The 72,089-nt window shown below is 38.4% G+C and overlaps 1 protein-coding gene across 1 annotated transcript; it reads left to right on the top strand.

Annotated features, from left to right (window-relative positions):
- Positions 1-42,204: 42,204 nt before the first annotated feature.
- Positions 42,205-69,654, top strand: serpinh2 (serine (or cysteine) peptidase inhibitor, clade H, member 2; the record flags this gene model as incomplete). The annotated part of the gene is given in 6 exon segments (XM_028475277.1): positions 42,205-42,277; positions 43,773-43,886; positions 52,183-52,275; positions 54,584-54,816; positions 69,327-69,563; positions 69,566-69,654. Coding segments are annotated over 6 exon segments (822 nt in total), but the record flags the coding sequence as incomplete, so codon positions are not given.
- Positions 69,655-72,089: the final 2,435 nt, after the last annotated feature.

Below are 72,089 nucleotides of genomic sequence, written 5' to 3'. Positions count from 1 at the left end.
AGAGGCATCCAGTGTTCTCTTTTTTAACAGCGGTTTCACAGCAGCTACTTTCAGGGATTTTGGTACGGTGCCTGATTGGAATGAGCAGTTAATTATCTGACACAAATCAGTGACAATTGACTTTACAACAGTTTTAAAGAAGTTTGAGGGTATTGTGTCAAGGCAACACGTTGATGGATTCAGCTGCTGAACAGTCTCCTCTATTGTTTTTGGGTTCACTGTAATAAACTCTAACATTGTAGTTGACTCATCCCTCAGTGGTTGAAGCTGTTCAAGCTTTTTGTGATTTTGCTGGTTTGTTCTGATGTTTGACCTTATTGATTGTATTTTTTCATTGAAATATACAGCAAATTCATTGCATTTTCCAGCTGACAGTAATTCAGGGGCTATCTGATCTGGGGGGGTTGTGAGCTTTTCAATTACAGAAAACAACGTGCGAGAGTTGTTGACATTTTTGGCAATAATTTCAGAAAAGTATTGCTGCCTTGCTTTGAACAAGCCATCATTGAATTTTCGCAGACTTATTTTGTACAGTTCTAGATGAATTTGGAGTTTTGTTGATCTCCATTTACGCTCAGCTCTTCTACAGTCAGATTTCAAATTCTGCATTATCTCAGTCCTCCTCCAAGGTGTTTTCTGTGTGTTTGGTTTTCTCTTAGTTTTGATTGGAGCCACCACATCTATGACATTACAGACGTTTCTATTATACTCATCCAGAAGATCATCAACTGTCTCAGCACTCAATGTTGGTGTCATTGCTATGGCTTCCATAAACTGTGCACTTGTGTTCTCATTTATGTACCTTTTCTTTAAACACACATAACTAGGGGGAACAGATGTTACAGTCTCTAGGTCAAAAAAGACACAGAAATGATCAGATAGAGCTAAGTCTCTTACATCAACAGCAGAGATATCAACACCTTTAGAGATAACCAGATCCAAAGTGTGACCTTGAGTGTGTGTCGGACCAGTCACATGTTGTATAAGACCAAAAGTATCCATTAAAGCATACAGTTCTTTGGCAGTATTGTCCATGATATTGTCTACATGAATATTTAAGTCACCTGTTATTATTAAAAAGTTGTATTCAGTGCATACAACTGACAGCAGTTCAGCAAACTCATCCATGAATTCTCCAGAATATTTTGGGGGTCTATAAACGACTAAAAACAGAACTCTTGAATCACCCTTCAGTAAGAATGACATATATTCAAAGGAGATAAAATCACCAAATGTTATTTCTTTGCACTGAAATATTGATTTAAAAATGGCAGCAACTCCACCACCTTTCCTGCAAGTACGACACTTATTTAAATAAATAAAGTCTTGTGGTGAACTTTCATTGAGAATAGTATTACTGATACCATCATTCAACCATGTTTCATTAAGAAATAAAAAGTCCAAGTGATGTGTCAAAATAAAATCATTAATTATTAGTGACTTGTTAACAAGAGATCTAACATTAAGAAGAGCTAATTTTAAAGACTTTACTGGAGACACTGGTGGACTTTTTGGATGACATGTTATAGGAGTCAAATTTTTATCTCTATAAAGCTTTTTGCTTTTCTTTAATTTCACAATTTTACCTGTGTTACCTGTCACCACAGGAATTAAAGAAGCTGCATTAACTCCATAGGGCCCTGACTTTTTCTGGTTGTTCCTAAAAATAGAGCTATTGCAGTCTGGACCCAGCACACATCAGGCCTGTGTCGCTCTAAGTTGAACACAGCTGGCCTGAGGAGAAGAGTGATCCTGAGCCTGGTATCGTCGAGGAGGGATGGGTGGTGCAGATTGACCATGGTGGGGTAAAGGGTGGGGTGTTAGTCTTGTGCCAGCCAGAACCAGCTCGTTCATCTGGGCAGTTAAATCCAAGAAGGCAGGGGTAGGAGAGAAGCTGGATGAGGTGGAAGTAGGTGAATTTTGGGGTGAAGCAGGTGGGTCCTGAGATGCAGGGGTTGGGTTGACCTCTTCATTTTGGTGATTTTTATTTCTTGCTGGAAGCTCATTGACTCCATGTTCTTTCCTTGTTGTTTTGTTCTCCGATGGTACATGTTGTCCTCTGTCTTTATCAGAACTGATAGCAGTGTGACTGGTGAAGTAAAACAAGTTGGATGTGAAGAGTTTTACTCCAGCCTTGTTTAGACACAGTCCATCTGCTCTAAAAAGATGACGACGTTCCCAAAAAATAGGAAAATTTTCTATAAAATTTAGTGAAAAGGCAGCACAAGCCGAAGACAGAAATTTATTCAAAGAGTAAATCCTTGAGAATTTCAGATCTCCTTTGCGGACTGGAGGTATCGGGCCACTGATGAACACTTTAGGCTGTATACAGCTCACAGTTTTTAGCAGATGGGTGAAATCCCGCTTTAACACCTCAGACTCCTCCTTGGCTAAATCATTTAACCCAAAATGAATCACAACATTTTTCAAATGTGGGTAATCTGCAACGATATGCAAGATTTTGTCAGCCAGGTCTGATACTGTGTCATTAGGTAAGCAGATCACTTTCACGTTGCTGCTAAACATCTTCTGAGCATCTTTAACAGAAACGTCTCCCACTATCAGTGTGTGAGGTTGTTGCTTTGGCCTACCCTGTCGCTTTTGTTTTCCTGAAGCACTTTCAGTCTTCGCAGTTCCAGAAGGTTGTGTGTTGACCTCATTAGAGCCAGATCCTAGGTCATTCAGCAGTGGGGCAAATCGATTACCCAGTTCTACATGAAACTGGGTTTGTGACTTGGTGATACTCCTGCCTTTAGCAGATGTCCACTTTTGTGCCTGGGCAGACAAGGGAGTTGATGTTGAGGCTGCAGTCTGCGAAGCCAGTGCAGGCCAGTCCGTCTCATTATTGATATCAGGGCGCTTTGCTCGGCCCGTTAGCCTTTGAAGTGGATATGACTTTTTCTTAGGCTTAGCTCCCAGAGTATTCCAGGGAGGACTCGCACCTGTTGGCTTATCAACGGGAACAGGATCCTCCCTAGGCCTGATAGCTTTGTTAGCACGGGCTGGTAGCGAGTTAGCTTTATCCACTCCGCTGTTTTGAAACAGCGGCACAGTCGTATCATTATCATATCCACAGTGTCCATTAACCTCAATGTTTACTTGTATTCCTCGCACTGTAGTCTCCAGTTCAGTAATCTTTTGGAGAAGACTGCTGTATTCTGTTGTGGAAAGAGCCATTCTTCTGCTAGTTAGCTTGCTACTTGTAGCTAGCTAGCTTGCTACTTAGCTTTCCAGTTGAGCCAGCAAATAAAAAAGCAGTAGATGATTACCTCAGAGCCAGAGTCAGATGGTAAATGATAGAGTTTGATGTTGAGGTATCGTATCATTTCTCAGAAGAAAAAGTTCATGTTTAGTAAATAAATTCCTCTGTGAGCTCCGCTCTGCTCTTTTGCTGCTGTCAGCTCAGCTGCCGGAAGCACTTAGAAATATCATTGTATCAATCTCGCAAAGCAAAGATGCTGTATTATATTGTGAAGTCATTTTATCTTAGCTTAGCGTGTTTTCCAAACTGCCTTGCCGTCTAACTCCCCCTGGCCAACTTTGAAACTCCCACACTAATGAGTTAACTCTTTGAGTGTTGGTATAGTGTGCCGCTCTTGTCACCAGCCACTTAAGACAAGATTGGAGATGTACTTCTGTATAATAACATTGTCAGTCTGTGTGTATGGAAGGGGGAGTTTTCAGTTCCTGGAGGAAGCGGACAAAGCAGTGTAGAAAAAAAAAACTAGAGATGTCTTCAAGTGGCACTGGATGATTAAAGTATCATACACACTATTGTTGTCTGAGTAATATCACTTGATTAAGGCTTTTCCAACAATCCAGTGTCGGATCATAATCGGTATCAACCAATATTGGTTTGGTATCAGAACTAAAAAAAGTAGTCAGGACACCCCTGGATACAATTTTCGTCAACACTGGAAACAACCCTACCTTTGACCATTGGTGGAATTTAAGCGAATGAATGACCGCAGAGAAAGGATTTAGCTGGTTTCAACTACATTAACTAGGCTAAAATTAACATCATATTATGAAAAAACACAATTTTTTGTGTGATTGCCAATGGATGGTGACGATCAAGACATGAGACCATTATTAAAGGTGTCTGCTGTCAGTTGTTGACTTGGTATCTTCTGTTTGGTTCTGTTTTCTTCCAATCAACCACTTCGGCCTGTAATCTCCCCTCTTATCAATAGTCTCACATTTGTCAATCAGCCTGACTCTCAGTGTCTCACCTTGTATTTGCTAGTGTTTATGTACTCCCGACACACACGCGTGTGAGCAAACACACACAAAGGTGAGTCGTACGCTTGAACAAATCACCAGCTGACAGCAGTAAATGAAGATATAACCACTTCTGGCATGCCATGTACCTTCAGTGGTGCCACTCAATCCACCATAGGATGAAATGTGGATGGACACTCAGTGATTGGGAAAGACGAGCACTAACAAGCATAGCCACTCAAGCTAACAGTGACTGACACAGAGATCCCTGACTTTGAACACCATGTCATCCACACTAACCGATCAGAAAATGACTTTTTCGTCTCTACTTGATCTGGTGATTTTACAAGAACATGATGTCTTATTCTTGTGATGCAAGTGATCAAGTCTTATAAAGTTGGAAATAAAAGTTTTTAGGTGCTGTTTGCAAATTGAAACAATAATTCCAATGCTTTAGAATAGGATTTTGGGATTAAATAACAGTGACTGGAAAAGATTGAATAACCTTCAGTGCTAATGTTGGATTTGTGCTTGACTGTGGTATGAATAAATTACTGCTGGACATTGTTTGAAATTTGACCAATGACCACCTTGATGAATAATTTGGATAGGACATTTTTTGTTTTGCAATTTGTTCTAAAAGTGCAGTAATACTCAATATTAAAGCTAAATAATACATTATTCAAGCCAGTTCATGTGTAGTTTGCTTAGGATCCTGTAAAATTATGACAATCATGGTTTCTCATGTTCACGACAATAAAACAATGCATTATTAGGTTAATAACTAGGGGTGTCAAACGATTAATTTTTTTAATCGCGATTAATTGCACGACTTCCATAATTAATTTATGATAATTGTTAATTAATCAATTAATTAATCGCAATCGTGATGGCTCGATGGAGGCTATGTGCGACGCAAGGCATGTGATCAAACGGCAGCTGCAATCATGTTGCGTGCATCATCAGTGGTCAGTGTGCCGACTTTACCTTCAACGTCCCACTCACTGGCTACTTTCATAAAGTGCTCTGCAGACACGTCGGCAAAGTGCCTCTCCTCAGTCTTCATAACAGTCAAAGCATGGGATCGAAGACCCCATTGTGTTTCAAAATAATGTGCAATGACTCCCAGGTAACTGTGATTACTAAGAGACGTCCAATAATCTCCAGTAAGGGCAACTGTGCTTGATAGTCCCAATGCGTCCTCCACTTTAGCTTTCTCCTCTTTATACAAGTTGTGTGTATTGGTTGCATTGGTGGTTCTCAAGGGTAACTCATACGTGTAGTCATTTGTCGTCAATTATTTCAAGCAGACCTTCGTCCTCCACAATGCTAATCGGCCTACAGGATGTAGCCACCCATGTTGAAACTTTGTTGCTTGTCGATTTGTCCAGTATCCTCTGAAAACAATTCAACGTGGTCTGCCTTTGGCGTGGAGGAAGTGGGGCCGCAGCATTGGCTGTATGCTTAGCAAGCAGGTGATATTTTAGACTTGACGTACTTCTATGATATGCCAACTCACACCGACAATACACGCATATGACTTTTGTTTTGTCGCGAGAACCATCTGACAGGACTTCGAAGCTGAACTTTCCATCCCTTTTTCCGTGTCCATAGCTCCGCGCTGCTCAATCTTTATCCACAAACACGTTGCTCCCTGAATTGCCAACCACGCATGGGGCCGCCCGGATGTTTTTCTTCTCTGTGGCCTCCACGATTTGGGGCATTACCGCTTTCTACTGACACGGAGTGGGAACAGCTCCAAGCTCAATCAATCTCCTGCAAGTTGGCCAACGTTAATCGCGCATTAAAAAAAATAGTGGCGTTAAAGGGATTTTGCGTTAACGCGTCAATTTTGACAACCCTATTAATATTTTTGCATTCAAAATAATTTTTAAAAAATTGGTGTTAAATGACAAAAAACACAATTTGAAAAAAAAAACAGTTTACAATGATCCACATGTGACTTGCAGCCCTGGGGCCCCCTTTTGTCTTAAATGTCCACATAAAGGAAAAAACAGCTCTGCCTTTAGTCAAGTCCATTAATAATTAATACAGTGACACAAATACTCACGTTTGGTCTGTGGCCACATCCTAACACAAATACCACACCTACCATGAAATGGACCTCACACCTTTTATTATCAATTCCCTGTAACGGATATAATAAAGGGAAACATGCTGGCCAGAGACCAGCTGAGCAGCCAATGGTCCAATTACTTTTGGTCCCCGAGGAGTGGAGGGCATATGAAAATGATGTTCTAATTTGTTGGCATTTACATCTGAATCAGAAAAAGCATTTGGAAATTATAAGTGAAAGCCTGCACTTACGCTACAGAACATGCTTTGCTTACTGCCTGAGGGGGAAAAAAACCCTTTTTGAGAGTCGTAATTTACTACTTGTCTACTAGTTACCTTATTTTGTAGGATATGGTTGGGTTTAAAGGTTTTATTTTTCTATTTTGTCATGTTATTATTTTAAAATCTATATTTTTCTAATTATCTTTCCTTATTTCACTACAAATGAATGCAATATTTATTTTCTGGGGGTATATACATACCTTATAGGGAAGCTTAAGAAATAAGAACCTTGATTTAATTAGGGAGAAGGGGTGGGATTAAATAACTCATACCCCTTTGTTTTCAAATATGTAAAACTAAGAAACACCATTGTTCCTCTGTAAAGGTGCAATTTTTTAAAATTTTACACAACATATTAGATAATGAACTGATAAACTGAACTGAAAGCCACATGATCAAATCATTAATATTGTGGCTACCAGATGTGTGTAATAATGTAACTGCGTGGGAATAGTTGTAAAACTGCCTTGCCAAGACAATAGAGAATTAATTTAATATGAAGTTAAAAAAATGTCCATTTTATCTTCAATGTTTTTATGCCATTTACTAATAATGTGACTCCCAAAAACCAGCTGATGTGAAAAGGATTCAAATCATCTTTATCCAAAATAATCAAGATTATAGGCGGTGATGTGTGTGTAGCAGCTTCATTTTATTCTGAAATTACTTCTTTCTCTTATTCTATCACTAAGAATTAAACTAGCCAGGGAAAAAAAACCCTACAGAACCCAGATGCTTGCACCTGCAAACTCATTTCCCACAGTTCATGAACACAAATGAGGTTTGGACGGACCAGTAAACAGAACTTGGTCTTGTGGTTTAGTTGCTCTTTAACAAACACAATGCAGCCTAACCGGCAGCGGTGGCCCCGCAGTCTCAACACTGCAGGAAAAGTGTCCAATCAGCCCTCTGAGGACAGCCAGTGGTTTATAGGAAACCATAGTCTGTGATGCATAAAGGAGAAACTACATCTTTGCACCTGCACTGGGAACAGACGTAGCTTTGATTTAGAATCAATTTTTGGTAGAAAAACACCAAAGTGTAATGTAGAATAAAAATGTAGGCTATTGAATGGTATTATAATAGATATGCACATCATTTTGAACAAGACTGATGGACAAACTGCCATATTCAAGCAGGGATCGACTGGGACATAAATTCAACCATGTCATTTGGTTCCACAAATCTTGCGGCGTCTTCTCTCACGCAAACTACAAAGCAGAGTAATATTCCTTGATGGCAGTGAACTAATGAAACGCGTAGTTCAACGACTACAATTTACAGCTTTATCAATACATTTTTATTCATTGTGGTGTGTCAAATCACAACAGAAGTTATGTCATGACTAGGGGTGAGACAAGACTAACAGGCAGGGCCGTTTCTAGCTTTGTAGGGACCCGATGGAGAAATTCTGTAACATGTGGCTCTTTATGTCCTATTTTTAAATATTAATCCCACAAAAAACCTTAAAAGGGGAACAATTTTTAACCCCTTTAACAATTTATTTTGGGCATTTTTCCAACTTCCTTTGTCCCATGTTTGCCCCTTTTCATCATTTTCTTTACACTTTGGCCAATAAGTGCCCCTTTTTTTCCCTTATTTTCTGTCCATTTTTGCATATAGTTTGACACTTTTATCAAATTTTTGCCCTTTTTTAAGCCATTTTTTGACACTTTTCATCCAAATATTAAATTAAATACAACTTGTTTCCTTTTCTGCCTGCATTTTGCCTCTTTTTGTTCCACATTTTTGTTCTATTTCACTATTGTTTGCCACCGTACCCGCCAACTTCGGGTCGACAGCCCACCTTGACGATGCGTGGTATTCCAGTGGGCCAGTCCACCTCTGTCAAGACATAAAACATCCAAATCGTTAATGCGGCCCCACTTTTCTCAGTGTCTCATTTGTTCCAGGCTTTCCTATTTCACTGATGTCTACATCTGCATAGAGCGCTGAACATCCCTGATGACTGCATATATGAAATATACAGAATTAACGCAACAACAAAAGATTATTTTAGTGCCGATCATATCCCCTGGTGATGAAGTACGGTTTATTCAGCGTGTTCTCGTGCATTCATTAAGACGTGCTGTCGTAATAAATTCTTTTCCGTTCCCCCTCAATCCCCTCCGCCTCCATTTTCCTTACCCCTTTGTGTTGCTCTCATTAGTGCTTATGGAATAACTATTTCAGTAATGGATGTGTGTGAAGAAAGCTGTTGGATCAACAATAGGAGGGGCTGAATGGGCCGCAGATGAATAGTGTAACCACATGCACTGAAATAGCTGCCCGCCCCTTACGTTTGTTTCCCATGTTTTTGATGCAATCTTGTTTAATATTTTACACGTAAAGACAATTTTTAAAAAACGGCTTAAGAGCTTCTGACAAAGAGCAAAGGAGCCTGCCAATAATAGCTCATCATGACACCAGTTGCATTTGCGCGTGGAAAACATATCCAGCCTGGAATCGCAATTACGTCGCTGGGAGGAGGACAAAGAGTAACATGCAGAGGGAATTAAGTCACATTAGCCCATCTGTCATTGATGGCGTGTCGGGGCCCTTGAGAACATCATCTCTCACTTGGCGATTTGAAATGGTGGAGACCCTTCGTGAGCAACTCCCCTTCCAGATCCTTCAGTCACGGGTGGAACATGAGTAACATGATGTATGGTTAACAAATGAACTGCTAGCACTGCTGGAGTATTAACTGGTACAGGGTAACTAATTAGTCTTAGTTAATTCTCTGTTGCAAACCTTTGAATGTCGACGTTTATAGTTCTCACCAGTGTTGGGGTCAATTACATTTTTCAATTACAATTACGTCTATAATTATTCATGTTCATGTGGCATTTTTTTCCCAATTAAAATTATTATTTTCCCCTAAAGTCAATTACAATTCCATTCTCAATTACTAAAGTTCAAATTTCATTAATCACAATTACTAAGCCTTTAATAAATAACCATGTAAAGCGTGACCTTCCTCTTGTGTTAGCTTTCTGTTAGCATCTCTCATGATCAGGGGTTAGTTTTGAGCGATGTCTTAAATAAGCTGTAAAATACACTAAAATATATTAGAATTGAATTAGAATTTTATTTTTTGCAGTTTTTAGAACAAACCAAAACAGAACAAACACTCAATTGTCTAATTCTTCAGCCAAAAGGGTGTCGGTTGAAGCAAAGCTTATACATACAGGTACCTACCCTACCCCATCACATCAAAACAAAACAAGGTTTTTCAGTTCATATCACACACACACAATTTATATTTATATTATATTACTATTTTTAGAATACACATTCAATATACTGTATATTCTGCACAAGTTTTAAATATACGGTTTATACATGCACATCAAACATATATACATACGTACACACCCATACACACATATATACACATATACATACATACACATGAATGTACATAATACTAATATTATATTGTATCTACAAAAAATGTCGTCAATTACATTTTGTGTGGCAATATATAAATTATTAATATTCTCTATCACAAAATAAACCTTTTAATAAGTTTATTCAGTATTAATATATTTCATACTATTAAATAAGTACATATATATTATTGCAGTCCTAGGTAAAATTATTGCTCTTTTTTTTCTTATACTTGCTAATGATATGTGTCTTAAAAAGCTTTTTAAACTGGTTTATGATGTTGTTATGTTTTATTTCCTACTTTAGGCAGTTCCATAATTCAACCCCTGCTATTTCAGTGTTGTTCTAGCATACTGTATCTTGAACTGTAGTTTTCCTCTTAAATTATAATCCCTCTCTCTACAGGTATATATCTATCATCTAATTTGGTTCTCATCACTTGGTTACCTTGTTAGACTTCCTAATCAATGAAAATATTGGTATTAATATTTTTGGTGTGGGGGCGTCTGAGCCTTTTTTCTCAGTATACCCCTAGATTTCATTTTTTTTTTTTTTTTTTTTTTTAAATGGTAAAATGATCCTCAAGAGAAGTGAGAGGTGGTGGGAAAACAAAAATCATAATTCTAATAATTAACTATGTATCCTTCAGCCATAGAACTGTAACATGGTTCCACAGTTTTGCATTTAATTAGATTGTAATTGACAGTTTTTATAGAATTACAATTACAAAGTCAGCTAAAGCCGCAAGCTGCGTCGTAGGGTCCAAAGAAGCGGCCGGGGTCGGTAACCCACGGTATGCCAATGTTGGGTATTTGGGTTTGGCCTGAGCAAATTCTGTGCAAATTGCTGAGATATTGCATTTCAAATGCTTTAGGATTAACATATTAGAATTAGCATTAGCCTAGCATAAGCAATAACCTGGTATTAGCATTAGCCTAGCAATTGCAAAGTGCACATTTTTTAACCGTTTTTTTTTTCATTGCGCCAAATTATCTACTTGTTCAGCAGGCCTGAGGTGCGTGCACACTTTGGTGAGACTTTGCGTATTCTCTGGGGGTCAAATTAGTGATTAAAGGCAAAGGTGTGGAATAATAAAAGCAATTACAATAGGGTCTTTCTGGCCGTTCTCGTTTTTGAACCGTAGTTACAATAAGGTCCTTCTGGCAGATTCTGGCCTTCGGACCCTAATTATCTGAACTCAATTACAATCCAATTGTGATTGCACCAGCAACAGATTTTTTTCAATTAAAATCACAGTTATAATCCGCGGTCAAAGTAACTTATTACAAGTACTCACGTTACTTTAATTGAGTTGCTTTTATGGTTACTTGTACTTTTTTAAGTATATTTCTAAATCAGTAATTTTACTTGTACTTCAGTATGTTTTAAAAGAAGTATTCATATACCCAAATCATTATTTTTTTTTTTGTATTAAAATGATCAACAGACATTGTGAAACTACAAAAAATGAAATAACCAGACAACAATCAAATTCATCACATCATAGCCGACCAATCAGATTAAATGTAATGCACAACACCAAAACAGCATTGAATGCTGGTTATTTTCACTGTTGGAGTTCATAAATGTAGCTATATATATATATATATATATATCTGTGTATATATATGTGTATATATGCGTGTGTGTGTGTTTTAATTGAATTAATTGGTGTTATTTTATTTTAAAAAGAATTGTACATTTTGACAAACCTTTTATTTAATACAGATGTCTTTGTGGAAAATAAATTAAGTTCCAATTGTGCAAAATTTGCTCTCTTCCTTTTTAAGTTTATACATGAATATTTACTGTGTGGAAGGGAACCATGGCAAGATTCATTACCAATAATAAATGTGGGGGGTGAAAGTAACTAGTAACTTTTACTTTGAGTACTATTTAATTGAGTGCCTCAGATCTTCTCAAAACTAGGATATATCAGTACTCTTTACACCTCTGGTTATAATGACATCATAACTATAAATATTTATCAATTACACTATTTACAATTATATTTGACCCCAACCCTGGTTCCCACGAAGAGTAAACCCCTCGCAGAGAAGATTTCCCACCCTCGATTTTTTACTTCCACTGTTTGGAAAACGATTCCGAGCAAAAAAAAAATGCTGCTGTTGACTCTATTTGTCATCTCGTGGTGATATTGTAGGATTTCTCTACCGTGAGTAAATTGAAATCTGGTCGCTGTAACTCTGCATTGCGGGTGATGGCTGCCGCTTCCCAAACAAACACCAGCACACATGTCACTGGCAGTGAATGTTTGCTGTGCTTATCTGGGTCAATTGCTGACAAATGGGCCGCCTTGTTTTCAAATGTAATTGTAGAGGCACCTTTGGGCCAGCCTGTGATACAAAAAGGAGAAATCAGTCAGGGCCAGATGTACCGTATATATACATAGACAACAATAGCATGCTTTACGCAGAATCAGCTAGATATCATAGTTAAATAATGTGCATCGCTGCACGGACACTCAATCTGATTCATGGCGTTGTAGCTTAAAACTAGTTTTAGCCGTAAGAACAAATGTGTGACTGTATCCATGTGTGTAACTTCTTCATGTGATCACTAAGCCAAGGTGATTTATTCGTATTGTTTGACGCACCTATGAAGTGCTTTTCTCATACGTAAGCTGTTTAAAAGTTCACAGTATTGTGATGCAGCACATCTGGTCGACTGTAACTCATCACCAGTGCCAGATTTGGATCTAGAATAGAGCGAGTCTGGGTTCTGTCCAAACAAGATTAAGCAGAGGAGTGTTGACATATCTTTTATGAATAATTTTGGGAACGGGCGTTTGGTTCACACTTGTAGTCATGTGTCCGATGTATAAATCTGTCATAGATGTCTTCAGGTTTTGTTCATATGTAGATGTCTGGTCGGTGCAGATAGATACATGCACAGATGGAGTATTAATTTGGCAAATGAAATTAAATGCTGTAATGTTTTCAAAGCAACAACTATAATTTCACACTTTGACTTTGTCGCTTGCATCGTTCAATGTGTTGACTATAGATTTTCGATAAAGTTCTCGTCGACTACATTTTTTAAAGTGACAACAGCTAGACTATTTTGAATAATATGCTAACGTTTTTTTTATTTAGACAACTTATTTAGACAACCATCAGGCGACTGAGGGTGTGGCCAGCCTGACAGAACTGTCAAGTTGACCATGCCTGAAAAAAAAACCCATAACGACACATAGAAGCAATCAGCAAATGCCTCTGAGGAAGACTGACAGTTATCAGTCAAAACATGTCAAGAGATTAAAGTTAATTTCAAGGTTAATTTCTTGAAAAAAGTTGAATAAACGAAACCTTAAAGGGTACATATCATACCAATTTTCCACCTTCTAAATGACATATCTGTGATGGTGTTTAGTCAAAACATAACATGAATTAAGCAAGAGGGGAGGTTTAAGACCCTGTATTATCGAGGTCTTTGAGAGCGCTCTGTTTTGAGGGTGTGTCCCTGGATTTGCATAGACCTCCCCTTTCCCCCGCCCCTCTTTTGTGGGGTGGCACACACTAAATGTTCAAACCGAATGCGACTGAAGTGACTAGATTACATTAAAAATCAATGTAAATGACGCGACTTCAAAAGGTCCTTCAAGCAACTTCAAGCGACAACTCCCCCGTCCTTCGCTGTGTGTCGAGCCGAGGCAGCAGCCCCTCTCTCCCACTACAGTGAGACGGCTGCAGCGAGAGGCTTCCTTAATTAAAGCAGTTAAATAGTTGAATAAGTCTACATTCTGAGTGAACTCATCCTTTAGTAACTCCGGAAGTGCTGGAGAAGAAGTGATCAGCCTTCTCTCTCCTGTCACCGGGCTCCACACACACACACACACACACAGTGATGAAGTGACCAAAAAGCAACACTATGTTCAAGCGACTCATCACGGGCGATTGAAGTGACTGCAGTCGCTACAGTCGCGTTCGGTGAGAAAAACAATGACGGACTTTCGCTAAAGTTTTCATCAGGTTGGGGGTGGAGTTCCTGATTTAGCTTGTGATGTCATAAACTTATAAAATTTGAAATGGAGCAATTTTCTCTGTGTTATAAGACTTACACAGATCACTAAAAAAACGACTGGGTGGTTTTATTTTACATTTTGTGTGCTGGTGGACACTAAAGTTACTTCATATGTGATAAAAAAAAAAAAAAAAAACTGCAAAAGTGGATTTTTCAAAATATGTCCCCTTTAACATATTATGGTAATGAAAACACATGAATTTCTAACCTCTTTCTCAAATAACAGGAAAGCGTTTTTTACGCTTTCATGCGGTTTTTCAGACCTTTTGTTATTAAAAGGTATCATGAAAGCGCAATGGAAACACTTTTTCCGCAATTGCAAGTCGCATGATGACCACTTTTCTCCGAGAAAACATGGCGTGGTACGTGTAGACAGAAGAGGAGAGCGAGACATGTCTTAGCATTATACTTAAAAATTATTACTGCATTAGACGTGAAAAAACAACCTTCAATGGAAACACGTTCAAAGCACAATTGTACTTTTAGTCGAAATGTAAGAAATATCCCGAAAACTGGAAATGGAAACACAGCTAAAGACTAATTTAAAAAAATACAGAACAAAAACTATATCAAAATATATATATATATTTTTTTTTTTTTTTTTGTCAACTAATACAAATGAAACTATAATTTTGTCAACAATAATGATAATAATGGCTTTTTTCCATGAGATTCAAGGCACATTACAGAAACCATAATGGAATGAAATCCAATCAGAACATATTTGATTTTTAGGAAGATATCCAATGTAATCTACCTTTGTTGCATTGACTATGAACATTTGTAAAAATTAACACTGGTCTCTTGAAACTGCCCTTTCTTCTCATTTTCATGGCTTCTCCATTTTAGCCCATTTTTCCCCACTTTATCCCTCTCTCCCTCTTTCTGTCGCTCTCCATTCTCTGGGATAATTGCATTGATAGTGAACAGCGCCGCTAATTAATAATGCAACAGCCAAAAATCGAGGTAGGAGAGAGGGATTAGAAGCAGAGAGATGAGGTTTGTGCCAAATGGTCTACAGTAGAGCGAGAGGAAGAGAAAATGCGTCAAGTGCTTTAAGAGGAATGAACCTCGGATAGGAAATGGAACACACATAAAAAAAACCCACAAGGAAATGAGCAAAGGAAGATGAGAGGCAAAGTATGTGACAGTCGAAGGGTTTTGTTTGCAAGGAGGAACCGTCAGAACGTGGAGATCAAATACACTGAAGCCAATCAGGGCTCTCCTACAGAAAAACATCAGAAGTATGGATGAGAACCCGAGTGTGGAAATCAAAGGGTATTTATCCCCCGTATCTCTCAGATTCTAGTGGAAGACGCTGAATTTCTTCTTACACTGTGGACAAGATTCTGTTCTCATATTGTCACACAAGACGAGTAGGTGGACTTGCTCTGGTAAGGAGGAGGACATCAAAAATAAAGAAAGAATGTATGCTTTTATTGACCAGGAAATGACTGTTTAATAACGACACTTAACCAGTCAAAGAAACTAGGAGTGTTCACCTACTGTATGCATTGTACTACTTATCCCATTTTGTAAATCACTAGTTATTGCATTTTTAAGCATTAATTACAATTTCAATACTGTCATTAAATTATTGTAATGTCTTGCGTAACATGAATTGCCATATTAGTGAATGCATCAATGAGCAGTTGTTTAATGTCTACTGCACAAGTGAATTAAAACATTAAGCATTAATAGGTTACATAATGTATTTAGTTATCCTTATGTATGCATTACTTATTACTACTTTAGTAAAAGGTGATAACGTCGCTAGTAATCATTTACTTATGGTGTTTCTTAAGTAAGTTGTTACGTAACATTAACAACCTGACAATATACATAAAGATAATGTATTAATTATTAATAATGCATTAGATAATGTCAAGTGTTACCATAATTTGGTCTCTGACATTTTTAACAATCTAATGTGTTTTTTTAGCACTTAATTACTAATAATGTAAATGGAAGAGATGTAATTTTTATTATATTTGACAAATTTCCATTTTCCTTTATTTGGACCCAGGCTTGTTAACATAGACCGTCAGTGGGTGGATGCAGAGTGCTCAATAATGATTTCAATAAATGCATTTTAAATGCTTACTTTGAGAGTTTATATGGAACAGCTGATCGGCTGTCATTTTTGGTAAGTATAACAGTAGAAGCAATTATGTACAAACACTTTTGGAGGGATTTACTTGGATGTAAGAGGAAAAAATCCGGATGTTTCAAGAAATGCAACATTCACATTGACATAAATGAGCCGTCACAATTGGTTTGAAGCGAGTTTGCCTCACAGAGAATAGATTATAGGGCCTGTTAACTGTGTAGATTTCCAGCACACTTGGATGTAAATCAGAGCTCCCTTGAACATACTATTTGACATTAGAATTAGCATAAGAAGTCTTGGGCCGTTTCTCATTTCTTAGTACTTGTAAACTCCTGGGTACGGACTCGTGGGAGCAAACTTGGAGAAAAGACTTGTGAAGTGTGCAAGCGCGAACGTGGCATACTCGTCGTTTTGGGACAGAGCTTCCTGACCTTGTTGTGCGCAACAGTGTGGAGGATGTGTGCTCCACTGTAAACATCAAAGAAAATAACATGTATCATTGAGTAGATGTCATTGTTGTAAATATGAAATATTTTGCAGACCAATAAAACATTTGGTGACAAATGTATGTATAACAACAATAATGAAATATTTTATATCGAAATAAGGTATTTGAATTCTTACTTAATAGGTATTTAATTCATAATAATTGTGTTTAAAAAAAAAAGTTGTAAAATTAACCTAAAAAACTAAGTAATTTTGGAAATACTTTAGGCCCACTAACAACAGGAATGAATTTATTAATGATATTGATAATAATAATAATGATAATAAAAAAATATAAAAGTAATTCTCCTTTTTGAATAAGCTATTTTAATTCTCAATAATTACATGTTTTAAGTATTACATTTTTAAAGAAAAACTAAATCCTGTCCTGAAAATATTTTCTTTAGGACAAACAGAATCTGCATCACTTCATGTATGAAATTAAACTCCTAATCCAATGCAACATTAATATTAAGTTCAATTTGCTGGTCAATGTATTTTTTGGAACTTACACGTGTGCGGCTTTTATCCTCCTCCGTCGTCATCTTTGAAAACACGCGCCTGTTCGAAGTGTAGTGGGTATGCGCAAGTCTCCTCTGATGCCTGCACAGTAAAATGGGCGGAGCAAGTTCTCATCCGGGGATTTATTTGCTGAGAAGTGGACTATGAATTGGAACAGGACGTGGGCCGCGCGTGATGACGTTTCACGAGTCCACGAGCACACAAGTCCGCACAAGTACACAGATTGAGAAACGGCCTTGGACTTTGTGTAAATGCACTTCAAAATGGTATTGTAATAAGTTAAATACACACGTTACTCAAGCTTTTCTGACCGTATCTCTTACCTTCTACTGACAACAATGAACGCACGCCTTCTCTTAGTTTGTCGAAATTAGTGTCCATTCACTGAATGTTCTGAAAGAGATTTATATCAGTGTCTTTTATGAGTTATTGCTCATTGTTTTTTAAGGAAATGACTTGAAGCGGCATAAAAAATCCTTCAAATTCAACCCAACCTGCCTTACACATAAGTGCACAGATTAGAACATACTATGTACCACCCAGCTTTTTACTTATTCAGCTGCTTTATTCAAATGAACATTGGGGATCAACTGTTGTATTAATCTTTCCTCCCCCTCATTTGCTCCGCCGTATTCTCTCATTTCCCATCTCATCTCGACACACTCTGCAAACTCCTCCATCTCCCAACTTTGCTTCAAACCACCCCTCTCCACCCCCTCCCCCACCCAATCCTAACACTTTTCCCTCACTGTCGCCCTCTCAGGCTCAAGTGCTGGCTCGACTAATTAAAAGCCTTAATCAGGATTCATAATTAGGTCTAATCAGTGCCTTGTACATCATTTCGTGCATTCTTTCTTCATCGGTGGTGAAGGCTGAGATGCTCGTGAAATAATTTCGGTAACCTAAAGTGAAGAGGGAACGCCGATTTCCACACAAAAGCCGCATCTAGAAAGAAGACACATCAGTGTGATTGGAATCAGTCGGCTGATACTTTCCCATTTCTCTCCAGACTCGTGCTTTCCTCTCTTGATTGATTGATTACATTTTTTTTTCATTTTGAGCATTGGAAAAATACAGTGTAGTCAAACCAACAAGAACACAGGGACTTGGACAAACTGACAACCAAACAACAGTGCGAGTCCACATGTTGCAAATGGAATATGAAGAAGTAGAAATTCCCATTTAAAGTGCTTTTGTCTTCTTGACGTACAAAACACAATAAAAAGAGGGAAGAAATGAAGAAATCTACAGATGGACAACACAATTACAAGGCAGCTTGTAACCAAAATGGTAAACGCCAAAATGTTGTTAGAATGAAGAAATCTAATCTCCTTACCTGTGCATTGTGTGAAACATTTCTTTGTATTTCCTGGACAATGGTTTTACTTTGCTTTAGGGTCCTATGTACTATATGTAAAATGTATGTTTTTTTGTGTATTTATGTTGTCATTTTGTGTTTTTTAGAGTAATTTGTGTGTATTTTTATTGTTGTTTTGCTTGTTTGTCGGAGTAATAACGCAAACAAGTAAACTATAATTAAATAGTGATTCTTGCTTTAGACAAGGCTAAACTTTAGCCATAATTAGAATCATATCTTATGTGACATTTTAATCATGTGCGGCCCCAATGTATTCAAAAATTCATTACATTACAGTTTTTTCCCAAAATCATTCTAAAAAATTAAATTCTTAATATAATGTACATAACATTAAAACATTTTAAGTGCCATAAAACGATGTGTACGAAACATTTATGAATACATTATTTTACGGGTGTCCCGATTCGATATTGATATCTGATATCGATCCGATATTGATATCAGATATCGATCCGATATCAGCCTGAGAACGAATATCGGATTATTTGTTTTGGTTTCAACCAGGTGTGTTGGAGCAGGGAGACATCTAAAAGTTTCAGCAATCCAGCCCTCAAGGACTGGAGTTCGCCACCCCTGAGCTAGAACTGATGACATCATCAAGTCCGTCGACTCGGGAGGTGGGGCGTGGGGGTGGAGTGTCCAAACAAATCCTGAACCAACCCTTGATCCAAGCAGCAGCCATGTTGAAAGTCTCAGGTCAGTCTGATCCTGATCCTTGTGGAACACACACACACACACACACACACACACACACACACACACACACACACACACACACACACACACACACACACACACACACACACACACACACACACACACACACACACAGACATACAGAGATTCCTTGCTTTTATAGAGATTAAACAACGCGTTGATGCAAATTTGACTAATTGTTACTGATAATTTTTGCATTATTGTATATGTTACATACATATGGCGCAAATCTCGAGACAGTCGACATATTTAAGGCTATTTTTTTCTGGCAAGAATTTCAAACTCCTATGGTTTTAATCAATTTTGACATCAGGAAATGTGTATTAATATGTGCCTCTTACACATTTTCAAGCATGTTTACCCTTGTCTTGTACCTTATTGCCCACTCTCCTCCATCACGCCTGGACTGTATGTTATGCTTTATTACCTGACTATCTCCTCATGATGAGAAAGACAGGTAATAAAGATGACAGCCTCTCAGATTATAGCTCCCTTCTCTGCCTCTTCATTACAGCTGTGGCCACCGCACACTAAACCCAGTTAGAGCTTCGCTGCTCTTTACTGCCTACGGTCCACCTGAGCACTCATCTGTTAGAATCAACTCACAACACACCACAATACAGTACAAGAGCAGAGGATAACACTGTTCGCTACACAAAGGGCTTCGACCCATGAGCCTTCTGGATTGTTGTGTGTCTTTGCACTGCTCTCATCACGTCGACAAAGAAAGAATAGGATTATATTACTCGGAAGTTGTTCTTTTTTCAATCAGGCTGGTTTGAATCACTGTAGCCAGGCGTGGAGCTGCGATTTTAAAAGTGATGTTCTAAGGGTAAAGCAACTCCCAATTTAGTTTATTAAATTAATTTACTGAAACCATGATAAAGCTGTTATTAAGTCGTGATACTCAACATGTGACTTTTTGTCTTTATTTGAATTATTTCCCCAGAAAAACCCTTTTTACTTATTTTCTTGGCCATTTTGTAACTTCTTTTGTCACATTTTTGCCTCTTTTTGACACTCTTTTCTTTTTTCAGATTTCAGCCTTCTTTTGCCAATAAATATAAATTTTTCCTATTTTTTGTCCATTTTAGTACTTTTTGACACTTTTATCCAATTTTTGTTGATTTTTTAACCATTTTTTGCCACTTTTCCTCCAAATAATCTAACTTTTGCCCAATAAATAACACTTTTCTTTTTTCCCTACATTTTGACTCTTTTTGTTCCACATTTTTGCTCCTTTTCGCCATTGTTTTCCACATTTTGCTCACAGACCACCCTTTTCCTCTTTTGTGTCACTTTTGAATGCTTTTGCCCCATTTTAGTCACTTTTTACTCTTTTCTTGCCATATTTGTGTCACTTTTGGACCATTTTTTGCCACCTGTTATTCTTTTTTCACCCTTTGTTTACTTTCTTGTCAAATGTCTGTCTGTAATTGGTTTGATCACCATACAATCAATTTAACTGGACCAATAGGTTTTAAACAATGCATCCCTCCGTGAAAAATGAGGGGGATGAATTTTAGTTTTTCATGAAAGTGCGGGTGTGGCATCCCTCCATCGGTGAGGCGCGCCTGCTTGTAGCTCACGTTCCCGGCTCAGCAGAATGCTTCTCCTGTGTCACCGTGTCAGCCTCCTGCTGTCTGAATTAGAAAATAGGGAGGTGAGAAAAAAAGGTATTGCCTTTAAAAGGAAAACAGCAAACAGCAGGAGTCTTGGAGAGAAAAAAAAAAGCTGCACTGAACAGATTTCTATGAGTTGCTCGCCCTGCCCTCTTTGTCTGGGCTGTCAGAACCGAACACTTTAAAAATCTGCACCAGGTGCGCCGGCCTGTGCTCAAGCTGTGTTGCGCGCGTATAATTGCAATCATGACAATGATCTTCTATCAAGCCATACACGAATTTGTCAAAGATTATGACGACTATTGTTCTGTGCGAGCTATTATGTTTTTTTTTTTTTAATAGAATGGTTACCTTGACGACGGTAAATCCAGCCATGTAGTGCAATAGGACAAGGGTTACTGAAGGCAAAGACAAACTGGAATTGCTGTAATTTTCTAAAATGGTTGCCCTATTATCACAAGGTTGTGCGATGTGCTATAAAGGAGCTCTCAGGATTGCTTTTGTGCTTTCCAGAGAGATAAGTACACTAGGACAAAGACATGTTAGACAGTCTTTATCAAAGTTGTTCAACCATGTTCTAACTGTGCAGCTATAACCTGATGAGCAAAACCACACAGAAAAGGAAAAAATAAGACAATAACATCAACTATAGGAGAAACGAACAAATGTGTTCATCAGAGTTGAGGTCAATTACATTTTTCAGTTACAATTACGTTTTTAATTACCCATGTTCAATTACTATTACAGTGACCAGCATTTTTCCCAATTAAAATTCAATTACAATTACTTTTTGTCCTCAAAGTCAATTACAATTATGTTCTCAATTACTAAAGTTAAATCACAATTACTGAGCCAGAAATAAATAACCTAATAAAAGTTAACCTTCCTCTTGTGTTAGCTTTCTGTTAGCATTTCTTATGATAACTGGTCCTAAATCAGTTGTAAAATACACTAAAACAAATATGTTTCACCTAATTTCTTTCCTATCTATTGATTATTTTGTTCGGTTTCCTAATCAATTTCAAATATTGGTTTTATTGTTTTTGGTCTGGGTGTCTGAGCCTTTTTTGTGTCACATTTCTTAAAATGGTAAAATGTGGCAAAGCCTGAGATGAAACATATTTTAATAATTGTAACTGTACATTGACAGATTTTATTCAAAAAAAAATGTCATGGCAATTCCAATTACAAAGTCAATTATCTAAACTCAATTACAATTTAATTACAATAAACCATTTTTCAATTTTATCAATTACAATTACCACAACCCTGATGTCAGTGTTTAAAGCCAGTCCATATTTTTTGTTTAGTTGTTATTATGAAGAAATAAATCAAACTAACAGTTTTCTGAATTTTGTTACGTTGGCCCTATATATATTTTTCATGTTGCCTTCTTAAAATAGACCAGTAGTTCCCAAACTGGGGGGCGGCATTATGACAGTGGGGGGCTCGACTCTGCCTTGCTGTGGCCATTAAAAATTAAAAATGTTTTTTTTTGTCCTTTATTAATAAAGAGCTGTATTACTGTTCTAAAATATGTGATTACAAACTATTTTCCAATATGTATTATTGTTATTTTTTTCAAAAAATTATCACTTTTTTTTTACCCATTTTATTTTTTTACATTTTGTCACAATGGGGCACTTTGAGAGTTTTTTTATTTTACAAAAGGGGGGCATAGCTGAAATTGTTTGGGAACCATTGAACTAGACAATGTAATCAGAGTTATTTCATCAAACCCTCGGCTTTATAGCAAGGCGAGCTTGCTCAAATTAGCCTCATAGCATAGGGCGACCATACGTCCTCTGGTTTCCCAGGGACCTTGAACTCATCTCGGGAACATCTTCATTTAAAAGAATGTAACTCTGCTAATATTTGCTCTATTCGAGATATTGCACCAGTTTCTGAAAGCTAAGGAGTTGCTATTTAAAGCCACTTTCGTCCATTACGGTAGTTTTACTCACACGTGACGAAATCGTTAAAGGCGCCGCTTTGTTTGGACAAAATCGTTGCACTCGATGAGAGAAAGAGGAGGAAAGTCCCAGAGAAAGAGAGAGAAAGGTTAAAAGAGTCCAAATAACGGTTGATTTAAATGAAAAGGTTATAGATTGAAATGTATATTTAATTTTTTTTTTTTGGTGTTCTGTAAGCCTTGAGTTTTTTGTTGTAATTTCTAGAAAGCATTGTTTCAATGATTGAGAGATTTTAAGGTTTATATGTTATTTTTCAAGGATGACTGACTTGAGTCAGCACTGATCCCATTTTTTTTAAGTCTTTGTTATAAAGAGAAACAATAATTTTAAACCCTAATGGATAATAAGTTATGTATTTATTATATTTTATTTTGCGTTACAAGGCAGATTCAAGAAAACGCCGAATACTTTTAGTATGATGAGGTTAGCACAAGTGTCTTTTTTTTAGTTAATTCAAAATATGGTCACCCTACCATAGCATCAAGACACAAGTCATATTTTGGTCAAATTGTCACAGTTGCATATCCCTCGTCTGCTGATACGGCTTAATACAAACACAGAAAATATGGAAAGCATTGATATATCATGTGGGTAAATATTACCTCACGCTGATAAAATATAATCTCCATTAGCAGTTAGCCATTAGCATGGGTTAGGGGCAAGTAAAGTATGTACTGTAGGTATTAGAAAGAAAATGGGATCAAAGTCATTCCAGGTGAAATTGCAAGGACAAAAAAAATAATAATTAATGTTGCATCACAAACCTTTTATGTACTTATTATTTTTATTCATTGCATAAATCAAAAGGGGGGAAGAAGCCTAAAAAACAATAGAATGACTGAGGCATCTGAGTCAAAAATCTCTCCTAAAATAATTATTCATGCTCATTCACCAGGATGGAGGATGGGGGTGACTTTCAAAGATGAAGGAGAATTTGCTCATTCTTAGAAGTAGATGGAGGGAGATGAGGGAAAAGAGCGTAATGGCCTTACCTAGCTTTTGTGGTCATCCCGTGATAATGGAAATGGAGTACAGACATATTATTCTGTTTCATATACAACATTTTATGTCCTTTTCAAACTCGAGATGACTTAATAACTTTCATTGGGGCGCTAAGATGTTTTTCATTCTGTGTGGTAAAAACTTTTCGCGTTCACTACTTTCTTGTAACGGTAGCTATCTCACAGGTTATAGATTTAGATAAATCAGGTAACTGTCTTTTTACCCTTGCACCCTTAGGTGAAGGGTAGGGTTAACAACAAGTAACCATTCTATTTTAGAATATTGATGTGATTAATCTTACCATGTTTATTTATTTATTGAAAGTATAATTGATGATGCAAATGATTCAATTTATATATTTGGATAATGTTTTTTTTTATTTTGGATGTTGTTTCTTGGGTGTTTTTTGCCAGAGTCAAGGCAGCATCTCCCTAGATTTTGTTAGAATAGTTTTTTCTCATCTATGTACACCAACCTGTTTTTACTTTCTCTGGACTTTCTAATGAGTGCTGTGAGCAGGCTACTAGTTTTTAAGTTTTCAAGTCTCCTGCTATGAGAAGATAAGGGACCGTCCTTGTAAGCTTGTACCCATAGGTTTCATGGTGAAACCACTTTAAAATCATGTTCTTAAATTTGTGAATTTGTGTTGTATGGCTCGAAACCTCGAGTTTTTTCTTTGTGCCAGTAGCCTACTGCCCTTTCCCCTATGTTCTGAAAAGAAATAAAAATGTATTACTTTTCTTTTTTTTTATCATATCTGCATATCCTATCGAAGGTCAACGCTACATGTAGTGCTATCTACAGTAAATGCATATCTTCTTATAAATATAATAATATAAATATGCACCAATTACAAATGCGGTTTGTTAGGCATATTCCAACAATCCCATCCAGGAAATATGAAACGATGCTTGTTCATTTCTGACCGACTGTATCTGAGTGGATGAAAAACAGCTGCATGTAGAAGTCTTGAAACTTGTTTTTAATAGACATCAAATGTCTTCCCAATACACTCTCATTCTGTAATCAAGGCATACAATAGGAAGGATTATTGGTATGCTCCATCTCGTCTTGCTCATGTCCACATTGCCTATAATTGCTGTAACATTTTCTTGCATACATTGCGAAATTGAGAACGCAGAGGCCAGTAAAGATTGCATTTTTTATTGTTTACTGTAATTGCCTATATACTTCTAGCTTATTGCAAAACTGAATATTTGATGTTGACCCACAGAGCAAGAAGATTGGGATGTTTTGGCTAAAGCTGCATTGTTATGAGATATATATATATATATATATCTCGAAGAAGTTTTGTTTTTTAAAGTTTTAGGTTTCTAGGCATGCTTCCACTGAATATTCTTTCAGTGTTTAATTGAGACTGTGGTTTTAGAACTGAGAGATTAACTCAATCTTAGGATCACCGCGCAATGTACATCCTTAAAACATCTAAATGCATGATGGACAGCTGTACATAGGGTTGTTCTTTGTATTACAGCAATGTCTTATTTACTTGAGTCTCTTATCAACATGAAGGCAGAATGGATGGTTGAGTTTTCTCTCAACACAACACCTGCATTTTGACTAAATTTAATTAGATTGGGCTCATATTTTTTTTTTAGTTTTTTGCTTTGAATTTTAATTTAAGGACTGAACAAGGTTGTTCTTGGAGCTTAAAACCAAACCATTGGTTCTGAAAGATGAATTTCCGCCTCGGCGGACCTTTTCGATTGTGGTCTTTCTTCACCAGATAAGGACAGTGATTTGCTTGTTCCCGGTATTCCCCGCATTGTCACCTCACTCACAAGATATTCAATTTCGGCTAGATTCAGATCTCACTTTATAAACCTAAACAATAAACATCCGCTATAGTTTTGCCACAACTCTGTCTGTGAAAACACCAGAAATGTGTCGGGAAGTTACTTTGGTAAAGTTCTTTGGGGAAAACACAAGAAGTCATGGTAAGAATGAAATAAAAACACACACTTTGCATCCGTCTATTGGACTCCACATCCCACAATGCAATGTGTGCATTTTTCCAAAAGTGTCAACAAATAGTGTGTGAAAAACAACTATCATACAGCAATTTCAACATTTGATGATCTAAGGCTTACAATGTGGATTTATCTGATACCATACCATGATGTTCGGCCCCCTTTGAGCTGAGTCCAAGTTTGACACCAATGGATTAATGTTCACAGTTTTGCCTTTTCCTAATGTATTTCATGTCATGTGACGTGAAAAATAGTCTGCTCTCCTGCTGATGTGACCCACATACACACAGACATTATGTGGCTACAGGAGCAGTCAATTTCCGAGGCATTAGAGGAAGTAGATGACATGGTGATGCTATTAAGTGCAGAATACCACAAGTTGACCCTTGACATTCACAACAGCTTATACCTCCTGCAGACGACATGGTAGGAGAGGAGAATCCCTCCATCTTAAGGCCCTACTGAGCGAATAGCAGAGCGGCTTAGGAAGAGAGAAAAAGAGAGAGGGGAATTATGGAATAACGATGAGCGGATATTTCCTTTTTCACAAGCTTGCAGTTATTACGCTTCACCCCTCTGAACTGGACCTAGCACGAGGAGCTTTAACTCAGTCGTGACAGTACTTGTTGAATTGATGGTGGAGCTGTGGCGATATGATATACTCTCCAACTCCGTTTGCCTGTTCATGTGCAAAAGTAACCTCATTTATCAAGCCTACAGCATTAATCATCAGCAAGATTCCTTGTATTTCAGATGCTCGTTCTAAGGATTCCCTTGCGTCCATCGTTCTCTTTACCTTCCCTACTCAGAGTGATTACTCTCCGCATTGACACCGTTCATTTGCATCTCCCACTTACTCATATCCCTTCCTGTGCCCCAAATTTTGACCTTTCCCCCCTTTCCCCTTCAGCCTTGCTTCCCTTTCCCACATTATTTAAGTTTCCTCCCTCAATCAGCGTGCCCTTAAGCAAGCAGAACCAGTTTTCCCATGAGACTCAGTGGCAGTCTGACCGTCAGGCTACCTCTGCCAAACATATATTTTCAACAATGCCTCGGCCTAGAAATCTTCCACCCATTTCCCCTCCATTCATTTACTTCCCAATGACCACAAATGACCCAATGCCCACCTGCCCTGCAGCCATCATCTATCAGTCAATCAGAACACACACTCACCCACACACACACACACACACACACACACACACACACACACATTGGCTAACTTGTGTGTAGACACTTGCATACAGTATCCACTGTGAAGGACTAAAATGACAGCTTTAGCCCTCAGGGAGAGGCTGAACTTTGGTGTGCATGAGTGTGCACACACTTGTTCTCTGGTGTCTGTGCATACTGTATATGGAGTTATCTCTATAAATATGTATGGCAATGCATGGCGGGCTGTGAATAAAACATGGCACAGGTGATGGGACTCTTTATTGCCGGTAATCTGGGAGGGCGTTACCTGCGTGTAAAAGTGTAGACTTCTCAATATCCTGTTGAAATATTACAGCACACTTGGGAGATTGAGCTCAGGCAAACATGAGCATAGGTTGATTACAATAATTTTCTATAACCGATACATAACCATAGGGTCTATATATGCTAAATAACAGTGGGTGCATGATTTTAACAATAAAAATTGTCTTATTATTCAGTTCAGGCCAGTAAACACAATGTGTTTATAAAGGAGGTTTTCACTTGGTTATGAAACATCTAATCACCATGCAGAGTACTTCTGTTGTATTGTAGTACTATAACTTAGCCTTTCAACCAATGTGGCTACTTTTTAGAGTAAGATATGTCACACGACAAAAAGTTTATTCAAGTTTTTCCTCATTGGGTGCTGACAGAAATATTGCCGAAACAACTGAAAGTAGTACAAAGATTTAATTAATATATGATACCTTTGAATTCAGATGTTGTCTGTTTGGTCCAGTGCAGTTCATTTCATCTGTTATCTTCTGTACCTGCGTATCCAGTACAGAGTCGGGAACCTCTGTTGGGTCATTTGGCTGGGGGAAAATCCAGGATTTAAGACGAATGATGAGTACAAGTTAGTGTATTGTAGCTTGGAAAGATGCATTTCGAACAGGACTGCGAGAGAAAACAAGAGCAAACATCCGCAAATTGCCAAATATCCTCTTTGCCAGATATTGGCAGTTATCTGGATCATTGATCCTGATCATGGTACCATGATTATTCACACTTTGAAGGCTTGGAAGAAATTTTGATCCCAGAAATGATACAGTAGGTCCAAATGTATAAGGCCACCCCCATTTTCAAAATATATCGCGATGAAATGTGCAATCCAGATCCGATCCGGATGAAACTTAGTGGAGTTATTGACCTATCGCAAAAGCCCCGCCCCCTTATTTACTTTTGGGATGTCTGTCATTTTCTTCAGTTGGTCTTGTCTGGAATGGCTGGGAGAAGTCTCCCGGTGCGCGTTAGTGACTCTTTTTGGAACAATACCTGCACAACATCCTCCAACTCTTGGCAAAAGGGGTTACAATATGCTCTGGGGGGATATATTCAATATATTAAAATAAATAATGAAAGGGACATTACAACTTTTGAAGCGAAAGCATACCGGACCAGCCATGCTCCTGACGTGCTGGACTTCTGTGAATATTTTTCTAACATTACCAAAGCCACTGCTGGGTAAGTTTTGTTATATTATATTGTAAGAGCATTACCACAGCTAATGGGGATCTTAATAAAACAAATTGTTACATTAGCTAGCTAGCTGAACCTACAGCTGACCCAAGGCTAATAAGATAGTAGCTATTAACGCTGCTAAGTGGCAACAAAGCCTGTTAATATAGATAAGGAGACTTGTATGCTTCAGGAAGATGTTGACTTAAATATTGATAGTAAAATGGTAGCATGATAGATGCTAGTAACTGTATACCCCAGTCGTCACCGTCGTCGCTGCGCCCCCCCTTTTTCACTAGGTACGTGAATGTATAGATATGTCGCCTTATTTAATCAAATCAAATCGAGCATGATTGTCATTTTGCTTAACATGAAGTGCTGTATGTTTGAAACAGGTTTATGTTGTAAAATCTATGAAGGTTTGAACTTTGAGAGTGTTTAAACAAGAGAGAAATGTTAATTCCTGTCTGAGAAAAGTGTATAAAGTGTGTGGTGAGTGGTTTTACAGCCTTAAAACGTGTATAATAAGAGCAAAAATATAAAGCTGACTACTTCGAGGATTTCGCCTATTGCGGGTTATTTTTAGAACGTAACCCCCGCAGTAAACGAGGGACTAATGTAATCCAGCCAAGCGACAAATAAACAAACAAAAGCCAGTGAAAATATTAACTCCTTGAAAGACATAACTACACACAATCAATAAGGTCAAACATCAGAACAAACCAAAAAATAACAAAAAACTTGAACAGCTTCAACCACTGAGGGATGAGTCAACTACAATGTTAGAGTTTATTACAGTGAACCCAAAAACAATAGAGGATACTGTTCAGCAGCTGAATCTATCAAGGTGTTGCCTTGACACAAAACCCTCAAACTTCTTTAAAACTGTTGTAAAGTCAATTGTCACTGATTTGTGTCAGATAATTAACTGCTCATTCCAATCAGGCACCGTACCAAAATCCCTGAAAGTAGCTGCTGTGAAACCTCTGTTAAAAAAGAAGACACTGGATGCCTCTATACTGGCTAACTATAGACCAATCAGCAACCTTCCATTCATGGCCAAGATCATTGAGAAGGTGGTCTTCAACCAACTGAGTCTATTCTTAACATTCAACAAAATATTTGATAAATTTCAGTCAGGTTTTTGTTCTCATCACAGCACAGAAACTGCTCTGATCAAAGTGATCAATGACATAAGGTTGAACACTGATTCAGGAAAAGTATCTGTTCTCATTCTATTGGATTTAAGTGCTGCATTTGACACTGTCGATCATACAGTTTTGTTGCACAGATTGCAAACATGGGTTGGACTAAATGGAAAAGTAATGCAATGGTTTAAGTCCTACTTGGAGGAGCGAAGTTATTTTGTAAGCATTGGAAACTTTGAATCTGACAGATTACCAATGTCCTGTGGGGTTCCTCAGGGATCTGTTCTTGGACCTCTTCTGTTTAGCCTTTATATGCTTCCTTTAGGACAAATTTTACACAACTGTAAGGTTGATTATCAGAGCTACCCAGTTGACACACAACTATATCTATCACTGAACCCAGATGACTATTGTCCCATTGAGGTGTTGTGTGACTGTTTAGAAAAAGTAAACTGCTGGATAAGTGAAAACGTCCTTCAACTAAACCATGACAAGATGAAGGTGATTGTCTTTGGTAACAAGGAAAAGAGGACTGCTGTCAGCGAGTATCTTGAGTCTCAATCTTTAAAAGCTAAAGACCAAGTCAAAAACCTTGGTGTTCTGATTGACTCAGATCTTACATTCAGCAGTCAGATCAAATCTATCACAAAAACAGCTTTTACCACCTAAAGAACATCTCCAGAGTGAAAGGTTTAATGAGTCAGAAAGATCAGGAGAAACTGGTCCATGCTTTTATCTCCAGCAGACTGGACTATTGTAATGGTCTTCTGACAGGAATCCCCCAAAAGAGCATCAAACAGCTACAGCTGGTTCAGAACGCTGCAGCTCGGGTCTTAACCAGAACAAAGAGGTCACAACACATTACTCCATTTTTAAAATCTTTACAATGGCTCCCAGTCAGCCTCAGAACAGACTTCAAAGTTCTGCTACAAATCTGTGAATGTGTTTGGTCCAGAATATATCAGTGAGATGTTACTCAGGTACGAACCCAGCAGGTCTCTCAGATCTATGGAGACCAGATAGTGGAGCCCAGAGCTCACAGTAAACACGGTGATGCTGTGTTTTGTTGTTTTATGCTGCAAAGAAGTGGAACAAACTGCCAGCAGAGCTGAAGTCAGCATCTAATGTGAACATTTTTAAATCAAAGTTAGAGGCACTTTTTTTTCTACTGCGTATGATTGAGAGAGAGATTTTTGGTCATGTTGTTGTTGATATGATGTGTTTGTTGATTATTTTAAATGTTTTTATTGATTTTAAGCTGTTAAATGTTTGCCGTTGCTCTTTTTGATCATTTAAAGCACATTGAGTTGCCTTGTGTGCTACACAAATACATTTGCCTTGCCTTGACTGCTTTCATAGCAACCAGTAATGTCTATGTTACATATCACAGTAAGTTAAATAATGTGCAATTTTTATCAGTTTCAACCATTGATCATGTATTTTCTACATGAGATGACAATCCTGAGTGAGTCCAGGCCTTCTTTGGGTTGGTTCCTGTTTCCAGCTCAGACCTGAGCCTGCGTGGATTCAGACGAGTTTATACGTTTACAATAAAATTCAATAAAATCCTGAACTATTTTAGCATCAATACTGAGACATTGCAATGTAGAAAGTTTTTATTTTTTATTTATTATTTTTTTAATATACATGAGTCGTTCAGGGCACGTCCCTCCGGAAGGAGGCCCCGGGGAAGACCCAGGACACGCTGGAGAGACTATGTCTCTCGGCTGGCCTGGGAACGTCTCGGGGTCCCCCCGGAAGAGCTGGAGGAAGTGGCCGGGGAGAGGGAAGTCTGGGCCTCCCTACTGAGGATGCTGCCCCCGCAACCCGGAAACGGCTAAGCGGGAGAAGATGGATGGATGGATGGATACATGAGTCAAACTAATGAAACATATTTTATCACTTCTTTTTGTTCTTTTTTGCAATGCATAACCTAATAGACAATTAATTGGCAAACCCCCCTTTTTCAAATAATAATCATAATAAAAAATCATCACTGTGTGGATTTCAGAGTTTCCTCTTTTCTCTCTGAGAGCCAAAATTGACTGCTTTTTGCTTCAGCGCAGTTGCAATAAACTTCTTCTCCAAATGTTTCCATGATTTGAGTGGATGTGTGATCATATTTAATTTGCCAACCATCAGCGGGTCATTCAAGTAATAGAAGCTGGCTGTGTGCAAACAAACATTGTAGTGTAGTTTAAAGGACTAGCAGGAATGATGGAAGGCACTCCCCACGGACCCAAATTAAGTGTAATGATTTGCCAAGCTTTGATACAGTTTTCCCAAATCAACTCACCCGAACAGACAGATCTTAGTAATGCATTCTGCTCTAGACATTTTCCCAGCTTGCCTTCCTCCGCCTTCTCTCTCTTTCTGGCCTCGTGTCTGTCTCTGTTCCAGCCTATCAAACATGACAGTACCAGCTGGCTGCTGGCAAACTCATCGCCAGAGGATATAAGCTGTGTGTTTGTGGGTATCTGGTATTGGAGGGGATGTGTGGGGGGGTTGAAGATGTCAGCATGTCTGTCTTTTTAAAAGCGTGTCCACTTTTCAGGCTCCCAGCATTACGCATGTTTGTGCGAACGACGCGTCAAAATGCGGCAGCAATGATTTCATGCCGTTGCGCCTCGGCAGCCCTGAGTCACAGGTGCTTCATGGGGGGGTTTGTAGCAATATTTGATCCTACTAAAGATAGTTGTCCACACTTGCTTGGAGCAGCTGTGCAGTCTTGTGAGTGTTTGGCATTTGATTCTGTCTGACTCACTGAGCACATTAAGAGCCACTCATTTGCTTTTCTTTGCCGTGTGCCTCCGCAGAGATTTGCACTCTTGTTTTCTAGCCGTGGCACATTGCACAGAGCGATTGAATACTTGAGGAAATGCTGCTGACCCAAAAGTGTTGGAAAGCTGCAGCTTTTAATACTCAGAAAAAAAAAAATATCCAACACCAGCCCTTGTTTAGTTTTGATTTTTAGCTTCTTGCTCATGAGGCTTCACGACACATTTGAAGCTTTCTGGACACGGTTGAGTAAATAAGCAGATGTACATGTGTTATGGTTCTGTAGCTCCAGCAGGATCACCCCAGACCTGAATCATGCCACCCTCCTCTCACTTCTGGAATATTACAAAAAACAAACAAATGAGTGGTTATTTGAGTTTCATCTTAAAATTCAAAAAACAAGATTGACATTCAAGGCATTTAAAAAGGTCAAGAAGGGATAAACACTAATGTCAAATGTATCATATTTGATACATGAGTTTTGGAGCTCTCTACATGTTCAGTTTTTTTTCTTGAAAACCCCAATGTGTGCGATTATAAACATGCAATACAAGGATAATAGTAATAGTTCAGCAGAGGCCTTTTCAGCAACTCTACAGAATTGAAATTTATGAAGAAAAATACACAGGTGGTTTTAAAAAAAAAAAACAATATTTGAGCATTGACACCTTATCAAATATGACACATATTAATAGTCACAAATGGAAATTGATATTTGAATGCATTTATTTTTGGCTATTCATAGGGACAAATAAAGGCTCCAGTTTCAAAACATTGGAATTTTCTGTCAATTATTTAATCATTCGGGCTTTACAGAATAAAAAAAAACGGTTTGATTTTCTGTTTCTAAAAATTACTAAATATTATTAAATGAAATGTTAATAGGCGGAAACAGATAAACACTTGTTTTTTCTTATTGTGCGACCGGAAGTTGTCGTTTCAAAGTAAGAGCGCGTTTGAGGACAGTGCTTTGTAGGAGGGAAAAATAATTTTGTTGCTTCTGTATAACAGAAGTTGATGGACATAATCAGTACGTTGTTTTTCAAAACAAAAGGAAAGAGGACGTTATTGTAGAACAACCTCTTCAACCCCCACGTTGGTGTGAAATGCGTGCAGAGATTTCATTTTATCCTGGGCTATAGGGAAACCACAGGTAGTAGAAGTCCTATTTTGGAACTCTTGCCAGATACACAGCAATATCCCCTGACTTTGGAGGCGACAACTTCCACTCACGAAACATGTAAAAAAAGATGGGCACTTTTTGTTTCTCTCTTTGAAGATTTCAATTTTTTTGTTTTTGTTTTATGGAACAGAAATTGAAAATAACAGACTTTTTTTTTTTTTTTTAAGTTTTGTTTATCCCTTCTTGACCTGTATCTAGAAAAATGCCTTGGCTTTCAATCAATTTTAAGATGAAAATCAAATAACCACTCACTTTATGCTTTTATTATTAAAAACTAAACGGAAAATCCAACGACCAAAACATATGCTGACCTTTCCTCCACTGCCCTTTCTTTCTCTCCCCCATCAATTAAATACACGCATTCCTTCTTTCCATCTGTCCATCCTGCCTCGTGTTGCTGCAGAAATGTTTGCCTTTCATGCTAAGAATCCCATTTAAGTGACACCCAAGTAGTCTATTTTTAAATTGTCAGTGAAGGAAGGCTACACAATATTTTAGCAGCTCTTATTAATATTTCTCAAACAGAAGATCAAAGTTACCCTTGTTTTATCCCAATTTGTATGTTTTACTTTCAGACTATTTCATTATTCATCGCCCCTCATTTATTTTTCTATCAATCAGAAATGGGGTAGAAAGGGAGCCTGTAAAGGGTATATTGCCTTGAGTTAAGATTTAACAGGCAACCACACCCCGAGACACTGAACGGAAAATACAAGTTATAAGATGGAAGTTATTACAGTGTTGCAGGAATTGTCTCTGAAGATATTTTGAGGTCAAGTGAACAGAATATTTGAGTGAGGAAAATGAAAACTTAACAAAACAGATAATTGGCTCTAGTGTTGAGTTTATTTTCAAAGAATTCCAGGTATGAGCTGTTGTAGTTTTCCACTAAAAATCAAAAGACATGTCAGTCTACATTTATTCACCTTCTAAGGTGAAACTTTGGTCACGGTAACGCATTATAAAACATTACGTCTGCTTAGCAATACACACAGACATGAAGTAAGTGTCCTCATTCGAAAAGCGCCACAATGAAACCCAACAAGATCCAACAGACCAATAACGGCAAGGTCTGACGCCATTATTTTATTAGACGGAACGATCCAGAGAGACGATGACAGATAAGGCGGACCGTACGTTACAGTGTGTTTGTTCTGTACGGATTCCAAAATATGTGAGAAGTGGAGGCACGGGTGAGATTTCAGACGTCGGGGAAGGAGGGATGGAAGCGAGTGGGAGTGGAGGTCAGAGGCAGGGAGGAAATGGGCTGACATCGAATAAGAGAAGGTAGGAAATGTTGCATGAAGCATAGTGGGAAGAGGACATTTTTCACAGTTGTAACGAGTTTGAACTTTTTGCATGGCAATGGCTTTCCTTTTGTGTTACTTGTTGGAAATGTCACTACTCTTTGGAAAAGTAAGAAAAATGGAACAGGCACGCAATTGTGGAAGCCTTCTCCACCTGAAGTAAAATTTTACTGAATTATATGGGATGGAAAGAAGGGAAAGGAAGCCATGCTAATAATGCAATGTGAAGTAAAATGTCACATGGAGAGCACTTGGGTGAAGAGAAAATTAGACGAAAACTAAAAAGCACTCCGTGTGCTGACAGCAGTCCCTCATATTGCATTTTAACCAAACTTTTACAAAGATATTGGGTGAAAAACCATGAATCCATGAAAGCAGTTTTCTTCCACATTCAGATGAAACTCAGTGTGGAGATAGAAGAACCAACCCCTACATGACTGACGGGGCTTTTCCACCAAGAGCACGGAGTTTTTGTTTGGAGCTCTTGTTGGAGCTGGAGCTCAGTCAGAGCTAATCACGTTTAGCTGAAGAACCGATTTGGTTTTTCATCGCAAAAGCAGCAAATTAGAGCCACGTCCTCGCATCACCGTAAAACGTCAGTACGTCACTGATTACGGAGCAGTTTACCCATGAGCACTTGTGCCTCAATGAAGCCCATGCTTTGACGTCTTGTTGACATCTTATAAACACTATCCTATCCTACGTAAAGATTCAGCCGAACAACTCTTCATTCATTGCAAGCTTAACAAATGGCTGCTTTTCATTTTTGGAGGACCGTCGATAACCCCGCCTAGCACCCGCCCACTTCAGAGGTGGGCTGTAAGCCTAGGCGCTATTTGGAGCCAGGGTAGCTCTCATTTTTGGCTCCGAGAGCTGGAGCTATGTTGGTGGAATGATTTGGAGCTAAAACACACGCTAGTTCCATGTTAGCTCCAGCTGCTACCCGGTGGAAAAGGCCCCTGAGTGAAATTAAAAGAACATCGGTAAATTACGAACCGAATTTGTGAAATTTCCCCAATAATGAGAGATAGGGATTTATTTTAATTGTTCAAACTGATTCGGATTCAGGACATTGTTCCGGATCATCCCCAAAATTTAATGGAATCTTCCATGGCATAAGGCAGTGGTTCCCAACCCTTTTTGGATCGTGACCCCAATTCGATAACACAAATTTCTGGCGACCCCCAAAATACATTTTTTTTCTCGAAGAATTTTTTCATCATGAGTAGCCCAGATATTTTTATACTGTATTTTATTGGAACTACATTTATATTTGAGAAAGTGAATGTATCGGATACAGTTGTTTAGGATTGTGTGCTGTTTTAGTTTTAAAATAATTTCATGATAAAAATATTTAATATATTTAAAAAAGAAATATATATATATATATGTTTGATCAGTAATTCATTTTGTGTATTTTTGTTGTCAAGTCATACATTTCTGTATTTCAGTTCACATTTTATATTGTTTTCTGTTATTTTGGTTGTCTTTTTCCTTAATTATGTATGTTTCTTTAAATTATTTTGTGTATTTTTCCTGTCGACTGTCGAGTCATACATTACTGTTGTTTTGTGAATTTTTAGTCGCCTTATGCAACTTTTGGGTCATTTTGTACATTTTTGTTCACATTTTACATTTCTTGTGTGTCTTTGTGTTATTTTTGTGTATGTTTGTTGTTTTGTGTATTTTTCTACAATTTTATGTTTTTTGAGTCATTTGGTGTATTTTTGTTGTCATTTTGTAAATGTATTTTTGTGTTTTATATTTTTGTGTGTTTCTTTTAACCATTTTGTTTGTTTCTGGGGGCCACACAAAATTAGACTGTGGACTGCATGTGGGCCCCGAGCCTCCTGTTGCTAGAGGAATAAAATGAGCATTATATACTGTCTCATAAACTTTAGAGCTCCCCGTGCAGACTGGCTGCAGTACATGTCATAAGCCCCGCCTCCTCAGTGATTACCGATGAGATGTGCTCATTTTTCTGTGACGTTTGTTTTAAATAAGTTATTTCAGATTAAAAAACGGGAGTTGACGTCATATATGACGATGATTAACAGCTGACGATGAGCCAGTACGCAAAATGGGCGGGGTCATGCTATTAGGGCCCCTCCCTCCAGACCCTACTGCGCAAACTCTGGCTCCAAATGATGTCAAATCAGCAAGATGGCTGCGCTCCTAAGCGCCATATTTTGGCTTCAAGAACATTGTCAACAGCGACAGTGCATGCCCACTGGACTGTATATGTATTTTTAATCAGTAATTACTAGACATTTCAGGCGACCCCACATGGGGTCAGACCCCAAGGTAGAAAAACAGCGGCGTAAAGTCTATCTATGGTTACTTTTAATGTAATCTTTCTAACAGACAAACAAAGGCTGGAGAAAATATCACCACATTGGCAGAAGTAAGAAATACTTACAAAAAACCACACCTCCTTATTAGGGGTGAGTATTGGCAAGGATGTTGCAATACAATATGTATCACGATACTTGGGTCACAATATGATATCACGATATATTGCGATATTCTCTCCATTTAATATCAAAATTAAACGTAGAATGAAAAATCAAGTTGCTGTATATGTCCATCAGAAGATATTGATCATTGAGAGGACAAATTGAGTCAAAACTATTTTCATAAGAACATCCTATTTATTATTTGTTATTAGTGTTTTTGCACATTTTCACTGGGGAAAAAAGGAAATGCGGTGTTACACAATGTCATCATAAATGAAAGAGTAACAAGTTTCTTTTCACTGAAACTACTGTGTAGAAGTCTCAAGTAATTATTGATTAAATATCAGAAAAATAAATAAAATTGATTTAAAAAATATATATATCACAAAAAATCGCGATAAATTGTGAAATTTAATTTTTTTTTTTCACACCCCTACTCCTTATCCTATTTCAGATATTTCCTGAAAATCTCATCAAAATCTGTACATTAGTTTTGGAGTTAGTCTGTTCTCAGAAAATGTAATAAATAAAGAAACCCCAGTAAAAACCTCATCTCTTTGGTGGAGGTAAATATCGTAGAAGAGCAAACCGAGCGTTCACAAAGATGGAACTATAGGTGAGTGGACAGCTCTAGGCCGTGATGGCAAGGACCATAACTGGTGTTCACTCCCAGCTTCTGACCTGTTCCCCTGAAGCCCCGGGGCATTTAACCTCGACAACCACCTAATAGGCACGCAAATTACAGCCACGCAAAGTGATTTACAAGAATTACTGCCAAAGGCAATGACATCAATGTCATGAAAACCAAATCAGTGCTGAAGACTGGAGCAGTGCTGACGCAGCAGTGTCCTGGTGAGGCCTTTTGGACTGTGCTGGTTCACGTCTCCTCATGCGTCCCCCAGATACACAATCTGCTGACTGAGGAGCTCCCCATTACTACTCCGGGGACTCGTTTAACCACGAAGCCTGCTCTGCGTGGCATGAAATCACCTACAATGTAACGCGTGTCTCTGCTCATTACTGACAAGACCGACTGTGCTGCGGCACTGGGTGGTCCCACGAGGAGGGAAAGGAGGGGTGTGGGGGTGGGGAGGGGTTAGTGGAGCGACAGCTTTGGTTAAGGTTACAACCTTTGTGGTTACACACATCGACCACATACGCTGTTGTTGGGCCAGTTTGTCAAGAGACTCTTTCACGTGTTATTTCTTCCAGTACGAGATCAATAATTCCACTTTTTTTTTTTTTTTTTAGCTTTTTGGACGTCTATGTTAGCCAAGTGTGTAAAAAAGAGCGTGTGTGTGCGTGCGTGCGTGTGTGTGTGTGTGTGTTAAAGGGATAAAGCCAGAGTGGCGGGGAACAGTGTGTGCATGTGCTTTCTGCTGTGAATGTGTTTCAGATAGTGCAGCTGATGGCTATCTTTCAGAAAGCTCTATTGATTTGGCTGAGGCTAAATAATTGGTTAGGTCTACAGGCTGTCATGTTTGGCCTGATTGCTGAACATTGGTGGTCTCCAACACTTATCTTACCCCCATATCCCCTCCCTGATCCTTTTCTAAACTCCTTACAATATCGATTCAGGCCCATTTATTAATTTATTCTCCATTTCAGAAATTGTAATGATGATCCATGTCCCAAAGCACTTCTCAACATGTTATCTGCTTCCCAGTAGAGGCAATGGTTTTGGATTGGAAAACAGTAAATACCAGAGGTGAAAGTAACACATTACAAGTACTCACGTTACTGTAATTCAGTTACTTTTATGGGCGCTTGCACTTTTTTGAGTATATTTCTAAATCAGTAATTTTACTTGCACTTAAGTATGTTTTAAAAGAAGTAAAGTTACATTTCTCCACATTTTTTTTTTTTTTTTTAAATGATCAACAGACATTTTGAAACGACAAAAAATTGAAATGACCAGAGAACAATCAAATGCATCACATCAAAGCCGACCAATCAGAATAAAATAAATGCACCGCGCGACAACAGCTTTGATTGCTGATGTCGCGTCCTGACTATACCTCCATACTGAGATTATAACCCTAACCCTAACATAATCCAATAAACAAATAAAACTCTGTTCACTTTGAAAACAAAAATAAACAAAAATATATATATTTTTTTTTTTTTTTCGCAAAAATTCATTTTTCGGTAGTGCGCACTCAGTATATGACACAGGTTATTTTCTCAGTTTTAGAGTTCATAAATTTAGTTATACTTAAAGTCTGAGATTTTTTTTAAATTGTACATTTTGACAAACTTTTTTTATTTTATACAGATGCCTTTATGGAAAATGAATTAAGTTCCAATTGTGGTCTCTGCCTTTGTAAGTTTATACATGAGATGTTTACTGTACGCAAGGGAGCCGTAGCAAGATTTATTACCAAAAATAAATGTGGGGGTGAAAGTAACTAGTAACTTTTACTTTGAGTACTATTTGATTGAGCTCCTTTTTACTTGTACTTGAGTATTTTATGTATGAATTTCTTGTACTTGTACTTGAGTACAATCTCAATCAAGTAACAGTACTTCTTCATGTCAGGAATATTAAAGGCTTTCAGTGGCTGTCCCAGGCTTTACTAAGGCTTATGTGAATTTGGGTGAGGTGTGCACAGTCACTGATGTTTTGTGTGCGGGGTCCACTCTTTTCGTGGATCACGATCAACCATGGGTGGACTGGCCATCTGGTACACCAGGCATTGTCTCGGTGGGCTGTCGACCCAAGGTGGTCTGGTCCGGTCTGCTACATGTTTTTCTTTTTCTTTTTTTTTTTTATTGAACGACCGGAGGCAGACATGTTAACAGGCCTAAACTGGTCCAAAAGTGGCAAGAAAAGAGTGACAAGTGACTAAAATGGGCCACAAACTGTCAACAGTGGACAAAAAATGTGCAAATAAAGTGGAACCAGGTTGTTATGTCGAGGCAAAGGGTAGCTTAAATGGGCAAAATGTGGCAAACAACAGTGAAAAAGGGCAAAAATGTCACACCAAAAAATGCTAAATATTGGGAAAAAATGAAACAAGGGATATTTGTTTGGCAAAGGTAGCTTATTTGAATGAAAAGTGGTCCAAAAAAATGAAAGAAGGGGGAAAAAAGAACCTACAATAGCTCAAAGTAATCATCCAGCCCTTGTGTCTGCAACCTAATGAGTTAAAGGACTTGGTGTCAGGTTGTGGAAGTGCCTGTGCACCCATAGAGACACCTTTCACTATGGGGTCAATCAGCTCAGGTCATGAAAAGATCATTAGCGACCCCGCTTGAGAGTCTCTGGGAACTACAACCCCCACTGTGAGCCAAGGTTATTATAATCCCTGCAAAACCACAAAGGCTACTTTATATTGAATGCAACAGTGCTCTCATTTACTGCATCTGCAGGATTATTATAAAAATAATGATAATAAAACTCAAATACAAACATACGTAAACAATCCATACCCTGTAATATGCCACTACAAAAACTTTGTGGTATTTTGTGAAGCATGAATTTAAAATGGAGACATAGTTTTTCTTTTTTCTAATATTATAGTTAAAGGAATGGGCAACTCTATAACAGCGGGGACACAAAAATGTAATCGATTCTGTTCCGAGGGCCACAATATCAACATTTGTCAGCATTTACTATAATGACTGATCTGAGCATTAATAAAGGGGGAAATAAGGGTTTCGTGTTTTTTTTTTTTTGTCAATTTTTAGTCATGTGTTTTTTTTTTCTTTTTTTTAGTTGTGTTCTTATTGTAATTCTGTACTCATCTGTATTTTCTGCATTTGTGTTGTAAATTTATGTGTTTTTGGGGGTCACTTTTGTTTTTTGTTCTTGTTTCCTGTCATTTTGTGTATTTTTTTGTGTACTTTGTGCAATTTTGCTGTCGATATGTGTGTTTTGGGAGTTATTTCATGTATTATTTCTCAGACTTTATATTCCTTACAACTTTTTGAAATACAATTTTTGAGGGATTTGCTTTAGGGGCCGCAAAAAATTAGAAAGAGGGCCACATGTGGCCCCCGTGCCACCAGTTGCCAATAAAAACCGGAGAATGCTCCACCGCCCTCGCAAAAGCTGCTTTATTAATACAGAACAGAGTATTTAGGCATGTTTTATATTTATTATTTAACAAGATAAAAGGGTCATTTTAACTTCAGTGTCACACGTCGCACGACATTAGTCAAAACTGTTTGACACACAACTGTTGTTTTCCAGAATGTATGAAAAATATACTTGTGGGCATCCAAATAACACAATATTCAACTATTTTTTTTTTTTTTTTTACAATTTTGTCCTTAACCACAGCCGCTATCAATGGGAAGTCGCCCACCAGTTAACCTGGTCACCAGATTTACCGGAACTCACCACGTCTTCTGCCACGCAATCCTGAGCTGTGCTGGACAGACGACGGTCCGAGAGATACTTCACCGGTAAATGTGAACAAAAACACATCTTTCTTACGTTTTTTTTTTTTTTTTTTAGCGCAAATTAGTCGGAGATGAGAACAAATATGTTCTTACGAAGCCGACATTGTGACGTTTACCGACAGAAAGATGGAGAAACTATGTTTTACTGGCGTCATTAATCAGTTTAGCTCCTCCCCCTCAATGCAGTGTTTCACACAGTCTGTAAAGTTAGAGTTAAAATGCGTCTTGAAAGTTTCAAAATAAGTGGCTATTATTTATGCTCTGTTGTTATTCGGTATCCACTTAATCCATTAATTTTTAAGTTACCATCAATACTGAACAGCTGTGGTTCCCAAACACTGGTGCAATCTAGTCCAGGGTCATGACCAAGTTTTGGTTATTGTAGTTTTATTATTATTTTAAATTTACACAATAAAATGTGTCATCCACCTCACACACAATAAAATACAAACGATAACCACTAAGCAGAAGATTGTTTATCAGTTTAGCTGTAATGTTTATGCAATTCAGGCTTCAGCAAATTGTGGTACGGGGGCCAAACGTGGCCCTTGGATTTATTTTGTGCGACCTCAAAGTAAATGTTCAAAAAGACTAGAAAAATACACAAAACCACGCCAGTGTTGATTTTCACTAAAAAATATTTGTCACTGTTTTTGTCAACTACCTTTTTTAAGTGACAATAACAGCACTCTTGACCAAAAAAAACTAAAAAAAAAAACATGGGCACAAAAAGTGTCACTAATACACATGAAGCAATAATGTTCACATGGCTTGAAATCCAATGTGAACTCGTGGTTACATTAAACCTGTCTGTATATTTGCAAACATTAATACCATTCCATATCAGGCTAATCAATGCTAGTTGAATCTTTAAGAAATGCATATGCTATATATTTTAGTCGACTGTATAACTTAATCTTAAATTCATTTAGTTGACTAAAACTAGACTAACTGAAATAACACCGATGACAAAAGTTTGACTGAAACTGAGTTGCACTTTAGTCAAAAGACTGAAACTAAATAAAACATTTTAGGTCAAAATTAACACACAAAATTATAGAGAAATACACAAAAACAACAACAAAAATATGCAAAAGATAACTAGAAGAATCAAAACTACTCCATAATAACCACACAAGATGACTACAAAAATAAAGTATTATACAAAACCACAAAAATACACAAAATGCAAACTGAAATACAGTACTCGAAATAACAATACAATTTGCAAAGTTAGTGTTAATATACAAAACAATAACAAAAATACAATAGTGACCTAGGGCTTTGTTTAAAAAGAAGGATTCATCATTTTTTTCTTTTAATAGCCTGATATGTCTTTTCTACAGCATTAGTTCTCTGAGAATCCTTTCCATATTCAAGTATATTAAAAAAAATAATTGAATTGGAATCGCGAATCAAATCAATTTTGCCGAAATCTGAATTCATATTCTGCTCTACAATTATGCCCAAAAATACACAAAACAAGAACAAAAACACAAAACCTTTTGTTGTTTCCTGTATTAATGCTCAGATTGGTTATTTTTCTAAATACTGACGTGAATGTTTATATGCAGTGTCCATCCGTACCGTTGCCGTATCAATATACCGACAATCTATCCATACGCAGCGCCCCTAACCTAACCCTAACCCTAAAAATTGTTGCGATATAGGTTTATCACCTAACCCTAAACCTAACTCTAAGACGCTACGTACGTGTACTTTGGTAAACGGACCAATAGCACCAGGGGTTGTCCCTACGGCAACCGTACGAATAGACACTTTCATGTTTATAATGTGGCCCTTATGTTTTTGTGGCCCATCTCTGATGTACAGTAGTTCATGTGTTCCAGCTGACTCTGCTTCCTGTGCTATTTCTTAGATCGGCCATGCTGTCCGTTGTGTGTCTCTGCCTCCTGGTTTCTGTCCCAGTTCTGCTGGTGCAGGGCAGCGTTAGTAAGTCACCCAGTGCTGCTGCACCTGTGGGAGACCACAGCTGGGCTCTAAGCCTATGTCTGTACCAGGCTCTGCGCTCGGACCCAAATGCCTCAGAGGGTCAGAGGGGCCTCCACTGGAGGGAGACGAACTCACACTGGAGGCTGGAAGCCTGGTCATTGCAAACGCACTGCGCTTTAAAGGTACATGTACAGGTGACGCACAAAAACACACACCTCCACGCACACATTTGTCTTTTTAATTTTTTAGTCGCTTCTCCTAAATATTATACATCAGTGGTTTTTCCTTTGATTTAATAATTTAACGTGCAGTAGCAGTCCTTTTTCTTCTTCTCTATGTCCAAATAAAGTCCAAATATGATGTTAAAGTTGCTGGAGGCAATAATATTGTGTAATGTACGCCTCATGGATCAATAAATCGTTTGCTCGAAAAAAGTAAAAAGTTGAAATTGCCGCTTGAAAGTTTTTCATCTCCGTCGCAAACACTCCATTTGTTGACATTTTCATAAAAGTTTCACGCATTGCATTGTGGGATATGGAGTCCCGTAAACAGATGCAGAGAAGTATTTTGACTTCTTTCCTATCGAGATTTCTTGTGTTTCTACACCAGACAAGGACAGTGATTGTTCTAGTTTGTTCCCGGTATTCCCCTAAATATCAATCGATCAATCATTCAATCAGTGTTTGTTTTAGGGATGTCCCGATACAGCTTTTTCACTTCCGATACGATGCCGATAATGCAGCCTTGCGTATTGGCCGATACTGATCCGATACAATATCAGCACGAATCATACATACTTTTATTACTTATTTTGTTATTCTCAAACAGAGAACAATAGTCAGCAACAGTAGGTATGAGAAAAACTGACCCATTTATTATTAACCAATTGGTTACATACATTTTAACTTTCAACATAATATCTACAGTGTTCTACAATTGAATGAATATAATATATATTGGAGATTTGAGATGCAGTCCAATAAAATCCGATACTCGTTTTCTGGCTGATATCGGACCGATATCCGATATCAATATCGGATCGGGACACCCCTAGTTTATTTATAAAAAGCGCTTTTATTACAAAGAGATGCAGCTCAAAGTGCTTTCACATAGTGTAAAATACACCCACCCCATACACAGACACACAAGTTAAAATAAGGACAATGGCACATCATTACCACATTCTGCAAGATATTACATTTCGGCCAGATTCGGATCTTTCCGTGTAAAACCTGACGGGGTTCTCGCCAGTACAGTGTTTCAACCGGCTTAGTGGGGCATTTTTTTTTTTTTTTTTTCTTTTTTAATCAGCACCATCATAATATCCAATTTGTAACAAAGATTAAAAAAACTTCAGCTTACTTCACATAATATGGCCTTCAAAATGCAGAAAATAGTGTTTAAGTGAGCTTGCAGCGCATGCTGTTTTTTCTGAAAATGTCAACAAACGCAGTGCAGATCCCCTGTGTCAAACTCAAGGCCCGGGGGACAAATCCGGCCCTAGGGACTATCCAATTTGGCCCATAGGACAAAGTAAAGAGGACAAAGAAAACATGAATCATTGTGTAAAAAAAAATTTGCAGGGACTCACAGTTTTCCCGGTGCTTATAAGGCTTTATTGCCGTCATTTAAAAAACATTTTTTTACCTTGTCTGCACATGCTGTCAACGGTCAACATGTCAAAGTGTTGAAAATAACTCAAACTCCTTAAATTTTCCTCAAATTATTACATAATATTTCCCTTACTTGAGTAGAAATTGGTGACAAAATTTAAGAAATTTAAAGTGAACCTCCTGTTGAGATGGATTTTTGTCACTTATTGCTTGGATATTGTTGGTTTCTTAAATATTTTGTATTTTCTGTATACGTAGAAGCGCAAACTAGAGCAAAATAATGTTGAAATGACTTGTTGTCCCGCATAAATCTGTGGCTCTCTTGAGATTACACTGCTCTGTATTTGGCCCCTGAACTAAAATGAGTTTAACACCCCTGGTGTAGATTAAAACTAACATTCGAGCGTCAACGCCAACATTTGACGTCATTTTTCGTCTCCAGCTGCTTTATCACTTTTTTACCTAAGTTATGGAAGTACTTTCTTTAAATGACCACAAACCAAAGTCATTTGTCAGTTAAACATGACTCAGTATTGTGATTTGCACTTTACAATTGGGATCTAAAAGCTGCAGATCTGATTGGTTGTTACCCTTCAGCCTGCTCACTCAATGAGTGACTTTAAAGTCGATTAGTGTCCTTTTTAATTGCTTAGTCATCTGGAAGTCCGTTGGATTCCTGTGCTATATATAGTATAAAAAAATTGCCCGCACACACATTTAACAATCTACAGACCGAAGCAAAAGTTTCTTGTTTCTTTCCTCCACATCATCATCTGTGCCAGCGTGTGCACCTCAGTGTGCAGAAACGCAGCAGATGAAGGATGATTCTGTGATCAGTCACGGAGAGGTTATACATCCTCCATCGGGGTGATGTGTCATCCTAAATAATTGAGTAACCAGTGTCCGCATTTTGCTCTCCTCTGTGTCACGGTGAACATCTGCGCCTTTGCGGCCCTTGGTTTTATTCTGCGCTCGGGCTGCAACTAACGACTATTTTAATAGTCGACTAGTCGTCGATTATTGAAACAATTAATCGACTAATTTGATCACAAGTCCTACAATTATTTGCTCTACGTTGCTACTGTCTTTTAAATGTGGCTTGGGACAGGTAAGCTTTTTTTTTTTTTATTGTGTCAAAGGTGAAATGCTCCCAGACTAGGGATGGGTGATATAGACTAAAAATGTATCCCAATAATTTCCGGTATTTATCACGGTAACGATAAAAATTACGATAAATATAAACAATAAATAAATAAATAAAACTATTCCCAACCTAAAGTGTAAACAGGTTCCTTACAAACACAAATGAAATTGAACTTATCACTAAAATCTGATTCAGTACTAACATTAAAGGGGACATATCATGCTAAATCCACTTTTTTAGCCCTTGAATGCATTTTGATGTATATTTAGATTGTTTAGAAGTACAGAAAAGTTCAAATTAATCTCTTCAGGTGCTCCGTTGACATCTTTATATTTTGTTTTGGTCATATTTTTCAATCTGTTTCGATTTTTTTCGATTCTCTATTACGTTTTTTGAACAATAACGTCAGCGGAACTACCAAATTAGGACATCGACTCCAGGCCCAACACTTCGAGCAATCCGCCATTTTTATTTTTCGTTTTTATTTTGTAGTCCAAGCTCCAGGATGCAGATGTTACAAGAGAAGAAATCAAAATGTTTGGTTGTTGGATGTAGTAACCCACACGCTTCATTACACCGTCTCCCAGCATCAGAACCTTTTCAAAGTGCCTGGTTGAGTTTTATTTTTCACAGAAATGTACCCACATCTGTGGGTAAGATCATTTTTGTGTGCGCGCAGCACTTCAAGGATGACTGCTTCTGCAACCTCCGCCAGTATAAAGAAGGATTTGTCGAAAGACTTTGTCTGATTGAGGGTTCAATTCCTTCTATCTTTGGAGACGACAAACAGAGCACTTCGGTAAGCTGTAAATAACGCTAAAAAGTGTGATGATAAGACGTACCTGTCATTGTTTTGTTAGCATTAGCAGTTGCACCGTCTTCATATGTTAGCGCTGTGTGCTCGTTTTAGATCCTTGATGATATGGCCTACGTGATTTAATTTAAGTCTAAAGTTTTCATTAGTCATTTCATTTTTGCCATTTTTGTCTCTGAAAAGACTGTATTAAAATGCATTTCGTGACGTTAGCTTGGCGCTAGCGTTAGCTCGATGCTTGTGTTAGCTCACTTGTTAGGGTTCAGCAGGTTCATCATCTTCATTTTCATCTCGCTCCGCCGGGTCCGACTCTGGCTGTAACATGTAAGGCTGGATGGACAAGTCTTCTGTTGTTGACATTTTGTAAATAACGTGTGAATAAACTTTTTCGGCACCGCTACATAGCCATATCTCTTCTATCAAACTACAAAAATGGCCGAGCAGGGTGGAGTTGAACCTGGAGAGGGGGCGGGGTATGAAGTGTCTTATTTGCATTTAAAGAGACCGCACCAAAACGAGTTGCTCTTAACAGCACATCAGTAAAGGGGTAGAAAAGGGGTCTGGGGATCTATAATAATGAGGAATTCAGACCCAAGCAGTGCAGTTCTGCTTTATATTGACCACAGCTGTATGATTTATTTGTAAAAAGGAAGGATTTAAAACCATGATATGTCCCCTTTAATAGATAAATTAATAAAGTAATAACATAACAAACTACATTAGTTGCTGACTGATATTTTAAGGAATATATTTGTGCATGTGGGTCACTATGTTAATGTTATTGTATGCAATTCATTTATGAAAAGTAAAAATAACTTGAAATAGTGTTTTTACTCTTTAATATAAACTTTTTTACGAAGTCATTAGCGTTAGCTCTTAGCCCAGTCTAATGTGTCGGAGAGTTAGCTTGGCTTAGTTAGCTTTAGTTCAGTTTCCAGTTGATAATTGTTGCTGCAGGTTCATCTGTCAATGTGTTTGTGTCGGAGGAACTTGGACTGGTTCACTTTGTTGGATGTCTGGTAGCGGTCCGTGATGTATGTGACACTGCATGACCGCTTCAGGTTGTGACAAGCAGCGTCTGTGTGTGTGTGAGGGGCGGCGGCACTGCGACGCTCCGGTAAGCACTCCAGAGGTTAATAAGTTGTTGACAAAAGACTTGGCGGTAATTTTGTCCCATGGATCAATGTTTTTAAGGGCATTCTTGGCTAAATTGAGGGCGTAACGTGCATACAGCTCTGACCAAAGATATATAGAAGGTGAGATGAGCCACTCCTCATGAAAAACAATGTTCAGCTCCATCCACAGCTTGAAAAAGATGGTGATGACGTAACTGACAATTGTCGACTATACACCTTTTCGCATGATGTCAGCACTTAGCAACGCGCGCCGCCATTTTAAGAGGGGTATACATTTGCCTGACAACGCTATTTACCGCTGACAACATGGTGAAGATCTTGCAGTCTGCCTGATTTTATTGCATAATGCCCAAATCCTGCGTAGTATATGGCTGTCATAACCACACATGGCTGAAGGAAAACATATTCTACAGAATACCTACAGAAAAAGGCCAGAAACGGAAATATGGATCCAAGCACTCCTCCGAACAAACAACGCTGGAACTACATGGAACCCAAAATCAAAGTGGTCGTATCTTTGCAGTAGACATTTAAATTGAAATTTATTCAGTCATGACTGAAATATTTATGGCTAGTTAGCGAGCTAGGGCTAGGCCTAACTAGAGGGCTTTCATGCCGGGTTTGTGAATGCCAGAGAACCACATGAGTGAGCATGAGAAATTAAAATAAAATATGTAATGGAAATGAAATGTAAATATTGAACTTAAAGACAAGCAATGTGAAATTAACAGTAAATGTGCATTGTGTTGACTTGTATATGAACTGTAAGTATATTAAATAAACAAATGTGCTTCATATACCCAATTTAAGCTATATCATTATTATATTATTAGCGTCGCTAGCCTAGCATAGTCCCATCGCACAACGAGCCACTTATCATGATGAAAAAGGCCTATATAGGCACAAAAACAAATACATAAGTCTACCTCAAAGAAATTATATACATCAAAGCTTTTGTAAGTCCTCATCTTCTCCATTGTGTAGACGCCAGGGCTGTTAATGAGGTACTTGTAAATAGCAGGCCATTGGAGATCTGGCCATGTTGTCGGGTCATTTTGCCATGAACCTTCAGGTGCTTGGTATGGACATGATTCCAAACCAACCAAATGTACCTTCCCTTCATATCGGTGCTTGGCGTTTGGCTCTAATCTGCTGAAATATTTGTTAGACATTGAGTAAAACCTTCGTGTTGTCCACGGTAAATAGTGTAAATAGCGGTTTTCAGGCAAATGTATATCCCTCTTAGAATGGCGGAAGGCGTTGATAAGGCAAATGTCCCGGATGATGATGTCACCACAAAAAGGTGTATTACATTTGTCGGTGACTAATTCTGTTATCGATTTTTGTGGACAATGTCGATTAATCGTTGCACGTTTATACTCCTCTTTGTGGCAGACAGGGATGTGCACACCTCAGTTCATGGATCAGCTGTTGCACACCTTCTAATCTAATCATTGGATAAATGAATGAAATGAATTGCCATAACTGTCGTGAAAGCTTGACAGATCTTTTCACAATGTTTCTTGGGTTTATTTTGTGTTTGGTTGTTGCTCAGCTAATCTACCTCCTTTCTCATCTATAGCTTTTTAAATTATGCCTTTCTACTTCTATTTTCTTTGCTTTCTTCCTGCAGGTGTACAAAAAAGGCAAGGCTGTGAAATCAGATTGAAATGCAGTAAAAAAAAAAAAAAAAAAAAAAACATTGGCTGGCAGACGATACATTGATAAGCGATTTAATTAATTACGTTTGTTGTTTTTGTTACAACTTTTGTTCTCCATCTGTGACCGCCATCGTTGGTTTATCAATTTGCAGCATAAACGCCCCAAATTATTTGATGAGAAAGGCAGATTGCAGCTCACAAATAAGATTAGAGAAAATTGGGTGTCATTGCTTTTTCACGATTGATAACTTAGCCAATAGTTTACAGCACATTGAGTTGCCTTTGATTTGTTATAGTCGGGAATTCAAGCTCTGAAAACGGTTCATCGTATTTGAGCCAGGGAGTTTCTGGCTCTCCATGTTGAACATTCTCGTACTTTCCCATTTTGTTTGGTTTTGCATTTACTAATTCTCAAAGACGGGAGTCAATCTCAAGCTCTTTGCCATCTTGCCTGACTTCTTGTCATGTCCCATTACCAGTGGAGCATGTTTTAAACTGGGAAAACTGGGAGATTTGTTGGTGGATGTAGACTGAAATAGATCAAACATATTGAAAGGCTTCAGCGGACCTGTGTGCTCTGGCTTACTCTGAGTTATCAGTTAATAATTAAATAATTGTTCAGTAATTTAATAATGCCTCTTGGGCTCATTGATCCTCCTCTGAATTCTGCACAAAGTTTATATCTGCAGTCAATAACTAAAAGGCTCAGATGACTAAACTCTGCAATTATTTCGGTGTTTATTGATGAGGAATATGAATGAACTCCATCTGCTGCTGTGCTGTACTATATAGCCAAGCATAGAGTTTATTTCCTAGATTATTAAGTCATTGTGGCAACATTGCACAAACTCGACACAAGTGTTTCTTCAGGCAACCCTAGGCAATTTCTGGAATTTCACTGTGATCATGTTTCTGAGAGGATGCCAGCAACGCGTATGAGCATGTCAGGGAAGGATGATTCCATCACTGCTGCATGTCCTACAGACCTCTTTAGTTAATGATAAAGTAACCAATCAGGATGCTGTGAAAATGTCAATTTCTTTACAGGCTTCCAATCAGAACAAAGCAAAATGTGTCTACTCCTCTGGCCTGTAAATGTTGGCTTTTATATATAAAAAAGATTTTACCTTGTGCCATTTGATCTTTTTTACCCAAGCAGAGCAATAGCAAGTATTTTGTGCTCATTTAAAATTAATTCTGACATTGAAGAAAAGTTTGGAGAGCTTCAGTTTGGGGAAATCGAAAAAAAGAAAGTCTGAATACAATTATTGAAATGAACATTTTCTAATGAATTTTTCATGAACAAATCCTTCTGAATATCAATGTGATGAAGCAAACTCCCAATACCCTGATCGAGATTGTTTAGGATTATTATTTTCATCCGTTAAAAGACTTAGTTTTAGTATGTGAGTTATGGACCTACCAAGACTGTACTTTCCTATGATATTCTGCTTCAGGGCCATGAATAATAGACACTGACCTCACTATAGGAAAGCTATAGGCATTTGTTCTGCTGCTCATGGAGTTTACAACTTAAGACAAGAGCACATAAAGAGCACAAACCTCCGCCAAGAGGAAAGTACAGTATAATATTTGCCAGATATTGGAAGTTATCTGGATCAGTGGTTCTGATCCTGATACCATAATCATTCACACTCTAAAGACTTAGAAGACATGTCTATGTCCATTAATAACGATACAGTACATCCAAATGCATGGAAACCCACATTTCTTTTTAGAAAAACTGTGATGAGATGCGCGGTCTGGAACCGGATGAAACTCAATGGGGTAATTGAGTCAAATTTTATAAAGATCGGCCAATAAAAAGCAGAGATATGAATTTTTTAAATGTTATGAGAAGTAGGGATTTTTCAGATGTTTTGCAGATCCCCTTTTAAAATGTAATGGAATTTTCCAAGGCGTAAGGTCTGTCTTTGGCTCAAATTTTGTCAAAATCCATTAAGTAATTTGAAGTACCGTAATCCTGCTAATAGACAACAAACCAACAAAAGCCGGTGAATATATTAACTCCTTGGCGAAGGTTTGAGATTTAAAAAAATAATTAAAAAAATGCTGCTTTACATTTATGCCGCGTTTTTTGTTTGTTTAGGATTGTGGGAGCGAGCGTTCAGCGAGGATAGCAGCGATCGTCGTGCCTTCTTAGGGAAGAAATGCACCAAAGTAGTGATGATGCACAGAGCAGGTATAAAACACTGTCGTCCGTCCTTGCTGTGGTTCTGCCATCGTGACAAAAAAACAGCAAGAAAAAAAAATGGAAACATCTGTGAAGACCAGCCATGTTTCTTTCTATTTATCACTGCGTGTCTTGTGATTTACTTAGCATGCTTCTCATATTTTATTTATCGCCACAAAACAAGGCAAAAGATGGTTTTCTTTTCATAGCTGAAGAAATTCACTACAGTGTGTTTGTCTTCATTTTGGAAAGGGTTCAGGTTGTGGTTACCTTGTTTTGCTCGATTGTCATCCAAAACTGATGCGGAACTGCAAAAGAGCTGATAGGGTTCCATTAACGCACTCAGTGCCATTGACAAGATAACTCATCATTTCAAATCCAAACGCTCACTGCTATTGACGAGATAACTCGTCATTTGCGTTTTATCACGGGGATTACTAGTAAACACCCTGGCGGAGGTCACTCATCAATATCTAAGCTGTGGGGTGTTGTAGTGACCAACTGTTCCCTGAATATGGCAGCAGTACACCTTTAGATAAGAGATTAGCCGCTGATGCTACCCAGCAATGGAGGAAGAAGCAGGAACGAGTGAGATTATGGTGCTACGGAGTGATATTGTGACGTATCCAGCAGCTCTCAGCACCACATACTAACACAGAACATGTGTGGACCTGAGTAGATTATTGATAATCTTGAGATGGTGAGATAAAACCATCAACTAACAGGGCTAAACGGGTCATCGCTGTGTGTCGGGAGGAGAGTGGGGGGGTAACAAAATACCCCCAGCCTGTAAGCCAGATAGGAAAATAATAGGTGACACGTAGGAGGTTGCAGCGCACCTTTGGATGAGAGATCATACATGCTCAGCAGAGCTAAGAAGGAGAGAAGGAAAGGCGTTTACGAGACAGAAAATGGCGCTACGTACGAGAGTTGACGTTCCCAGCAGCGCACACTCGATCAGAGCATGTGTGGAACTCATGGATAGTGTGGCGATGGTGAGATAAAACCATAAAAAAATAGGGAACGCAGTGACACTCTTCATGTCCGGGAGGAAGAGGAAGTTGCGTGTGTACAGACTGACGGGAGACAAACTTGGAACGCCAAAATACAGTAAGAAATCCATTCAACTCTGACCCAGATAGCAAAATAATAATAATTTTGCCCTCAAAAGCCTGGTCACAGTGTTGTTTTTTGTTTTATATAAGGAAACAATGTTCAGATGTTAGAGTTGTCACTAAAGCAAAAAAAAGATAGCTTTAAAGTCACTGACAAGGTTTTTTTTTTTTTTTTTTTTTAGAAAAAGGCTGTTTTCTCAGCTTTTTGCTCTGAAACTGAAGATTTGTGTAAAACTTGCTCTATTCAATTACAAAAGAATGAAATGAGCCAGAAACAAATTCTTCTGTTTTGATGAAAGTAGAGGCTTCAATCTTTCAGAATCCGGTGTCAGATTTTACATAGTCATAGTAGAAAGTATTCTGTAGGTCTTTAAAATCAGTCAAAATGCTCAAAAACGGCTGGCACTGAGGGGGGAAGAAAATCTGAAAATGGCTGGCACTGAATGAGTTAAAGTCAAGATGCCAATTTCCACCACATCCAAATCCGCTCCACCACAGCTCTGTATCAGCTGCAACATGCAGGAGCCCTCTACAGCAAATACGCAGCTCTTCTATTCTTGCCGGATGCCAGAGTTGGGCTGCAGCAATTTGACGAAAATAAGCCAGTGCAGGACGGGAAGTAGTGTATAGACACAGAATAAAATATCCAGATTATTTTCAAAATAAAACACTCCGTGTTCAAGGCGGATCATACTTCCATCCATTGACCAAGGTTACCCCTGGCAGAGGAAAACACTGACGACCCGGGGCCTCCAGCTGGCCCATTTTGGACTCTCGCCAAAAACCGAGCACATATTCGGAGTTGGGAATAATGTTGATACCACATTTTGGCCTGAAAATTGTGCGTTTTGGCTCTCGCGGGTGCAATTTTGACTCTACCCAAAAACCAAGTACATACCTGGACTCGGTGGGGGACCAGTCCTTTTCGCTGATACCACGTTACTACTTTTAAAATTGATAAAATTAAAATATTTCACATAAATATTGCACTTATCTATATATATATATATATATATCGCACAATTACACATGAATTAGCGAGATCTTCTGAGTCCTTGCTGCAACAGATACGCAGTAAAATTGGAGACGATGGGGATTGCCGGACAGCAGATTGCTCTGTGCAGTGCAGCAGTTTCGGAGCAAATACGCATCCAGTAGAAATCCAAGGTTACACTGATCCACAACATGTTTTGTTCTGAAAGGTTTGTATCGCCACTATGAAGACGTGAACAACATGGTCCAGGTTCTGGAGATACTTCTCTGGGATGCCAAGGCCTGCCTGGTGCTCCTGCTGCCCTTTCACGTGGAAAAGCTGGCCCCTCTGGAGAAGTTGTTGACGCCAGAGCTGATCTCCGAGCGGTTGATAAAGGCCAGCGTAAGCAGCCTGGCTGTCTCCCTGCCAAAGGCCAACATCAGCAGCTCACTCAGCCAGCAGGTTGGTACAACAAGCTCCATGTTCTGTGCTCTGAATTTCACACCGATTTAATATTCTCACGTGTCATGGCAACCACACGTTAAAAAAGTTCTCGACTTCTCTGAAGTGCCGAAAGAAGATTGGATTGATCTCATCTTTTAAAAAAGCTCACCGATATAATCAAAGTACCAGTGACACCTTTTACCATTTCAAGGCCATGTCTTTGAGCGAGCTTTTTTCCTTTAACATTTGATTGTTCAGCCAGTGAGACACTTTACTATAAAGCCAATAACCTGACCTAAACTGACCTCTGCTTCACAGAACAGGGAAGTAAGAACTTTAAGATGTAATAAAATCTTAATTGAAGCCAACATTTTTTCCCACTTATTTTATGAATAAATCACAGGCAAAATGTTGAAAAATACTGAACTTCAGACACAGGAGATGTAACCAATGTTCCCTTTGTCTCATTTAATCAAACAATCAGATGAAAACATATTGACATTAGCAAAAATAAAATAAAATACATAAACAGTGATATTTAATGCAGCTACTTAACATACTAGATGTCTTGTGTGAGTAATGCAGGTCTCTTGCAGACTTTTACTCTGTTGATTTTCAGTGCTATGGTAAAATGTGACTGAGTGATTTCTAGCATGCAGCCTCAATTGTACTTTTTTAGCCCATTTCCCCTTTCCTCACACCTTTCTCTTATCAACATTCGACATTGTTCTGTTGATTCTTCCGCTTCATTTTTCTCACTTACTTTTCCATTCATCCTTTTTTCATTATCTGGGTCTACTCGACTTGAATTTCATTCTGTTTTTTTTATTCACTCTCCTGTGTTATTTCCTTCTTCATATTTCTGTATTATGTATTTTTGCATCCTTGCTCCATCCAACATGCTTTGCTTTGTTCTTAGTGTATCATTTTCCATCCTCCTTTTCTTCCCCATAGTTTTTACACCTTCTCCTGTCTAGTTTCCTGACCTGCACTTCTGTGACCTTTAACTCGGACACTAGTCCATTCTGACATCTATGCCAAGTACAGGCTTTTGCTAATATGAGTTCAGACGTTGTACACGTGACATGAAGCTTCAGCCCTAAAAGACATCTTGGCTGATATGTGTTGAAGAAGAGCCTGATTAAGACCAGGAAAAATGTATCCATATACATGTTTTTCTCCTTTATTCGGTCAAATTCCGTAATACCTTTGTTAATGTGCTATTTGAGAAAGCCATGCTCATAAGATCACACTGATTAAAGACACCTTTTTTTCTTAGTTCCCAATAGATTCTTCTGCCATAGAAAGAATAAGAAATTTAGGATTATCACAACCATTGGTAAAAAGTTACTCCGTATTCAAAGTGTATATGACAATGTTTTCATACATTGGAAGATGTTGGCAAGCTAATGGCAATGTTGATATTGTGGATTTCACTGAAACACCCAAATAGGACCTATATTGGAGTGACGTCATATCACTGTTAACATGATACACAAACCAAAACAAAAATGGCGTGATGCAAATCACTGTCTGACAAAGAAACGCAAGAAATCACAGTAAGAATGATGGAAAAACACTTCTATGCATCAGTCTACGGGACTCCACATCCCACAAAACTTTTCAAAGCTCTAGCCACATGGCCTTTTGACAATAAACTCATTGTTATTGGTGAAGTAAAAAAAAAAACTTCTCCCATTGATATTTGCGAGTAAATCCCTCTCAGAGTATTTATGAGAACAAACTTTGGATGCCATACAGGTACAGTTTTAAAAATGTGAGTTATGTAGTTTAACGGCTTAAGATCAGGCCTCTGTGCCAGCCTGACCAAACTCATTCAAGCATGTCTTTATGGTCCTGGCTTTGTGCACTGGGGCACAGTCATGTTGGGATAACAAGATACCTTCCATGAACTGCTCTAAGCATTGTCCAAAATGTCTCGGTATGTGGAGTCTTTAAGATTACTGTTTACCGTGAAAAGCAGGTATGACCAAATGCCTTTGTCCATATGTTTGTCCATAAGTTTATTAATACTAACTAATGAAGTTTAATTAAATAAATTATCCTTGTTTGCATTTTAACCTACATTTTATTTTATAAACTGAGAAAAACTGTAACGCAAATGTATTTTTTATGAGTGCTGCCCATGTGAAGCTCACTGTGTTACTTCCCGGCTGCATGATTGTTGATAGTGGAGAAAAAAAACAAGTGTACGTCCTTAAGTCTTTCTTTCTTTCTCCAGACAGGAGTTTGCAGAGTGGAGAGAAAAACTTTGATCAAGCATGATTAATTTCAGTCAGTCACAAAGTTGGTTTCAGAATTAATCTAAATTAGTGACGCCTGATGCGACCTTTGAAAGGAGACATTTGCCATTTAAAATGACAGAAGCCGGGGTTTGCGCTCCAAAAGGGGAATCGCTAAATTAACACGTGCCTAATAGTCGAAAGTGACTCAGAAATTGGCTTTGCATTTAGCTCCGCTAAAATATGTATCAAGGTGATTGACTGAATTTGTAGATTAGTAAGGCTGCCAAGGATTTCTAGGTTTCAATTGATGTTCATAAGTTTTTAGTTATAATGCACCAGATTTTGGTTCTTCACTTATTTTTTACTTTCTTTGGCCAATGATTGGCCAATTTAACAATTCACAGTTGTGTTTACACTTTTGTAGTCTTTCAAGTAATTGGAATCAAAAACATGCATAGTTGACCTGTTTTTATTTTCATCAAGGACTCATAACAATCCTTATTGTAGTGTAACCGGGTGATGAAGGAAAGGGCATAGTGGAAAAACTATTTTTTTTACTACCTCTTAAAGCAGGGGTTCCAAAACTGGGGTACGAGGACCCCCAGAATTTTAAAAACAAAAAAAAATTATTCCAAAAGTGTATAACTACTTTTGGGGACTAATGTACCAATAAAATAAACATACTGTACTGTACATTTACAGTGTATAAATACTAGGGATGTCCCAATCAGGTTTTTTACCTCCGAGTCCTTTGATTTTGAAAATTGGCCGATACCGAGTCCCGATCTGATACTTCTATAATACATTAAAAAGATAAAAAAGAGCAAAAAACAAATCCAGGATGTCCCTTATTTATTTTATTCACCTTATTTTAACATTCAACCCAAAACAGAGCAGTTCTGTGACATAGCTTGATCAATCAAGCAATAAATAAAAAAAAATATCACTTTAGACTTCAATGCAAAATAAAATAATATTAAGTAAAAATGTCTAATATGAAAATGAATAGTGCCTCATCTTAAAATACCCAACAGGCATGTTAACAAATAAGAAAATAAAAGTGCCACAGTGCTGTAAAGTAAGGCCATGAATGTGCTTTTAGGAACTGCACTCTTAATGCTTATCAATCAATCAATCAATCTTTTATTTGTATAGTGCCAAATCATAACCAATGGTATCTCAAGACACTTTACAGTAGAGCAGTCTTAAGGACGGACTCTTCATTTTATGGATACACACATATGCATATATACGTATATACTCATACATATGTATCCCACACCCAACATGAATTCATCATGGCGGCAAGGAAAACCTTCTGTTAAGCAGCAGGAACCTTGTGTGGATCCCATTCCTATGAGGAACAGCCATCCACGTTATGCTGTGTTGGGTGTGTGCAGAGGAAAGGGTGGAGACAGAGTTGTTGAGACTCTGTAACTCCACACTAAGGATCCCACGGACCTGCAAGACAAAAGCCAGAAGGAGTACAGGAGCAAACACACAAGGGAAGAAGCAGACATAGAGGGAGTGTTTGAGAGAGGAATGGGACCCTCTCCGGTCCCTCTCTAACCTAAATGACCTCTCTCTTAACGCCCTCTCCAACCTCTCTCCAACCGAGCATGCCAGACCCCCCCGGCAGTCTATGCCTATTGCATCTTAACTATGAGCTATGAGCTGGTTCCTAACTAAAAGCTTTACTAAAGAGGAATGTTTTGAGCCTAACCTTAAAGGTAGAGAGGGTGTCTGCTCCCCGAACCGTGGTTGGTAGATGGTTCCAGAGAAGTGGGGCCTGATAACTGAAAGCTCTTCCTCCTATACTACTTCTAGAGACAAATGGAACAACGAGTAGGCCAGCATTTTGAGAGCGTAGTGTTCTGGGGGGATTGTATGGCACTACAAGCTCCTTGAGAAAGACTGGTGCCTGTCCATTTAGGGCTTTATAAGTGAGAAGAAGAATCTTGAATTCTATTCTATATTTTATGGGAAGCCAATGCAGAGAGGCTAATTCAGGAGTAATGTGATCTCTTCTCCTAGTTTTAGTCAGTACACGTGCTGCAGCATTTTGAACCAGCTGAAGTGTCTTAAGCGACTTGCTCGGGCAGCCTGCTAAAAAGAGAATTACTCTCCTCATTTAGTGTCACAGATTGAAATGTATGTTTTTCTTGATGAAAAGTATGAGAACTTAATTTTGTTGGCATTGCATGTAAAGTATTAGTCATTCATTCAGCACAAATCAGCACTAAGGCAGCACAAACGGTTGAGACCATTTTTGTTCAATTTGGACGTTGTGGGGGGCTTTATAATAAACTTGTTTTATCTTGAAAACGAAAGCAGCACAAAAGATAACTCTTTCAGCACAAATCAGCACTAACGCAGCACAAACGATTGAGACCGTTTTCACAGAGTCTTGCGTGGGGTGGGGGGCCAGCTTCACCTAGGTAGGATGGTCTATTCTCACACACAAACATACACGCAAATCACACGAATACTGGTGCTTCAACGGTGCTTAAATCGGTGCTTTAAAAAAAAAAAATGAAACCGCATACACTTTTTTCAGGGCCAAAGTGAACACAATTTTACCTTAAATAATATATATATATATACTGTACTAGTAACATATGGAAATCATATAAACAAAAACATTGAAATAATATCAAATAAAACATTATTGTATTAAACTGTATAATACTGGAGATGAATATTGTTATGATTTTGTTTGTCAATAATCCTTAATAGCATTTGTAAATAAAAAAAAAAATACAAAAACATTTAATTTTTTTTTTTTTTTTTTTAAAGCTATAGGGAGCCATTGCAAAAGAGTCAAAGAGCCACATGTGGCTCCTGAGCCGCAGGTTGCAGTAAACCCCTGAGCTAGCCAATCTGTTGCATTCCTGTGTAAATGCAAAACTGTGCCTTTTAAATCTGGTGTTAAAGCTTAAGTTCAACATTTTGTCTACATACACGATTTGTTATGAGCTTAACATTAAGCAGAAAATCAGCGGACACTGAGTTGAAGTATAGGACATAGCTCATATGTTGTTGTCACACGTTGAATGGCAACGGTGTTTGCTAGCTTTTGCCATTAGCTTTCATTACATTACTTGACTGACGAGAACAGGAAAGGCTGCTCTCATCATCTATGATGATGTCCGCCACACTGGCAGTGCTGGGAGCGGGATTCACTTCAGTTTGTCCAAGGAGGTCGACACTGGCTGCTGCTGTTTCTGACGTGCTTGGCTCCGGGTCACGTAGATTAGCAAACACGGCTTTTAAGTAAACTTCATGTGGTCTTTTATCCTCTCGCTATCAGTTATGAGCAACGGGTGTGCTGAAACTGCTGATGGGTAGCGACACTAACGTCACGATCAACAACTGGGGGGGGGTTCACCGAAATGTTCGATCTTATTCGGTGTGGTTACTACCGTTTATGTCGGAACCGGTGCCATATTGCTACCGCGTTTCGGTACCCATCCCTACACACCTGTGAGGTGGGAAGGATCATATCTGCAAAGGAGAAGTGCTCACTAACACAGATTTGTGAATAATATTTGAGAGAAACAGGCATTTTGTGTATATAGAAAATGTTTTAGATCTTTGAGTTCAGCTCATGAAAAATGGGAGCAAAAACAAAAGTGTTGGCTGCGTTTATATTTTTGTTCAGTGTACATGAATATCATTAAAAAGAGGACGCATATAGTGCGTACTCTGTACTTGGTTTGGACCCCTTTTGCCTCAATGCAGCATGGCATGGATGCTATCAGCCTGTGGCACTGCTGAGGTGTTATGGAAGACTTCAGCCTTCAGCTCTTCTGAATTGTTGGGCTTCATGTCTCTCATCTTTCTCTTGGCGATGCCCTGTAGATTTTCTATGGGGTTCAGGCCAGGCCAGTTTGGGAGTTTACAATATTCAATTTTTTTTTGTTTTACCTGTATACAAGACTAGTAGAGGTTAAGTTAATTTCTGCTACAAATATCTTAAATAATTAGGTTAAAGCATTCTAAGAATATATCATTCCCATGGCATTTAGGGCTACAAATGGAAGTAAACTGTGTTTATTTGATGTATGGATTATGAGGGGTCTTTGAAAAGTTTTCTCCTCTGTAGGAGGTTCCTGGATCCAAGAAGTTGGAGAACCCCTGTTCTAAAAGGCTCAAACAGGCTGAAAGTCACCTAATTATGGATAAGCACACCAGGTTTTTGGCCTCTGTTTGTATGACTCATCACAAGCTACCGTTTCTGTTTGCCCTAACAAGAAAGTGGATTTGAGAAGTCATTAGGGAAAGGATGAGACTCTGAACACCCCCTTGACCTACACTTTAATTCAGCCCCCATTGGCACCAGCGACAGCTCTCCATGTCCTCTGCGACAATCATCTTTACAACTGGGTCAGGCAAATAGCTGCTTGCCTCCGTGCATTAATGCAGGATCTGACGGAGGATCTCTGTCTGTCACGATTGGAGATTATTGTGCAGCGTATGAAGGTACGGGCAGGGAATTGCGCGTGTGTAGAGGTTTGTTGATCCCCTCTCTGCTACAAAACACTCGTTTCTTCTCAGAGGCAAATGAGAACAAACACGTTCAAGCAATTCAAGTGTTGATGAGTGGATTTGTCATTTCTGAGCTTGTTTCTTCCTTCACCTCTGTCATCTTTGTCCTATCACCACTGCGTCTTCTGTTCTCTCTTCTGTAAGATCACTAAATATCTGCACCTCAGCTCATCTGACCTAAATAGGAATGATATTTGCCAGGGAAGTGAGCATTAAAGGTGGAAGGGGATGAGCAGGGTCAGTGAATGCTCAGAGGCGAGGCAGAATGTCCTCTCTCTAGCTGCACCTCTGATTCCTTCACTGTATCGTTTTCCTCCAGTGAAAGACTTGAGCATAGCTTCAGAAAGCGAACTGTCTTAACGTGCCTGGCCCTCAGGTCACAGAATAAACTACCCTTTCTCTCCCATCTAACAGACTAGGCCAAACACACACATGCACCCATGCACAAGCATGCTAATGTCCAAGCTTTGCTAGATCTCTGATTGGTGACTAAGACATACGAGTTCTCTCCTGAGAGCTCACTCAGTCATGACAAATGAGGTCAAAAGGCCATCAAATATTTACAAGAGCGCACTGCATTAGACTGTGTCAGGGCCAGCAGTTTTAATGCAGCTCCATTTACGTCACATTATAGAAAACAATCAAATATGTCCGATAGCTATTATTTTACTATCGTCAAAAAATGAGCCTTTTCTTCCATGTTTGTGATCAAATGTCCTTCTGACATAAAGCAGCCTTTATCTAGTCTATGTGGGTGAGTGAATGAGCTGCTGAGTACATTGATTACGCACAAAGGTAGAAGACCATTTAAAAAAAAATGACAAAATGATGGTGATGAGGCATTAGACAGAAGGTCTTTGAGTTTGAAAAGAGCAGACGATAGGAGGAAAGTGTCGATGTAATTTAATAGGTTTGTATTGATGCCAGTTTCAAAACTCACATTCTGGGAACAAGAATTAGTCACACTGAATATGTCCTGTTGCTGCTCAGGCCGAGAAAAAAAGGGAGTGGCTTAAACAGTATGAATCGATGCGATCTTTAGCCCTACATTGCTAAAAACAGGATTATATGAAAAACAGTAATATTGTTCATTTGTCGCATAGTGAAATTGTTTCTCTGCACTCTCACCCATTCCCCCTAGGTGGAGCACTGGGTTGACACAGTGTGGTTAACCAGGGATCATTTGTTTGGGGGGGTAGGGTTAGTTTATGGTAATCAGCTGGATTCACACCTGAACCCATAAGTCCTCCAGCCCTTTTTACAAAATACTGGGCTTGTTGGCATTGTCGGATGTCTTTAGCCCACTGCATTGTGGGATGAGGATTCCCGTAGACTGACCCATAGAAGAGTTTTTACTTTATTCTTACTGCAATTTTCTTCTGTTTACCCCAAAAAAAACGACTTCTCAACACATTTCTGATGTTTTCAGGGACTGAAAGTTGCGGCAGAACAATGGCCGATGATTATTTCGAAGCTTACACAGAAAGGTCTGAATGTTGCTGAAATTGAACGTCTTGCAGAGTGAGGTGATATCACGGGGCATACTGAGAACAAGAATGGTGTCAGGAGAATCTTTGTTCTTGTTATTTGGTGAAGAAATCACAGTAAGAATGAAGTAAAAACACGTCTATGCATTCGTCTACAAGAAATGTTTTCGCCAGTGCTCATAGTTGAGTTTAAAATAGACTTTTGAGTGGCAGATTCAAACTTACCATCTCAGCAGCTTTGATTTCCAAAACAGGTTTACTCTAATTGCTCAAATGAAGTAACTGTGGTTTTTAGGTTGCTAGCCGGCTGTTTGATGATATCATATCCTTAAAATGTTTTGATGAATATTGGGAGCAGACATTGTTCCCTGAATTATCCCAGTGTTAAAGCAGATTACCGGTACTAACTGCCCAAGTGTTTTAGGTAGAAAGCTGTCAACTACCATTCATAGTAAGTTTGTTGGCTGTAATGAGAAGAAAGCAGCATGTGACTATTTATAACCAAAAAGCGTCATTATACAATTATTTTAAACTTTTTTTTATACGGTACGTTTCATAAACTCTCACGACTAAAAATACTTTCACAGTAATTGGTTTTGCGAGTACCGAGGTATGGGTGCTATAGCAGATCTGTTATATAACATACAGCACATCTTAAGATGTACTGTTTTGTATAATTAATGTAGTTTAAAGCCTGTATACATGAATTATTAACCACAACTAAAGTGTTTGTTTTTCTTTTTTTTTTCCTGCTTCAGCTCAATATAACAACCCATTGTATTTAACTAGTTTACTAATAAATACTTACTGCAAGAAATTAAATGGTTAATATACATTTTGTATTGTTTTTTTGAGGACTTGTGTTTGGTTTCCTCATTAGGTTTAAGAACTGACTATATATATATATATCTAACATTTAAAATCTTTGTTATTATCTCCTTCTTTCCTGACAGATTACGAACCAACAATTATAAACATTTTCTTTTTACATTGACTCCCACTCTAAATTCCCACCAGAACGTGTCTGATTTTTTTTTTCTTCTGCCATCAGCAAAGCTCTTTTACTCCTTTTAGAAGTTGTCTGTACAACGATACAGCCATAATGTGTCCTGGCTGCTCCCTCATGTCCCCTACGCCACCCTCCGCTACAACTAACCTGCTACTTAGTAGGCTCAACTATTGGAGTGAAATAATGTGACACTGAGTGCTGCTGCTTGCCTTGGATTTAATGCCATCTTACCTCAGGCCTGGCCCACACTAAGGTTCACTTAGGCACTAAACATACAGTCAATCCACATGCATCGATGCAGCGCTTTTACATAAACGCAGAGTTCATGTGAAGGAGTAAAAAGCATAAAAAGAGCAACTCTGGGGTTGATCTTAGGATAAAGTGTACAGTTGCACCTCCATGACACATTAGGAATCTCAATCGCTTATGCTGTGTTCCAGGCAACGTGCTGAGTTGAAATTTTTAATTTTAAACCCCAGTGTTCCAGCATGTTGAAATATCTCTAAAACTTTTCTGACAGGGGGAGTTTGTATAGTAAAGGCAACATTGTTTTTGTGATTAAAACTATAGGTTTATTCAGATTTGTTTTTTTTTCATCGGCGCATCACAACAAAGCTACATCATCATAGCACATTACAGCAACAAGGCATTCAAAGAAATCCACGCGAGGATTTAAAACACGACACAGGGCACAAAAAATAGTAAAAAAGAGAAGCATTTGAAATCAATTTTAAAATCATGAAAACAGATAATGTAAATTTGGAAAATTGTTAACTTCCAGCCTCTGTTCTCCAAAAATCACATACCCATAACAAATAAAATTTTTCAAAGCTTATGCATGACCTACTCTACACTGCTATTTTTTTTTCAGATTGAAGTAGGACCCTTAGTGGTTACAGATTATTTTAAATTTTGGGAATATATGATACTGAGTGACAATAAATCATGTTTTCAACACAGAAATCTGTAGTCTGCCTAAGAAACCCCCACAGACTTACATTCAGTACCAGCCATTTTCAGAATTTCTGCCCCCTTCAGTGCCTGCCATTTTAGAGCATTTTGACTGATTTTTAAAGATCCATAGAATCTGGCATCTGATTCTGAAAGATTAGACTCTCTGCTTTCATCAGAAAAAATTATTTTGTTTCTAACTTGTTTCGTTCCTCCGTAATCAGCAAGTTTCACACAAATTGCCAGTTTGTGACAAAAAGCTGAGAAAAACGCCTTTTTATGAAAAAGCTATTAGTGACTTTGAAGCAATTTTCTTTTTTTTTGCTTAAGAGACACCTCAACATTCGTTTCCTTCTATAAAACTACAAAAACAACACTGAGACCAGGCTTTTGATGGCAAAATGATTATGTGGCACTCTACATTACTAAACCAAATGACGTCTATAGACGGGAATGGCACTCAGTGAGTTAAATATAAAGCAAATTCTCAATGGGGAAGGCTACAAAGGCAGAAATAATTAAACTAATGTATGGACATCAACTGAAGCGAGTTTGGTGATAATCATAAACAATAAGCCAAAAATACACATTTTTGTAAAGAAAAAGAAGTTCAGGCGAGCCCTCCGATTGTTGTTGTTGACTTTTTCCCTCTTTGAGGGTCTTTTGCTCTGAAGTTGGGTTGGTTACAGTTTTAGCTGAGTTTCTTAGGATTACATAGAGGGATAGAATGTGGGATTTCATTCATTCTTTCCAACATTTAGACCCGTGAGAGTCACGGTGGCTGGAGCTGCCCCTGTGGGCGGGTCCGGTAAGGTTGTAGAGTTAAGTAATTATTAGCTAGCCAACTTGGTATTAAGGGATTTCATTTTCAGATGACCTGTTGATTATTCATCTTTTCAGTGTAAATGTTTTGATGTTATTACTGTGTGAAATCAGTTTTGAAGAGTAAATCAGAGCTATATATGGATCTCTTAATCTTGTCATATATTTTTGCCATTACGTCTAAAAACATAACTCATGGTCACTTAGGTGGTATTCTTTGAAATGAAACAATGTTTTGCTTATTCTGAGGTGAGTTTGCCTGCTAAAGATAAAATAGATGGAAAGGAACAAATAATGGTTTAGCTTAGCAACTCGTGGAGTAGATGAGGGATAGAGAGACCAGGGTAGTGTCAAAGCAGCAGCAGCAGCAGTAGTAGGAAAACTGTGTTGTAGTGGGAATAAAGAGAAAGAATGATGGATGAAGACAATAGAAGTGCATTAGAGCAAGAGGTGGCGAGTGTGTGAAGACAAAGGGATGGATAGATGCTTGCATAGGTATGTACTTAAACACCTACTGATGCTGTGTTGAGGCACAAGCTGGCATGACGTGGTCTTAGCCCTCAAAACATGCGTCTGTCAACTTTGAAACCAAAATCCTGACAATTCAAGACAAGGCAAATGTATTTGTAAAGCACATTTTATACACAAGGCAATTCAATGTGCTTCACGTGTTAAAAAAGTGCAACAGTGTGAATTTTGCTGGGAAAATGCTATGCAATTTTTTATCACACCAGCTCAGAAAAGGTATCAGAGAACCGATGTTGCATACAATTGGAGATGTGGGCGGGATGGAGCTCATAATTTTAATGTTTTTGGGCATGTCCAGTTATTTGCGACGACTGGTCTGAGATCCACCAACATATTCAAAATGTGTTGTCATTATGGTTTCCTTTAACATTCCAAATGGTTTTAAACATCGTTCAAGAGCTCTACATCATGGAAAAGCTTTCTTCTTCAAAGGGTACCTGTGGTGGAAATGTAGTTAACAAAAATGCGTACAATGTATTACCAACAAACCAAATGTGTTCCTTTAAAAACAAAATAAATAAATAAAACACATTAAAATTGTTTTTTATAATGGGGCATAAACTAAGGGGAGCCATCATTTTGGTTCATTCCTGTTAACTGTTGCTAGGCAACATTTCAACTTTTTTTACAACAGTGTTCCATTGGTCTGAGCTGCAGTGTGACGCAGCGTTGACGCTAAGCTATCATTGTTCAGCATTTGGTCACGTTCTGAACAATGGCATGTAAAGACAATGATTGCTATAACAACAAGAGAAAAAAATGCAAAAAATGTTTTTGGGCATCTCTAAGCCAAATAACGACACTAAGTCACAAAGACACTAAGAAAAAAAAGTTTTTTATTTTTTATTTTTTTATTTTAAGACTATGGAGGATCCTAAATACGAGTGCAAAACGGGCCACGGCAATTAAACAGGGTTGATCGGAAGTAAAGTACAGATATTGAAAAGAATCTGAAATGCAAAAAAAAAATTGTAGGTAAGGCGCGGTATGGCCAAAAAGTGAAAAAAAAAGTAGAATTTTAAGAGTTTAAGACTATGGAAGCACCATAAATACTAGTCCAACAATGACCACATCAATTAAACAGGGTTAAACTGAAATAAAGTACAGATATTGACAAGAATCTGAAATGCAAAAAAAAAAATTGGAGGTAAGGGCAAATAGTGAAAAAAAGTTGATATTCTTTTTTTCTGGATTTTAAGACAATGGAAGTGCCCTAAATACTAGTGCAACAATGACCACATACATTAAACGAGGTTTAACTGAAGTAAAGTACAGATATTGACAAAAATCTGAAATGCACAAAAAGTGGAAAAAAGTTGATTTTTTTCTTGATTTTAAGACTATGGAAGTACCCTACTAGTGCAACAATGACCACATCATTTAAACGGGGTTAAACTGAAGTAAAGTACAGATATTGACAAAAATCTGAAATGCAAAAAAAAATTGGAGGTTAGGCCAAAAAGTGAAAAAAATTAGATTTTTTTTTCTTCTGGATTTTAAGACTATGGACTTTGTTGTTGCTCCACCATGTGCGGAGTGAGAGAGTTGGTGACCAGAGCAGATTGAATATAAGCTGTATGCCGTTTTGAATGATTGGCAAAATAAACGTTTTAGTCAATATTCACAGGTGGACAGTGGAGGTGGGGTGCACACACACATGCGCACTTCTGTTCCCTGAAACGGGTCTGTGTCTGCTTGGCTGTGTACGTGCACGTCTGGTGTGTGCTCAAGTAGCTACTCAAGCTCTTCAGCGATTGGCTCTTGCCTCACACGTGACTCTAGCTCGCCACTGTGATTGGCTCTGGCACACACCGGAGCAGAGCTGTGCAATGTTTGCTCTGGGCGCACATGTGACTCTCGTGGCTCTGCTTTGCTCGCGGTAGACTAATTCGCACAGCTTTGAACCAAGCTGCAGGCATGTTCAAAGTATGAGCTCTGTCTGTCCCTGAACAGCAGAGATATTTGAGCCACAGACACGCAGACAGACAGAGATTCCTTGTTTTAATAGATGGATATTTTCATATCTTAATATTCAATCTTGTCGTCTTTCCTAAATGTTTTTTTTTTTTTTTTTTTTTTTTAGCCCTCTGGTAAGAGAGCAGGGCTGCCTGAGGCTCCCCGACAGTCTGAGAACCCTAATTGCTTACTGCCATTTTTCATGGTATTTGCCCAGACAAATCACATTTAAAGACTTTGTCATCGTCTGCCTCCGAGATCTTTCCCAATGAAGACTTTTATCATCTAACATTTAAGAAAAGGCTGAGAGTAGTGAAGTTTCTTCTAGCCTTTTTGGGCGACCTACTGCACAACACACACACAGGAGGACACGTTGGCACACACACACACACACTCGTCTGGCCGCGGGAGAAGCCTGTCACAGTGAGTGGCCCTCTGCCATGGGAGGATAAACTACCTGTCAGGACAACGACTTTCTGTGGAATTCATATCAGAGAAGAAACAAAGGAGTTGCTGAGGTCACGGGGCATCACTCTTAAATTATTCATTCTCTGCTTCCGTCTCCACTCTGCCTGTCGCCCACTTTGTTCTGCCAACTTACAACAAGGGCAACTGTCAGCCTCCCTTCCCATCCAGGATTATTTTCAGAAAGTAAATAAAATGTTACATCGGGGCAGAAAATAACTTTTTGAAATTAAAATAAAAAAATGTAGTGATTGACTGTTTCGTAGGATATGTTTATGTTCTTGATAATCATGTTGTTAGATAAGGAAAGGGCAGCACGTGTCGCCCGCTTCTGAATGTCACAGCAGCATGAAATTTTAAAATATGCTTCCCATCCCACTCGTTGTTTGGACTGTTTGCACGCATAATTGATCAGCATCCTGGCAGCGGCTGGGACTTGCAGTAGGAGCTTTCAGAGAACCAGTCAATGCACATCATAAATTCCATTACTGTGAGTTTTCTTCAATTTTTTTTTAGAAAGCGTTGCCTGCCCTGGGCCTGACTGACGCCTGGGACCCCGAGGCTGCAGACTTCTCCGGAGTGTCTGACAAAGGCAACGGGAGGGTTCATCTCGCCGGCACCCTCCACTGGGCGTCCCTGGAGCTGGCTACCCAGGCTGGGAAGGGGGAAGCCGACCTGGACGAGGAGAATGTAGAAAAAGCCAAGTTGTTTTACGCCGATCATCCTTTCATCATCATGGTGAGAGACAACATACAGTAAGTGGAGTTCTGCTGCTGATGGGAGCTCTGGACCACGCTGAGGGTGAGGTTGTACACGATGAACTGTAGCCACATCAGCATCTCCTCAGTCAGTCTGATCCTCACCTCTCACCTTCAAACACTCGAGACAATGTCAGTCGCTGTTGCACTCGTCTAGCTGTCACACACTGATTCTGGTGCATAGTCTCATGATAACGCAATGTCATAGCCAGATCCAGCACAGATACATCTAGACGGCTCATAGAAATTCCAATTCTGTCCTGGGCGTAACTTATGTTGACTGTTCCTCACCCACACACAAGTACTCAGTGACAAGTCGAGCCAAAACAATGTGACAATCAGGAGTGCTCTGACACTACGGTGACGGACAGAAGTGATTCCTACAGCTGCGTCAACAGGGAACATCACCTGACACCTGACACCACCCACCGAGGGAAACACCTGGGCAGGTCAGTGAGCAGGTGTGTGTCCTACCTAGAGTTGCAAAGGGGTGGAACATTTCCTTTTTTCCCCTTCCAATACATTTCCACTGGAACTTAGGCTCTGTAATTCTGGGAATAATCAAAAATCAAATATATTCACAAAAATTATGTTTTGGAATTATTCAGAAATAATGTTTTTATTTATTTTTGTATTTATTCCACAAGCAACAACAACAACATGATTTTGCCCTTGTATTGTCTAACTATCTGTATTGTCCTACTTGTTTAGTCCTTTTGTTGTTGTTGCTTGTGAAATAAAAAATGGAGTAACTTTTAATTAACTGGAGCTGATATTTTAGATGATGCCAAAATATTTTTTTTCCCAGCTGTATTTTACATCCCTGTTGAGGACCAACTCTCAATTGATAATAATAATAAAAAATAAAAAAAACATGTTATTTCCAATGGAAAATTTCCAACTTTGAGAGTTCACAGAAATGTGCAACCATAGTTAAAATGTTATATGCTCCACATTTTTTGGTCATTACAATAAATAATTTCCATGAAAAGTTAATATTTTGGAATATTCCAAAAAATCCTGACCTAAAAGCAAGGAGTAACTAAACCTCCTGGTTTTGGCTGACCTGCCACTGGGGGGAAATTTTAAAAAATGTCTTCATTATGAGTGGGGCTCTTGGACGATTTAAGACACGCCTAGTCTAAAGCTTTAATCTAGCCCAAGCCTGACAGAACACGACCCGAACCAGTCTGACGCAAATAAAGCAGATGTGTCTTTAAGCTCGAACCTGTTTCAACCGGACACATCTGTGCGCACGCATGTCGATCTGATGCAGGTTTCTTTAATGTCAGCTTTATTTACTGGTCCCTCGTTCTGCATATAACTATTAACATGACAAGCAGCTTCATATGACGCTACAGACGGTACGCGCCTCTTTACCTGACCATTTGTTTACCGCGCAGCTTCTGAACCTGGCTCGAGCCCGTGGTATAATGATTGACGAAATTAAGCCTGAAACTGACCTGGCCGATTCGGGCAAAAACTTAAAATTTTAGCCTAGTCTATACTATAAAATCTCCAAAGAACAATCTATGCTATGCTAACTAGCTACGTAATACTCACTATAGCTCTCAATTCACAATTCTCTGTCAAACCTACTCACCACAGATTACAGAGTCCACTGGTGCTAGTTCTTATAGGAAAGGCGGAGTCCACAGCTCTTGTTTGTGATGCGCAATGATCCAATGATGTCACAGAATCTCGTTGTCAGCTAATAGCAAAAATCAATTGTAATAGCCGGGTTTCAACCCATAGAGGCCAATAACTCTTACATTTTACAACTAAATACGCCAAATTGAAATACTTTGACTTAAATGTGAAGGGTTTGACCAGGATCAATCAACAGCACTACTTAATACCCAAAGACATATGTATTCAGCAGTAAAAAAAAAAAAAAGTGGTTTGGCGTTTAGTTACTCTTTGAAGGTAGGGTAGGTGATTTTCGAAAGCTAGCTTGATTTTGAATTTGGCCTCCCCAACGGCTCCGCCTTTACCCCCCTCTACTCAGCTCATTGTTTGTTTGTGTAGAAACGTCGTTGTCTCATTCAGCAGTAAGTAAACAATAAACTTTACCATTATATATGTTAAAAACGTGACCAAAAACTCTGTTTTAACTCTGTCAGCGGTGACACGCTTTCAGTATGAGCTTGTGCATGCGAGGGGTCGAGAACAAGCAAGGAGACAGGGAGACGCGATTGGTCAACGTTATTACAGGTTTACAGATGCTACAGTTGACAGATTTTCTTTGTTGATTTTTCAGAGCACATGAAATTTTAATTTCTGTCAGGACATAAAAACTATTTCAATCAAAAACTTTAAAAGTGTATCTGGAGAAAATTGCCTACCCTAGCTTTAATTACTGGAAATGATCCTCCCCTTTTCAGGGCTTGTCCTAATCTAATGGATCACAGGTACAAGGAGCAGGCACGGATCTCTTCAGTGGAAACCCTCGTGCTACACCCGCGGACGCCTGATTGATCAGCCGAGCGTATATTGATTAAGCAGGTAATGCTAATGCTAA

Source organism: Gouania willdenowi, chromosome 18 (assembly GCF_900634775.1).
Source record: "Gouania willdenowi chromosome 18, fGouWil2.1, whole genome shotgun sequence".
Taxonomy (NCBI): Eukaryota; Metazoa; Chordata; class Actinopteri; order Blenniiformes; family Gobiesocidae; genus Gouania; species Gouania willdenowi.
This window is presented reverse-complemented; position numbering and strand designations above follow the sequence as displayed.